The sequence below is a fragment of the Pogona vitticeps genome, chromosome 1 (assembly GCF_051106095.1).
Source record: "Pogona vitticeps strain Pit_001003342236 chromosome 1, PviZW2.1, whole genome shotgun sequence".
NCBI classification, from domain to species: domain Eukaryota; kingdom Metazoa; phylum Chordata; class Lepidosauria; order Squamata; family Agamidae; genus Pogona; species Pogona vitticeps.
The window spans coordinates 199,568,049-199,640,137 of NC_135783.1; the positions used below are offsets into that span (position 1 = coordinate 199,568,049).

The window sequence follows — 72,089 nt, forward strand, 5'->3', positions numbered from 1 at the left end:
TCCATCTAAAATTGTGTGAAATGTGGTGGCAACGGTGGTGGTGCTTTGGGCCGTGGTCGTGGCAGGTCGCGATTAAATGGCAATGGAATTGAGATTCACCACAGACGCCCGTTCACATACAAAAGACAGGGAGATGAAGAGACAATTCAAAGGTCCCCTCAGCAAATGCACTGGCTAAAAATTAACCTTGAAATTGAGGGGATTTGGCTATAAAAAGCCCTCCTGTGAAACTTCTATTCAGCTGTAAACAGCCCTTCTGTGAAACCCTTCTGAGGACCACAATAACGGAATCCCTCTCTTACTGCACAGGAGATTGAGAAGATACAGACGCCAGGTCATCCGGTGACCCTGCAATGGGGCAGAATTGAGGGGAGCTTGTTTGTCTGTCTGTTGGTCCATCCGTTCATCGCTCCCTCCCTCCTTCCATCTTTTCTAAAACAGATTGATGGGTTGAATGTGCCACAGATACGTGTGTGGATGAAAACACATTTTTGCCTGAGAAACGGTCCACCTGGTTATTGTTTGCAATATCTCAAGAAAATAATTTTCACTGGAGCATATCTGCACCTTTAAGGGGTGCTTAGTCCAAGGATTCCTGTACTGAGGCACTTCTCTAGTCTACAGTGCATGGGAAATTATCATTTTAGTGAGGGAGGATAAACCTGCATTTTTTTGGGGGGGGGAGTGTATCTGGGATGGGGGTGGAGGGTTAGATCTATTTGTTTAGCTCCTGCACTTTCTAGGGTCCCGAGTTTATCTCATTTCTACTTTTTCAAGAAATGGGAAAGGTAGGAAATGTGCAAATTAAACCTACCTCAAAAGGTCTTCACTACACAACTGGATCAGGAGCTGCCAAGATTTCCCCCTGAAGCCTCATGTAAAGGCTTGCTGAGGTAGCAGCAAACGAGGCAAGCAGTATGCCACATGAGGGCTCAGCGGCTAAAGCATGATGCAACCCTGTCATTGTTGGGCCATTTCACTGCTGTCGCAAGGAGACAACAATGACAAAATGGGGCTCAGGTGATGCCAGCGCAGCATCTGCATCTCTTATCTTGTTGAAATTTCTCTGGCCTTGGAATGGAACAGTTGTGTCTCCAATGTATAGTTTAGCTATGCGTGGGAGTATGTTTGATGGTTTAAACGCGGAACAAAACTGTGAAACCCGTAAGAAATGCTACAGAACTGTGGCTGTTGGAAAGGTCGGACTGATTGTGTTACAAACAATTGTGGTATGAAAAAGAGTGACAGCAGCTAAAATGGGAGTTCGACCTTCAAAATTAGAAACCCTTGATGACTTCTTCTTCTTATTTGTAGGACCTTAGTGATTCGCCAGACAAGGTGTTGATTCTGTATTTGGAAACAGGATTCATATATGGTGCTTGACCCATAAAAACAGAATAAATATTGAGAAACGTAGGAATGCTGGTGTGCAAGACTAAGGAATGGTGGCATGCAAAATTAGATGTCAGCATTCCCTAGTCTATATCTGAAAAGGTAGTTTTTTTTCATTTTCAGGTATTTTCATATAACACTATATTTGTGTTATTCACTCTAGTATAGTATTATTTTTATCAGAGGGCTGATGGAGAGGAATATAAGAAAAACAGATCTGAAGGGCACAATCAACCACTGGTTTAAAATCCCATTCATTTCAATGGGAGACATTTAAAGCTTCCACTGATATGCATAAGCTTGCATAGTGACCATATATTTTTTCCATCTTGATGAATCTGCTTATTTGTTGACTTTCTTGAATCAATATAATAATTAATTTTTAAAAGCATCCTGCTTCTAAGCAGGCTTTGTAGCCCGAGTCCCTTTTCTGTGTTGCAAAAGGAGCTTTAGTTATAGTACAAAAAGCAATTCACAGCCTAGACGTTGGAAAATATTTGTAGCACCTCATAGTCCAAACAGCGAGATGTTGTGTGATTGATTTATCAAGGAATCTGGTCAAGAAATTAATGTGGTGTCAGTAAGCATTTAAGTCAGATAACAAAAAGGGGATTATTGTCATTATTTGGTACAGAAATTAGAGTTCATGTTTTTAATTGGCAGCATATCCTGCCCAGCGTCTGCTGAGTTTAAATCACAGCCCTTCCATGTTAGGTGGGGGGAGGAAAAAAAAGGAGGGGAAGTCTTAAAAAGTAAGCTCTTTCATCCAGTGGTGTGGATTTTCTAAGGAAAGACAACAGGAAACAGTAAACATAGCAACACCATGAAAATAATTTTCTGATGCACTCTCTCTTTTCGGGCGTTCAAAGACCACATTGCACAGACCCGAGAGGAAGCTGTTGGTACCATTAAAAACCCAGGCAGCTTCAAACAGCCACCCTTTTGTAAAATGAGAGTGCCCCCCCCCAATCCCCCCATGGGCTGCCATATCTCATAAATCTTTCCTTCCAACTAGGGCTCAAGCCATAGGCTGCCTCTGCCTCTCACATTAATGGCTTGAAACTGTTGTGCATCATGTTCAAAGGGAAAACAGAGAGGATTTAAAAGGGAGGGGCGGGGTGGGGGAGCAACTCCTGGTGCAGGATGCAGGATGATAACTGACAGCCAGATGTCTGCCCTGTCTGGTACAACCAGCCTACCCAGAGATTGTAAATGGATGGCAAGGCCCCTTGGACTCTAAACAGTCCGATAAGCTGGATAAACAACAGCACCACAAATCAAAATGGAGGGCTTGTCTGGGGCTAATAAAGATTTTAAATGTTGGGGCTAACTCTTCCCCCTCCGCCTCCTTCATGCCTTTCCCAGTTCTCTTCCACTGGTAAAAACTACACCAGAGACAAATAGCCAAGGACCAGGAGCACAATGTGTGTGATCCCTCTTGTCTTCTCCCCATTTCACCCCGTAAAGAGACCAGCTTCCCACACAAGGATTTAGATTACGAGGCCTAAAGCACTCTCCCCTTACGCCGTTTTATTGCATTCAATGACTCAGCCTGGGAGTTCGGTGTCCATCTTCTGAGTCCGTGCTCCCTTGTGTTCCTTCTCAAATAGCAGCTATCCTTTGGTTGGGTCACACCAGAGATTGGAAAAGTTGCTCGCTATGGATGAAATCAGATATCTGAAGAGCAAACAGGTGACAATGCTCATTCAACTCCAAATGTATTATTGTTCATCATTCTTCTACTTTTCCATGTTATGCTCGACGGATTGATCTTGAAACGAATACCTGCTTCCTCATCCAGAAACTATCAAGTGTGCAAATGCAAAAAACAAACAAACAAAAAAACACACACACACAAAACAAAACAAAACAAAACAAAAAAACAAAACACTGTCAGAGATTTGGTTTTTGAAAATATATATATGTACAGGCCAACATCAGTTATAATTCAGTCCTTTTTGTTGATGCAATGCATGTGTGTTTCTCTGTGACTCAAGTGCCTTGAGATGTCTAACTGGTTCATTGGAATGCATGTATAGCCATCACTTGTTCAAGGTGAAAACGGACATTATAGATAGCCTGTGATGAGAAGAGAAAAATCCTTAACAGAAGCAGCTGAGATCCACATCGGGATCTTCTCTCATCTGTAGGAGTGTGCAAATTACTTTGTTTTATTGGGTGACTGATCTTCAGAACTTAAGCATGGGATTCCTTTGAAGTTGGACTTGACTTACTCAAAAGGTGATCTTAGTCACCTATCTCCAACATTAATGTGCTGTTTAGAAAAGAAAAAAAACTACAGGTGAAAACAAACTGAAGTGAGATAGACTTAAAAATATATAGATTTCCCCATATCTACCACTATTTTACAGTCTTTTGTTGCTCATTTTGGAGAAGCTCACAGGCCATGCTGGGAGTCATACAGGACGCATAGTCCCAAAGCTAACTTTTCCAAGCTCTGCTAGCCTTTGTGTGTGATAGAGTTGTAAGAGATAAAGCAATCAACTCAAACGGAAGACCTCTCCATGGAGACCCTCCCCACATCCAGCCAAATAAAGCTGAATGACCAGGCACAAATGAGGAAAGTTGTTGTTATGCACGGTGAGATGATACGGCTCGGGGCGAGGTGCTTTTGACCTTCAAAATATTGTGGGCCCATGAGCCCTGTTATCCTGTCCCACTGACTGTGCCAGCTACGCTTCCTGAGGGCCATCCGTCCAGCAGCAGCAGGAAGGCAGCCACATATTCTGCCCCCCTTTCATGGCGCAGTTGCACTAGATTAGCCATTGGGGTTTTACAGGGGAAACTTGGACACTTATTGCCCATATCACTGCTTGCTTCCTGCTGGCGGTGTGGTTTTTATTGCCATTCCCACAACGAATGGGCACTTGAACAAATAGTATGCTAATGTTTTTGGTTTTCTTTTGTTTTCGTTTGTTTTGCACTGGCAGGCATTTGAGAAAATTAAAAATAAAACACTTGTTGGCAAATGCAAAATGTTTGGCTATTGCAAGAACTTCCTTTAATACAATGAGCTTTTGTGTTTGCTTCGCCCGTGTGTGGGGTGCAGCTGTAATCAAGTTTGCGGGGGAATGAGTGTAAGGAACATTACACATATTGCTTGTCACCACTGTGCTCTAGCTATCAATGGCATGCATCTGTGTATGGAAAGGAATGGCATAGTATGACATACAGGTAGTTTGTCTAAACTCCGAGTAGACCCAGTATGCTGGGTTTTCTACCCCCTAGGAAACTGGATTTTTAAAAAGTATGCCCTCCCAATGAGCTTTAAAACCAACACTGAACTACTTAACGTTTTCCTGTGGAACAATCCTGCAGATCTGGTTGGTACTGCTATGTGCCATCAAGTTGCCTCGAACTTATGATGACCCTATGAATGACAAATCTCTAACATGTTCTGTCTTCAACAGTTCTGCTCAACTCTTGTAAATGCAAGCCTGTGGCTTCCTTTAGGGAGTCAATCCATCTCATATTTGGTCATCCTCTTCTCCTGCTGCTTTCCATCTTTCTTAGCATTATTGTCTTTTCCAGAGCGAATCCTGCCTTCTCATGATGTGCCTGTCTCCGTTTCACTCTTTTTGCCTCCAGAGATAGTTTAGGCTTGATTTGATTTATGACCCCAGTTGTTTGTCTTTCAGGCAGTCCAGTGTATCTACAAAACTCTCCTCAAGTCCCATATTTCAAATAAATCAATTTTTTTCCCTGTCAGCTTTCTTTACTCTCCAACTTTCACACCTATACATGGTGATCAGAAATACAAGAGTGTGGATGATCTTGATCTCCAGTGACATATCCTAACACTTGATGATCTTTTCTAATTCCTTTACAGTGGGCCCTTGACTTACAGACAGCTTGACTTACAGACTTTTTGAGTTACAGACTTCTCTGGCCGCAAAATTTAGGTTTGACTTGCAGACTGAGAATTGACTTACAGACCAGAAAAAAACCAAAATGGAACAAAAACGGCCTGTTACGGGATTAATCGGTTTTCAATGCACTGTAGGTCAATGGAGACTTGACTTACAGACTTTTTGACTTGAGAACCGCCTTCCAATACGGATTAAGTTCTCAAGTCAAGACCCCACTGTATTAAGTTCAGTAGCACAAATCTGTTTCCTGTGTGGACTTACATTTTCTCAGGAATGTTACTAGAATTATATTTTGGCACTATGATTCTTTTCATGTTCTTTTTCAGCATTATGCTGAACATTAACAGTCCATGATCAGTACCACAATCCTCTCCTGTTTTGGTTTTGGAAGAGAGAATACAGCTTCTTCATCTCCTGCTTGCAACTAGTCTTTTTAATGTGTGTATCAACCATCTGCTGATGTTCATATGTACACTTCGTAGTTGTGTACATCCCTTTCCAGTCCACTTTAGTTCACTGACACCAAGCATGCTGATGTTTATATGTTCCATTTTTTTTGGCATTACAGTTTCCAGTTTACCTTGATTCCTACTTCTCATGTTCCATGTTCCAGTTGTATGTGTTGTTCAACATCTTGCTTTCCTTTCACTTTTGTGCATGTCAGCCACTAGGTGTCCTTTTGGGTTCAATTTAGTTGCGTAATTAGTAACAGAGCTATTTGTACTTGTTCTTTGCTCCTCAAAGTAAATCTTGGGTGCTTTCCAAGCTGGGAGCCTTATTCTCCAGCACTATCTCTTTAATTTTGGACTGTTTCATTATCAGGTTTTCATAATAAGAAATGTTCAGCAGGGGTTTACTATTGCCATTTTTTGCACAGTACCAACAAAGATTAGCTTGAATGTCACCCAGTATCAGTTCAGAACAGAACCATTATGATGGTATCAGACTTTCTGATACATCTAGAGCCTAGAACCCTTTCTAAACTTACTCTGAGCCTCCTCCCCTTCTGCTTACACTCATTTTTTTTTGCCTGTGATTGTTTATTATTCATCCATAGGAATCTACAAACTGAAGCAGAAATCCAGCACTCTTTGTCTATCTGTCTACACTGAGCATTTGTTCAGCTTTCCTTCCAGTGGACCTCTCCTCCCAAAAGTCTTGCTTTCTGGTTGCTCTTGTTCTCTATTTTTGTTCTGATTTGCTCTGACTTGCTCCAGCGCAAGATCTGCTCCTGTGGACCTTAGGATTGCTTTGTTCTGAGCAGATCCGTGCGCTTTGTGGGTGGGTGTCAATTGATGACATTGCCTTGTGTTTTTCCCCCCTGTAAGTAAAAATCTCACCTTTCCACATCCTTTGTATGGGTAAAACAAGGAAGAAAAGGAGGGGAGAGTGTAGTAGGTGGGAAGAGGGCAGAGAAGGTAGGCAAAAGGGGAGGAATTACAGATATGAGTAGACAGGCAGCACCAGGAGGGCTCAGTGTGGTACAGTCCATCCAGCAAGAAGTATCCTCCCCATTTGGGGACACCAATGTCAGGGTGATCTATTCAACTCTTCAGCAAAACAAATATAGCAGAACAGCTTAACAACCACAGAATAACCAGAGACATGGAAGCGCCTTTAACTCCCTGATCACAACCCCCACCAAAAAAAGACAGTATAAGATATATTTGAAAGCTTGGGGCTCACTGTGAAGTGGGTTTTCAGGAAACACTCCTGTTTATTTTGCCCTTTTCTTAAAAACCGATGGGAATGAAATGCCTTCAGAGTGATGGTTGTAATTCTGAGGCAGTGCCAATAGCCATGGATTTGGGTTCCTCATTATTGAGAGGACAGACGGGGGGGCTCCAGAGATTCCAGGCACCGGGCTGGGTGCTGGCATGGAGGGGTGGCCCTCAGGGGCTTGAAGGCCTAACCCTAGACTGTGGAGAAGCAGAAGGTCAGTCCTATGATTTCTGCAAGTGCAGGAGGATAGAGTCAAAATGGTGGCGATTGGCTGCTCCTTATGTTAAGCCCTCAGCTGCTAATGGACGAGTGGCTTGGAAGATGATTTAGGCCAAGGGAAGGGAACCAAATAAGGTCAACCACTCTCCCTTCCCTAAAGCTGCACCACCTCAGAAGGAAGGCGGGGCAGGAGGAAAATGGGGCAGAAACTGGGGACTAACTTAGGGAAGGAGAGGGGTTCACTTCTCACTTTCCCCACAGTGTGTGTGTGTGTGTGTGTGTGTGTGTGTGTGTGTGTGTGTGTGTGTGTGTGTGTGTGAGAGAGAGAGAGAGAGAGAGAGAGAGAGAGAGAGAGAGAGAGAGAGAGCAGTGGCACATTGATGAATGAGTTGGACAGAGAGGGCTGGATGGAGATGGAGGAAGACTGCCAAATCCTTTGCCAGATTCTGGCACTCTGCGTGGGTGCAGTCTTTATAGATTTTTTTTGGGGGGGGAGAGGATGCAAAAAAACATGCCTAGCACGGCAGTAGGAAGCTGTGAGTGATCTGCTTTGGCCCGAGGACAAGGGCTGGACCCCATGTGTGACTCTGCTCCAAACAAGTCCAGGCGGTGGTGGCTCTCTGCTTATACCCAGGACAGTTCATTCTGGTAGGGTGAGTGGTAGGCAGCTTCCTTGACACCAACCGGACCACCCCAGAGGCCTTTGGAAATGCTGGTCCCTCTCACCACAAAGGCTGGCCAGCTAAACAGGGGAAGTATCCTTAAATTTGTTAGCAATGATAGCCAGGTTAACTCTCTGATTAGTAGTTGTTAGAGAGATGGTTACTCATATTTATTTATTTATTTATTTATTTATTTATTTATTTATTTATTTATTTATTTATTTATTCATTCATTCATTCATTCATTCATTCATTCATTCATTCAATTTATGTTCCGCCTATCTGGTCATTGCGACCACTCTAGGCGGCTTACAAACTCATAATACGACAATAAATACAAAAAAGAATTATTACACTAAATAGCCAATTCTTCAAGATGGCAAAAAAATAAAAATAAAAATAAAAATAAAATAAACCACAAAAGAAAAAGAGAAAGGGAAAGAATCAGAGATTAACTGGAGGGAAGGCCTGCCTAAACATCCATGTATTTAATTGGTTTTTAAAAATATCCAGCGAGGGGGCTGCACGAATCTCCGGAGGCAAGGAGCCACCGCCGAGAAGGCCTGGTTTCTTGTTTTTTCCTTCTGGGCCTCCCTCGGTGTAAGGCTCCTCAACCTCATGTCCTGACTCGCTCGAGTGGCACGGGTAGAGCTTGGTGGGAGTAGGCGTTCTGCCAAGTATCGAGGCACTAAACCTGTTTAGGGCTTTATATGTAAGCATTAAGACTTTGAAGTCAATGCGGAACCGGATGGGCAGCCAGTGCAATGCGGCCAGAATAGGAGAAATATGGTGGTATTTTCTCGCTCCATTAAGGAGTCTGGCCGCCGCATTCTGCACCACATCAACTTCAAAGGTAGCCCCACATAAACTCTGTTAACCTGCTTCTAGTTGTGACAGAGCTTTCTAAAGTGTGTCCTTTAATCTGCATCACTCTTTGGCATATGCATTTCTATAGTATATAGTACATAGTACAGTACTGTATGCCAAGGATACTGGCAGGTCTTTGGGTCAGAGTCCCAAGTCTGAGACAAAAGCCAGGGCTCTGCCCCAGAGAGTCTGCATTCCGGACATGCCAAGAAGAGCAGAGCTGTTACCGTGTAGGAATCTATTGGTCTGGCCCCTTGCTTTTGTAATGGTTGTACGTGGTAAGAATGAGATTTGGGCAAGGGAGGGTTAATGGAACCAGATGTTTCCCAGAACAGAGAAAAAGGACCACTGGAACTATGTCTGCAACTCGCTAAGACTCCCCATCCCACCCGGTGGTGACTATTCTGTGAAAGGAAAAGGGAAATTGGTAACATAAGCGTTCATCCATTTGTTCTCAGAGAGAGCTGGCTGTGATTCAACCAGAGAAAATCCAGTCTGGCTCAAAACTCAAATGGTAGCTTTATCCCTGACACTTGGACTAAATATATTGATTACCAGCAAAGTAAACATTGAAGTCTGTGGGTCGGCTGAACACCAGCTTAATTCCCTTTGTTGAAACTGATGGAACCTAAAAATACCTAATTTCGGCTGAATTGTGGCTGTTATCTCGATTCTTTCATTATGGACATGGACTTTGATATTTCCAAGGGTTTTACTTTCCTTTTACAATGTTCCTTTTCTGCTTCCTTTCCTTTTTCAGAATGAAGGGCCAGTGTGCAATGAGTAAATATGAATGATTATTTCCACAGACTATGGGCATGTGTACGCATATATGTGTTAAATCATGTGTTTTTCGACAGTGAAGATTCCATAACTATGAAATTTGAATACTTCTAGCTCTCTTGAAGTAAATGACAGAAATATACATTCAAACAGAATCAGTAGCTGTTGCTTTGTACTCACAGCTGAGACAAAATGTTTTAAAAGATTTCTTTTCTTTTTTTTCTCTTCCCTCCATCTAACGAGGTAATTTAGTTACATCGTCTACAAATATTTTCTACCATTTTTGTTGCGTCCTTCGCTCTCTCCACTCCAGACCCCCATACATTCTAAATTCAGCACCGGATACAAAATGGTAGCCAGGCAGAGAACACAGCGGATTCTGCTCAGAGTTCCAACATCAGCAAGAAGGAAGGAAGGGAGGATGGATCGAAGGAAGGAGATTAAACATTTTAAAAATCTAAGAAAAAAAAGGAAGAACCTGTGCTACTCACAGTGCTATTGAAAAAAGAGCTGCAACTGGCTTGCCAGTATCCTGTTAATGCCAGAAAAAGCGACACCAACATTAATGAGGTATTGTGCTCTACCGTTACAGTTGGTCACATGTCTCCTACATGACTGATTGCGCAACACAGTGACGCTTTGTACATAGCACTTCTGCCTTCGCGTTAGCACAACTACTGCAAGCATAACCCTGAGTTGTGTGCATATGGTAGTGCAATAGGATTTTGGCCAAAGAATTCCAAATACTCCTGTATGTCATTTTTTTTCCTTTTATAAGAGCCAGGCAAAAGGTTACAGCTGAAAAGAGAAAAATAATCAGCCTTACAGTGAAACAAAAAAGCTATCTATTCTGCTACTATCAGTTATGAATTTAGTCTCATTTTAATGGTAAACACAACTAATAGCTATTTATTTTCAGAAAACAGCTGAGGAGAGAAAAGATGGGACTCAAAACTCAATTTTATATATATTGTTTCACAAACCTCCTCTGGTCAATCTCATTTTCCAGGCTATCTTTACTGTCTGTTCCTGCTTCTTCTGGTTCTTTATTTTATCGCCTTCATTGTGGCTTAAAGACAGACCGGAGGTAGAATAAACTCTCTTACCTTCCCATGTTGTTTTTTTTCCTCATTAGCTGCGTTTCCAACCATAGACGGCCTTTCCTTTGCAGCCTACAAAACAGGGAGAAACCTGAAGCAGGCAAGAATCAAGCAGACCCATCAGACACTGAGCCACACAGACATTTTACCAGGATCTCCTGGTGAGAATTGCAGACATACCTGAAACCTGAAGATGTTCTGAATTCTGCAATACTGGGAAGTTCCTTTTCAATATCGATACAGTACTTCTTTAGGTTTAGAACTAATTTGGAGGGTGGTAGAGGAGTAAAGGCCAGATAGCAATATGTCCACATTTTGTCTTAACCTTCCTTCCTTCCTTCCTTCCTTCCTTCCTTCCTTCCTTCCTTCCTTCCTTCCTTCCTTCCTTCCTTCCTTCCTTCCTTCCTTCCTTCCTTCCTTCCTTCCTTCCTTCCTTTCAAAACGTCATTCTAAAAATAAATAAATTCATAAACTATATTTTTGGCTTCTTTTGAGGGGAGGGAGCAATAGATGAAGAACAAAAGAGGTTTGGGGAGGGACAACTAGGGGACACACGTTCTCTCTCTCTCTCTCTCTCTTTTATTTTCTTGAGCCTTCCCATTTCTACCCCTACATGTACAAAACGATGGGGGCATTTCTCCACAGGCACAGAGCTGTAATTATACCAGCCAAAGGCCTCTCTGGAAGCTCAGCCCATCCACTCAGGAGGCGAATTTTGCACATTCCCCCCCCCCCCATAGCTTTCCTTAAAAATAAACTCTGTGCACTGAGATCAGCCATTGGGCCTCTCGTAAACCCATAAAAATACTAATAATTTGGGATTAAAATATCAAAGGACTTGTAGCTGAATTTGACTCTGTTTTGAAAGGAAAACCTTGGAGTTAAAACAAAAATACAAATGTATGTGAGATCCTCTTTTAAAAAAAACATAGCATGAATGCTTTCTTTTCTGCAAAAGAGAGAAAAATCTTGTATTCCCTACCCCCTGCAGCAAATATTTCCTGTCACACCATTGGCATTCATTCTGGGCAGACGCCTCCCATTTCCATTGACGTCACTGGGAGTTCCATGGGCAGGATGCTTTGCCAAGTTCACTTTAGCTGGACGGACAGCCCTGAGGATTTAAGGGAGAGGCGCTTCTGTGGAGTTCTTGGCACTCTTCCTAGATCATCCCTGGAGAATCCAGGGTCATGCTTTTTGGCTTCGCCTGCTTCAGTGAAGCATTTCCATATACAGTACATCAATTGGGGTGGAACGGAGGAAGAGCCAAAGCGATCATCCTCCAGCTGGTTACTTGTACACAGGCCCCAGAAGTGAATGGTGGTTGCATCCCCAAACCCCATCAGTTCCAACAAGTTCCACATATGACCCACAACAAGACCCTAATGGAATAATCAATCCACAGAGACCCCCAGAGTTGCCTTCCAAAAATAACTGGTTATGTAACTTGTTGGGATTATGCCCCCCCCCCAATAACTAGTCACTGATAACATTACAAGACCTTTGAGTAAATACCTGCATTATTTGTTACTTTTTAAATTCTTCCTAGTTGCTTTGGGGGGACAACCTTCAAAAAGGTAAGAATATGAACTTTTTTTTAAAAAAAAAGTATCTACAAAACACCTCCCAATAACAAAGGTAAGGTAAGGTTCCCCTTGACAATTTTGTTCGACTCTAGGGGGCAGTGTTCATCCCCGTTTCCAAGCCATAGAGCCAGCGTTTTGTCCGAAGACAATCTTCCGTGGTCACATGGCCAGTGCGACTTAGACACGGAACACTGTTACCTTCCCACCGAGGTGGTCCCTATTTATCTATTCGCATTTGCATGCTTTCGAACCGCTAGGTTGGCGGGAGCTGGGACAAGCGACGGGAGCTCACTCCGTCACGTGGATTAGATCTTAGAGCTGAAGATCTACAGACTTTACAGCACAGAGGCTTCTGCGGTTTAGCCCGCAGCGTCACCACATCCCTCCCAATAACAAAACCTGTCCAAAAATGCTTTTGCCCCAAAAGTAATGAAAAAGATAAAAACATCACAAACACAGAAAGTAACTATGTTACCTATCATTATAATATTTCAGAAAATTCCATACGTCCTGTCAACTTGCTTTCAATATATGGTTACACTATGAATTAATCACCTCCAAACATCTTATGGTTAACAGCCCTGCTCAGATTCTGCACACTAATGGCCATGGCTTCCCTTGTTGAGTCAAATCCATCTCATGCTAGGTCTCCCTCCTTTCCGGCTGCTTTTGTTTTCCTAGCCTTACCACCTTTTCCCATGAATCTTGTCTTCTGATCATGATAGCTTCAGTTGATTCTCTCTTTTAATGAGAGTTAAGGTTTCATTTGATCTGCACCCTACTTGTTTATCTTCTGGCAGCTCATAAGATCTGAAAAACTCCTCCTCCAACACCGTGGCTTGACTTTGGCTGAAGCTGCATGCTGGAGGAAGAGGGAAGGAGATTTTCATTGCTATCCCATGTAAACCAACATCTCCATCACAAATAGTGATTCAAATCAAAAGCTATGTCTTGACAACTTAAAAAAAAGATTATGGAGCCCTTTCTTGCATGAAATCCTCCCTAAACATTATGATCTTTGCATGCAAGGTGAAGCTGACACCTACAATATTATAGTCTTTTTAGTGATGGCACCCCCTTTAGGGAACGTGGTCCTCTGAGACAGAGAATTTGCTGTTGGCCATCAAGGGGAAAAAATGATGAACATTTCCGTGTTCTGTGATCAGACTTTTCCAGAATCCATTTTGGTTCTTATAAATGGTAGATATTACTGACTGTTAAAAACTACATAACTATTTAGATGGATTCACAATTTATTCTTTGCTATTTTTTTCTGTGTATTATTTGTGGCTTCTGTGTTGAAAATTCCTTTGTGGACCAAATCACAAATGATCTGAAAGTGTATAAACATTTTAACATTTCAGTTCCTACCCCACATAGATTTTTTGCTTGCTGGGAAAGTGCTGTGATGTTTTTCTCTGTTCAGTTTCCTCCCCCCTTCCACTGACACCTCAGGATTATATAGTTTGGAAGGATTTTGCTTCCCCCACAATAAAATCTTATCCCCCCTCCAGAAAGAAAATGGCAGAGATGGCCTTCAAGACAACCACATGAAGCATGAAGCCCCTTCAACTGTTTGTGCTATCCTTTGCATCACAGTGGTGGAGAGCATCAGCTGGATTTCAGCCTCTAGAACAAACAGATGCTAGGAACTAAGCTGGAAGCTGACAGAGAAGTTGTTTCCATCATTGTACCCCACGGTACACAGGGAGGCTGAGTTTGGAGAGTTACGTGGCTAGTGACACAGCAGAACATAGGTTCCCTCATTCTTACACATTGCCAAACAGCTGGAAAAAGAACATAGGAGCAATGGACAGTTAGACTGTGGTCCACCGAGTTTTATTTCTGCCTGCTCCAATGTAGCACTTTCCAACTGTATTGGATTACAACTCCCATTATCCCCTGTCAGCATCAGCATGATAAAATATGTCGAGTGAATTCTGCTCATATAGACACCAGTTTCCTTCCTTTATGCTAGCTTGGAAGGGGGCAAAAATGGCCTGCATGCTTTTTTTTTGTTCTATTAATTGTTTTGCATCCATGCCAGAGGCACCATTCCAAATTTCCACAGGGGTTCTTGGAAATATGCGAATGGACAGTGCTCCCAAATGACTTTTTAAATCCCTAAAGACTGAATAATGTACTTGAGAGAGGGGGTAAAAACAAACCAGTGGCAGGGAGGCAAAAAACAATCTTTTCCTCATTAGTTTTGTCTCTCTATTGTCCTTTGTTGCCAGTGTTGTTGTTGTTGTCATTGTATGGTTCATCATTACTATCATCATCATCTGGGAAAAGAGAATAAGGAGGGCACATTGAATTATAAAAGGAAGCGGGCTCGCTTTGCTTTCATGGTCAGGAAATATAATGGCCTCTCCATTTGACATAAGAATGAATTTAACAACATATGTTAAAAGAACAATTGTTTAAAATGAAAGGAAATGACCTTTAAAACAGCTGCAGAAGCTCAGGCTGGGCACCAGAAAGCACACTGTGGAAATGAAGGGAAATAACTCACTGCCTAACTGGTATGTGGACATGAGCACACACGCACACACATGCTTGCAGATTTACATCAACACCTAATCAAAGGGCTGAAATAATTATGCAAAATACAAATAACCCAAAGCTGTGCTGGAGTATAATTGCGTACTGCACTTGATTTTGCCAGAAGGCCATCTTCACTGGCTCACCCCCACCTCCATCAGCCTCATAACGTTTTTGCAAAGAGGAAATTGACTGAATTGACTGTGAAGGGACGATGGCATACACGCCAGAAAAATTCCAGAGTCACGTGAACTAATTTCCCCCCTCCTCAAAGAATCTGTTTTTACTGAACTGTCTGAGAAGCGTTAAGAGCTAACTTCCAGTGTTTATCAACAGCCAGAGAGTTTCGGCTTGAAAGAATCAAGAAGAAAACAAAGCAGGTTTCTCACTTCCTCCTTGTGGCCTGATGCTTCTTGGCCTCTTGACGCGTGGCACGTCCATCTTTTACGCAGCGCATCTGTACAGCTGTTCAACTGAATAATCCCTCTGGCCTTTGATACATTTCTGGACATGATTATTTCATTACTCGCAGTATATCAGTGGGATCATAATAAAAAAGGACTTCTGACAACCTGCCAAGAGTTTTGTGGCCTTGTAAACACAAAAGTGCTCTAATAAAATTTTATTAAGTGTTAAAAAGTCATAAAAAGTGAAATAACATAAACTACAAAATTTACTGTCCTCAGCAAATGCTGAAAATATCGTCCATAGTAAAATTAAATTAGCATGTAATAGAGAGAAAAAGAAAGAGAAAGAGAGGGAGGGAGGGAGAAGGAGAGGCAGTGCTGAGTGAGGTTGCAAAGATCCTGGGGGGGGTGCAATATAATCACATTGGCACTAATAAGGGGTCACAGGAATTTAGCTGATGGAGATCCTTCCCTTAATTGTATTCTATCGGGAACAGCAATTTTGACTAAATATGCAGGTTAAGGACCAGGGTTCTAAGGTCACTCGTGTTCCTGAAGCTGTCGATACTTCCTTGGCAAGCTGTAATATATGAACAGGCACCACCGGCGAAGGATGGGCGAGGGGCGCACCGGCTTGCCGCCCCCCGGCCGTCCACTAGGGTGCGCTGCGCGACTAAGAATACCGGCACTCGGCTGAGCCCCGGGACCGCATCGATTCAGTGCCGAAAATAATCCCTATCCATCAAAAAGGAGGTCGCCGCTTCTCCCCCCCCCCCTGCCCGCCCGTCCAAAGAAATTGTATTTATATTGTGCGCGCGCGCGCGTCTTCTTTTGCAAACATAGATCTTTTTTTAAAAAAAATGAAGCTCAGGAAACAATGCAATGGTATGCACAGCCTCTTTCTTCTGGGAAAACGCGTGCAGAGACCAAATCTCTCCCCCCCCCCACACACACACACTTGCACTGGGTGGCTGCTGCTGCTGCGGGTGCTGCCTTTTCCCTTCTGGCTCCTTCCATCACTTGAACTCCTACGGTCAAGGGAGAGGCGAGGGGGCTTCCTTCCTTTTCGCCCTCCTTTCCCCAAATGCACACACCCTGGCTTCCTCCTTGCCAAAAGGGTCTGGGGGAAATCCACTGCCTTGGGCTTGCCTAGAACTCAGCGCACCGCCGCCGGGGATCATCTCGGCCAAGGCCGTTTCGGGATGGCTTTCGCTTTGGCTCCTGATCTGATCTGGGGTAAGGAAATGCGTGGCGTCGCCAGCGGAGCAGGAAGGGCCAAGGCCAAGCGCGGGCGCGTGGAAAGAGGGGAAGCGACCCGGGAATGCTTTTTCACAGGTTCCTTGCAACGGGCTCCGGAAATTGGCCACCGCTCGGGAAATCTGCAAGGGTTCAGGACATTTGGGAGCAGCTCCCACGCCTCGGGCTCCGTCGGTTGGACTAACTGCCGGAGCCAAGCATGCACCGGCTCGGGCTGCGAGCAGACTTTTTCATCGTAGGCACGGCCGCCCTGGAGTAAGTGGCGCGGAGTTCAATGGGGCTTACTCTCGAGTAAACGGGTATCGAGGGAGGCAGCCGGCCGCGCCGCTCCGTGCCTGCTTCTTAGGAAAGCAAACCCCGATTGAACTCCGCGTGCTTTCCTCCTCAAGGCCGTGGCCGCCTCCAGCGCGACGGGTGCCCGGAGGGGCAGGTGGGCCACCTGCTGCTGCCAGGCAAGCCGGCCTCCGACTGTCATGCCAAGAAAGGCGCTCTCTGGCCTCTCGGGCAGGCTGGCCAACTTTCTTGGGTATAAATAGCCTGCCTGGACAGGCGGCCCGCGGGCGCCTTCCGAAGCAGCTTCTCGCCCACCAGCGCCTCTGCCGGGGCCACACGATACGTGCCGTTTTGAGGGTGTCACAGGAGTCTTCGCTGTGGGCCGCTTTCTATCTGCGACTCTTGCTGGCCCCCCTCCCCCCCCAAGAGTCTTTTCTGCCCGAAGCCAGAAAGTGATGACGGGGCGGGCGGGCTTTCACTGTACAATTGCGCCTCTGCCCCCACTGTGAGGAATAAAGCCCCCAGTTGGGCCCCGCAACCCCGTCCGCTTGGTGTGGTTCCGGAGCAGAAAGGAAGCCGCCGTCGCCGTCGGCGATCTGGACCTGCCTCAGGGGGCTAACTGGGGGGGGGGGTCAGAGGGACCTGCCCCGCTTCCTGCCCCTTATGCCCTTCTCATGGCGTGGGGGGGGGGACCCGAGGCGGCCGAGAGGGGCGCGTTCCCTCTGCCAGGAAAAGGTGTCCCTGTGCGATGGCGCCGTCGGTGTTGCTGCACCCTTGGTTTCCCTCCCAACGTGAGGGGGGGCTCCTCCTACCCTCCGCCCGGTCCGGTTCGGTTCACAGGTTGCAACGCGAAATAAAAAAAAAACGAAAAAGGGCGGCCGGGCTGAGGGGAAAGGAAGACAGTCACGCCACTTCCTCCTCTCCTGAGGAGAACCACGATGGGCTTTCTCCTCACCACCACCTCTGGGGTCTGGGGTGCAGACGTTACTTGGTCCCCACTCGGAGTGAAGTTCAAGGCCAGGGCAGAGCCCACCTGCCCCTGGGGGGGACCCTGAATCACCTGCCCATGAGCTCCCCCCCCCCCGTAGGTTCAAGTCCAACTGGCCTTGGGTGATTTCACATTCTTTACCCAGGCTAGTGGGGCTCAAACCAGACACGTGGGAACTCACATCCACATGTATTCACAGGGATTCACCTTGAAAGAGCTCTTGTGAGCTCTTTCTCCCTGGGGTGATTGGGACTACAACACCCATCATTCTCAGCTGGCCTGCCCAGGCCTTGCAGAAGAGTTGCGGGAAGCCCCTTGGGTCCGCTGGTCTGTGTTTTGTGAGGTGCTCAGGGAACAGAAAAAGCCCACACAGAAACATATTTTAAAACTGAGCTATCTTTGGTTTTGTTGCTTTTTGCAAAATTCGCAAAATGCGGCCGGGATTCGTGAGGGAGAGTCATGACTGGAATGCATAAGGAAAAACGAACGAGGGGAACTCTGTGGCTTCTGACCCAAAGTCTCAGGGCTTTCAATAAGACCTCATTTGGCATTTTCAGGGCTTTCCATCACATGAAAGGGCAATATTTGGTGTACGAGGGCAAAGGAAACGTTAATGAAGGCTTGTGTGCAGTGCACGTACAGTTTTAAATGCATTTTTAATGGAGCATATTTACTCAGACGCCCCACTGAGTTTAAATGGTGTTCACTCCTCGCTATTATTATTAATTAAAAGTAGTCACTTTTCTGCCTGCTAGGGTTCCCACAGCGATACACAATAAAACATAAAAAAAATTCTTTAAAGATAGATTTGAAATGATTTTTGAAAAGCAGTTTGAAAGTGCAGTGGACATAATAAATATAAATATGATTGCAATTGTGAAGTTGTGTTTTTGCACACAAGTATTCAGATATGTTCCCCTTCCCCGCTTCTTAGGCCTGGCGTCTGTACAAATGTTCTTTGCATTGTGTAAACGCAGTGGGACTTACTTCCCACGTAGAATTGATAGGACTGGACTGCCCACTTCCCTTTGAACATGGGCATATAACATCCTCATCTTTTTCATTCAGTCACAGAGCTACAAGTTACTGTTCTTGATCTTTATTTTTTAAGGGGCTTCCTTCCTCCCTGTCTCCCATGAAAATAATGCTGCTATTTAAACTCCATAAAATTAATACTAGCACCTGAGAGAATTGGTTTAGGAGTGACATTTATATTTCACCTTTGATAAAAATTCTGCTTCATACTGTATCATTTAGTATCATTTAACGTTGTTCCCAGCACAGGACAGTCCATGTATGTTAATTACAGCACTACTAAGTGACTACTCAGTGTAGGCTCAACAGGCATAAATGGATACCGAATGCACTAAAATGTCTGTTGGAAAGGAAATCCTTTAAAACTTCTAAATAAAAAGCTGATTCAGCAGTCCTTATTAAGTGCGATGATTCTCACAAAGAAATGTTTTTTAAACATACGTCTTATTTCTTACTGCACTGTAAACTGCTGTAGCTGAATATACTGTCTTATCTCAAAGAGCGTCTTAAATCATGGATATTTGGAATTGTTCTTTTCGTATCATACTCAGTAGGCTATGAACTGTGAATGACTGCCTAAAATAATATTTATACTGGAAGCAGTAGACTAGCATTTTTATGCTGTAATCTTACACAGAGCGTTGAAGGAAGTCTTACTAAAACTCTTTGGACTTTGAGATGTTAAAAATATACAGAGAGAACTGTGACAAAGCTCTATGTAAAAATGCAGAACTGTAAAAAGAAAAATAAATTAGATACATTTGATTTTATATAGAGAGCAAGAATCTCCTCATTAAACTAGAAGAAACGTAGTGTCATTTGATTTCGGACATGAAATCTGTTTGTGGGTGAGGTTAAAACGCTGGCACAGTTAAACACTGTTATATGTTTTCTAGTTCTGGCAGCTGTTTTACTATTTATAGTCTTTATTATTGTCAATGCCTCTTCAAAACAAAACAGCCCCATGTTGTTTGCATGGAAGTTGTATTTCAGTGTTATATTGTACAATAAAGCTGTAAGCACATGCATTTGTTTTGGGTTGAAAGGATACATTCCGCTTTAACATACTGTATCTGAGAATAATTTTGCCTACTCATGAGTGTTCTGTTTTATGCTGGATGTTGCCTACCATGGTAAATTTATAAAACAAATTCATTTGAAATATCAGAATGATGGCTCCTTGTTGCAACCTGAACACATTAATGACAACAGCAACCATAGCCATCAATATAGTCACAACTGAAATTTATATAGAAAGTTCACCAGAACATGAAAAGTAGATCTTCTTGAGGAATGATAGACGGATGCGGGTGACTTAAGAAGAAAGGAGCTGTCAATCCAGTTGGTTGGAATTTTTGTTTTTTGTTTTGTTTTATAGCACTGGGTGCGAGTGTATTACAAATACACGAAGATCAAAAGTACAGTTGACTGTGGAGTACAGTAGTAATGCAAATCCAGTACAGGTAAGCTATATAGGGTGCAACAGTTCCAGATATTAATTTGGATGTAGAATTGCCCTTACAGTTTTTTACTTTTACCTACATCATGCTAGGACAGCATTATTTGTATCATCATCATTTCTTAGCATTGCTGGTGCTTTGGAGCAGACCAAAGGGTCAAGCATAAAAATTAGGAATCAATTCTAATTTTTTTTCCGGTGAGATTACATGCTTGCAAAATCACAGATTTTTGGATTTCAGGAAGCAAATTAACAGCTATTGGCAATTGTTGTGATTTGATGACCAAAGATTTTGGAACAACTCTGGTTTCTGAATTTAGTATGGGAACTGATCTTGCTTTCATCTTTTAATTTCTTCCTCTGATGTTTGGTACAATATTTTCACATTTGTATATCATATACAACATCTCTAAGCTATTTTTTCTTTGTTGCTTCTCCAGAAGTGTAATATCCAGTTTATTAAAATCTTTTATTTTATTCGTGAGAACTGGCTTAACTTAGTATAGTATTGCAGTTTCATTTCCCCAAACTGAAGGTGACTGGAATTCATAATGTCGATGAAAAGATGTGAGCAATCCATAAGATTTAGCCAAGTTCTGGAAAACAATATTTGTGGCTTGATTATGCCTGCACGTGGTTATGCCACTGATGCTGTCTTAGGGCATCAACTGTGATATGATTGACTGTGTCTTTGGATTTGTGATAGGCCCTATGTGTATCACTTACACCTTGCTTCGTAATTCGTTTCTGATAATATTTAGTTCAAATTACTTTATCTTGGATTGCACATATGAATCCCTGTTTCAACCTGAAGACAGCCTAATTTAAACAGGTTCAATGGTTGCTTCTCAATATTATCATCCAGGAAGTAACTGGGATGCTACCGAAGCTGTGCATCCCTGCATTGTGGGTTTTTGATTAATGTAGGCTAACTCTCACTTGCAATTTGTAATACTGTTACTCCTTTATTATTTTCTGGTATCATCTAATGACTGGGATTGTGTTCCCATGGAACTAATTTTGAAGTTTGACTGTTGACTCATACAGACAAGTTTCACACCTGCCCAAGCTCTGTGGCAAAAAAGGGGCCTTTGGATGAGGGCATGAGTATTTTGACAGGACTTTGTTTTTCCTATTTAAATCATCAAAATCACTGGACTTCCAGTCCATGATTCCAAAAAACATACTAACACTGGGGTAATTTTTCCTCAAGTCCTGTTTTGAGTACTGCCTTCCCTCTATTAAATTATTTGTTCCTGAATAATGACTTAAGTTACTTCTTGTTTATATAGAGATTTTTGTGGATACCTAGATATTTAGTTTTTCTGCTGATGTAAGCATTGAATAAATTATTCTTTAGTGAGGCTGTAGTTACTACCCTCTAAAAATGTGCCTCTTTTAATGTGGATAATAACACCCATATCAACACCAAAATTCATGTTTATATCTGTACTGTAAGACTCCACAAAGTTGAAGAGACTGTTCAGTTTCTCAGGAGAGCTTGCAAATGCTTAATATTGTCCATGTACACAGATGGTGAAACATTGAGGTTATTTCTCTGATAATTAGCCTCGTAGCTTTTAGTGCTATCACTCGCTTGCCTAGATAGATGGATTAAAGCAAGACAGAATCACAAAGAGTGCTAACAGCCACACTGAAAAATGCTTCTTCTGTTATTCAAATTGTTACAGAGATCTTTGTATAATTTTGTCCTTCACTTCATCATGCATTTAAATAATATTATCAGTTTTGTAAATCCTCAGTTGTTTACACCCTTACTCCAGTTGTCTGTTAAATTTTGTTTTCTCCTGATTAGTTATAAACTGAGGATACTTTAAAGCATGCAGTAGTCAGAAGCTATTAGTACAGTTTTACTAGCAGAGCCATAAGCATGTACTGTACTAAGCTTTTAATTCACAATTGCAATATGTTGGTTGAAAGAATAGCAGGAAGCAACTGGGTCAATTTCAGTTTTTCTCCTTTTTCTTATTTTTCTAGTCTGTCCTGTTTTCAAATCACTTTGAATCTTTATTCATAAACATTCCCCTATATATATATATTGGGTTTTTTTACTAATGTGCCTTCTCTGTATATGTTTTGATCTCTATATATTCATTTCCTTTGGTCAGTTGTCCTTCACGCTATGGTTCTTTGTGTGTTTTGTTCACTAACATATGAACTGTTGTACACACTATATGCATTTTTGTATGTCTATTCGGTACGGAGAGCTGCACTGCAAAATTAAAACGAAGTGAGAATAGCCATCTGTACATGACTTCTGCTTTGCATGCAGCACCTGAAAGAACAGATTGGATTGATCTTTATCAACTTACGAGTGGAACCAAATTTTCCACCATCACTAATTGAAAGTTGGAATATTTGGATTTAAGATAATGTAAAGCCTTTGATCTCATTCTCAACCAATCTAACAGAAGAATTTCAGTCTAACATTCAATGACTATCAGAAAAGATGCAAATGAATGAAAACCCTAATGCTGTGTGCTATAGTTTAATCTCTTTCTCTTATTCAATTTCTGCCCCTGGCTTCAAGGCCGGTATATAAGACTTGCAAGAAGTAACATGCTCATGAATTGTAGATTGCTTCTCTGCAAAGTAATTGGAGTGGGTTTGTGTGATTAATTAAGAGAATTACAGATTGAGGATTTGCTTGATCGACACACGTTTAGAAAAGAATTTTCTTTCTTAAGCTGCTTCACATTTTCAGTCCATGAAGAAGTAACTAAAGAGAGGTAAATAAAACCTCTGTGTTCAAAGAGAGCATGCCTCTAAATAAAATACAATGAATCTTGGAGATAAGTTGTAGAGATTTATCACCTTTGTGGCCTGCTTCCCATAAGCATTGGCTGGCCACAGCAAGAAGCACATAGGGCTTTTTAAAAAAACCAGAACTTGGAAGAGTTGGTAAGGCCCGTTTTGGTTGGTGGACCTCAAAAAAGACGTTGTGGAACTGGAAAAAGTGCAGAAGAGAATGACTAAAATGATGACTGGGCTGGGGCACCTCCCTTTTGAGGAAAGGCTACAGCATTTGGGTATCTTAAGTCTAGAGAAAAGGTGTCTGAGGAGGGACATGATTGAGATGTATAAAATTGGCCTGATTCAGCAGGGCTCTTCTTATGTTCTTATGTTCCAAGAGTGGTTGTGCGGGCTGGTGAATTCTGGGAGTTGCAGTTTGTAAAAGGGACTTTTCCAGAAAGACACTTTGTGTGTTTTACGCTTTCAGTTACTAGTTGAAGGATGCAGAAGGCGCTTCCCTGAAGAATGTGAGGACTTGCCCCCCTGGGCAACGACAGCACCCTGTTGGGTCCATACTTCGACTCCAGATGCACCATTGAATTGCTTCAGACATGAAAGAAAAAGAAGTGGCTAGCTTGAGCCGCGAACTTTGAAAGCTCAACATAAAGAAGCACCAACAGTGTATGAATTCTCATGCACTGTGTGAGTGTGATGTCATGGTTAGAATTATGGCTCAGGAGACTTGGGCTCAGATCCTCATTCAGTCTCAGAGTTCACTGGGTGATATTGATCTTAGCAGTTCCCAGTATATGCAGAAGCTAATTGTAATGAATAAATAAACAAAGAAAGTTTCTGAGAAGAAACCAATGGGAGAAGATTCCTGTGTATTAGGGGTTTCCCGTTTCTGAGTTGCTTGGAACAGTTTTTTTTTAAAAAAATAATAATAACAATTTAACTGCCAGTTACTGTTTATTTTAAGCTTAGTTAAGAAAAAGCATGGGAGTATTTTGTTTCTAGAAACAATTTTTGGCATTCTTCTACCCAGTTTCAGTTCTTCATTTCTTGTTGTCTGACAGCTTTTGTGTGTGTGTTGAGAGAGAAACGGAACAGAAACATTGTACAATTTGATGATGTTTTGGAATTTTCCTTTAGGAAACTTAAGAGAATACAGTAGTTTTGCAGTCTCTCATACAAGGAAGCATCTTAAACATTTAACAACAGCCTGTAATTGAGCAGTGGGTAAACTGTGGCCCTCTAGATGTTTTGAGACCATGACACCCATAATCTTACACCATAGGTGGTATTTGCTATGCCTAATGGGAATTGCAGGCCAATATACATGCATATATGAACATAAAATGCAGGTAATACAATTCAATAGCTTTGAAAAAGATACTTTTAAATATAAGGCTTGTATTCCCCCTCCCCAATTCATTGCACAAGTCAGATCTCAGGCAATTTAATGTCAATAAACTGAACAGAAACAGAAAAATACTGTATAAAACCATAAAAAAACATTTTAATACAGTAGAACCATGGGGGATGGGTTCCAAGCCCTCCTCAGGGACCCCAGAAACATGGAAGTAACAAACGCTATACAGAGCTTTGTCTCTGGCACCCTCTAGTGACTAGTTCTGATAAGTACACCATGGAGATTTATAATATATTTTTCTGTGTTTTAAATTTACTATTTTCAGCCAATGAATCTGCAGATGCTGATCCAGCAGATAGGGGGGTCCTACAGTATGTACCGCAAGGTTGGATTTTTCAGTATCTAATTTTAACAAAGCACAGTTGAGAGCACAGTTATCATGGGAATGTAACTTTTATCTTGACCTTCAAAACCTAAGGCACAAAGCTACTTGTGTTATGTATTTCCATCTTCTCTTGCAGGGCAAATGTAAGCTTACACTTGGATTTGTGGCTGAATTGTGCCTATTCCTCCAGTCTGAAGCATGCCAAGTCTCTTACCCCACCTGTCTAGCCCTCAGTACAGAAGAAGTGGCATAATAAAGACAGCGAGACATACTGGCACTCTGTTCTGAAACTTGTTCACCCAAAGGGGAGTCCCAATAAACCCAGTGAAACTTAATATCCATGTAAATATGTTTAAAGCTAAACACCATATTACTCTGGAGATGCAGACGTTAACTTCACCTCCTTTTAAATTTATGCTCAAAAGAAAGCATAGGGACCCCATTATTTATTGAGATCTTGGCAGGTGGGAGGTATCACTTTTATTTTCACATTTCTGTTTTGATTGTGTCTTGTAATTTAATTGTATGCCACTGCTTTGGTACTTTGCAGGCATAAATAAATAAATAAGTAAATAAATAGCCCTTTGCTTACACTGTGGCCTTGAGGGCTGGCCTTTATTTTAAACAAAGAGTGGAAGGGCTACATTACATTACAGTAACCTCAGAGCTTGGAAAAGTTACTTTACTGGACAATAACTCCCAGAGGTCCCCAGCATGCTGGTTAGGTGTATGTATGTGTGTGTGTGTGGGGGGGTTGGTATGTTCTGAGACTTGCGGTCTAATAAGGTAACTCTTCTGAGAGCTGGTTGGTCTCTGATAAGCCGTGACTTTCCTAGAGCTATCTAGGTAAAGGTAAAGGTTCCCCTTGACAATTTGTGTCCGACTCTAGGGGGCGCTGTTCATCTCCGTTTCCAACCCATAGAGCTAGTGTCCGAAGACAGTCTTCTGTGGTCACGTGACCAGCGTGACTAGAGACGGAACACCGTTACCTTCCCACCGAGGTGGTCCCTATTTATCTACTCGCATTTGCATGCTTTCGAACTGCTAGGTTGGCGGGAGCTGGGACAAGCAACAGGGGCTCACTCTGTCGTGTGGATTCGATCTTACGACTGCATGTCTTCTGACCTTGCAGCACAGAGGCTGTAGTTATGAAGAGACAGGTGTGTCTCTTCATAACTACTACACTGAAATACCTCTGTGGGGAAAGTGAGAGCTTGTCAGTCATATTTTATTCCAGTTGAGGTTTAATTAATTGCATCTGTCATGGATAAAAAATGTCATTAAGTAGGTGCTGGGGTTGTCATAGCTTACATTGTGGTTTTACTTTAAGGATAGATAAACATCTACTGTTTGCCTCCAAAACCACATCGTTTTTTTTCAGACATTCCTCTCAAGTAATTAGAAGCCCTCAGGGAATTTTTGCAAGTACTCCTGAGGAAGGACTGCAAAACCCAGATGGAGCTCCCCTTCTTTTCCTCGGTTGGCCTTATCTCTAGTGCGCTTTAGTAAAGGCAGAACGTTGCTTTCCCATCCAAAAATGAAGGCAGATGTACCTTCAAAGATTTGACTGTGTGCTTTATATTTCAAGAGGCTGGGCTTGATGATCCATAGGGTCCCTCCCAGCACTGCAGTTCTAAGTTCATTTTACATAGGACTGGCTCGAGGCTCTCTGGTAACTTCTGTGTTAGATTCCTGCAATGTATGTCATCTGTAGGAGTTGCCGTGAAAGATTGTCCAGACATTTTCCTTAGCCCAAATATAGATGGCTAAACTGATTGAATTGCACTGGTCCTTAAATAGCTTCAGTGTCAAGATTCTTAAGCTGTCAAATCCTTAAAAAGCTCACTAGCTTTGGAGTTAACTGCTGAGGTCATACAAACAGAAGATGTGATGTGGTCCTTCCCCCATTAGTTTCAAGTAAGCGTTGACCACTTAATGGTCCTCCACTAGTGGACAATCTGCCCACGTTAGCCAACAGAGCCAAGGGGGTGGGCGGATGGGAGGTTTGCTTTAGTGGCACCTCAAGGTCTACTGGTTGCCCACTCTGGGTTTTAAAAAAATCATTTCAGGTGTATGTATACAGTGGGGTGGTTAAGTGGTGAAGTATTGATGGAGGAACAGGTACCCATTTATTTATTTATTTATTTATTTATTTATTTATTTATTTATTTATTTATTTATTTATTTATTTATATGCCACCCACACTACCCAAAGGTCTCTGGGCGGCTTGCAACATTTAAAATACAATAAAAAATTCAGAACAATTAAAATACAATTAATATATATATATAAATTGCCATCGGACCCACAGCTAATATTATTTCAATTAAAAGCCTTTCCTTTCACCACTGCACATTTCTCTGCTCTGCATCATTCCTACCCCCCAAATGCATGCCCTGAGATTTCACAGCCAAAACTTGAGATCGGGGTGGGGTGGGGGAATTGTGATGCCACAGGACGTAGAACAAAAACAACAAAAAATGCTCACAAGTTGTGAAAACAGTGCCCCACTCCCCTGTTCTGAGTGCATGCTGGGCTCAGACGTGTGCACTCAACCAGCTTTCACCCCCCATCCCCTTTTTCTTGCTCCTGGCACAGCACACCTGCAAACGCCTGGCACTTGGTGGGAATGGGTAGAGGTAAATGCCTAGGCTTCAAAACAACCTTCCATACAAAAATTAAACTTTTCTCCTCCTCCAGTACCGCTCACCCTGAGGCTTCTCATCCCAGTGGGAGACCTGGAGCAATTCCTTAAGACTGGCTCTCTGAGAACTTGGTAATCCTAATCAACCCCCATACAACTAAACCATGGAAATGCCAACATTGGCCTAATTTACAAGGCTATTGTTATAATTACTAAGATATTGAACGGCATCTCCAGATACAAAGGACAAACACTGTCCAATATGTATCTTGGTTATGGCCTATAAAGCTCTGCAGGGATTTGGTCCAGGCTATTTGATGTACAGTGGACCCTTGACTTACAGACGGCTTGACTTACAGACTTTTTGAGTTACAGACTTCTCTGGCCGCAAAATTTAGGTTTGACTTGCAGCCTGAGAATTGACTTACAGACCAGAAAAAAACCAAAATGGAACAAAAATGGCCTGTTATGGGATTAATCGGTTTTCAATGCACTGTAGGTCAATGGAGACTTGACCTACAGACTTTTTGACTTGAGAACTGCCTTCCAATACGGATTAAGTTCTCAAGTCAAGACCCCACTGTACTGTACCGTGTCTCTGCAGATAGCCTTCCTGGTCTCTGAGATCTTCACAGGAGGGCCTTTGCTTGGGGTGACCTTCATTGCAGGCCCATTTGGTGAGGACTTGAGACAAGACCTTTTCCGTGCCTGCTCCCAGGCTTCTGGAACTCCCTCCCACATGAAGCTATGTTGCCTACTCCGTGCTGCCCTTCCACAAAAAGGTGGAAAACTTTTTACTGTAAACCAGCTTTTGTTTTGTGAATGACCTGGCAGGATTGAAATTTTGAGTTAAGTGTGTGACGTATTCTGATTTGATTTAGCCTTTTAAATTTGTTTAGGTTTGTTTTAAATTATTATTTTTTTAAAAAAATACTGTTGTGTGTGCAATTTTTAAATGATTGCTGGAAACATGGCCATTCCTGACCTTATAACATCTTAACACAGTGGCTGTTTTACCATTTATATTATCAGTACTGCTGCCTTGCCTTCATATTATTTTAATTTATTTTAGTTAATTTTGTTGGTGTAATATGTGTTTAAATTTGATTTTTATAATTATTTTCACTCTTTTAAATAGCTGTTCATGATTTTATATTTGTTTAATGTTTTTAAACCTCCCAGAGTGGTCTTGGTAGCCAGAAGGGTGGTATAAAAGTCAAATAAATAAATAAATAATACATTTTAAGATTAATGCTCTCATTTGTTATATTAAATATACGTATACTGTTCTAGCTGTCGCTTCATTGGGAGAAAGGTGGGATATAAAGAAAGTATTAAATAAAATACATTACTTTTGAGACTGAAGTATGTGTGTATGCTCACAAATTGCTGTTTGGTTTGGAAATAAAATTCTTATTGGATGTCTTTGAAATGCAAGCATAACTTCTTTGCCTTCTGAACTCTTTGCTATCCAAGTTCTGCATGCAGAAAGGCAACTGCATGGCTGTCCACTATGATGTCTGTGCACGGCCATTTTAGATTCTGCAGTGCTTTTGTAATTGCTGCTTAAAATCCTGTTATGTGAAGCTGTTTAATCCTGCATTTTCAAGTCACTGCTTGCAGAAATCAAATGACTGTGAGCACTGCCTGTTTAAGCCACAGAGCCTGAAATGAAAGCCTGGAGCCATACATTCACCTGGGCACAACTAACAAGAAGAGTGAGGCTTTCAAAATGAAAAGCTATTTATCAAAATTCATAGCCTTTCAAGACAAATGCAAGGGTTGTGCCTTAAGGAAGTGATAATATTTTCAGGAAAAATGCCAAGTTAGAATTGTTCAGTTCATTCCACTGGGGAAAATGTGAAATCCTATGATTTGGGGACAGATTTCAATTTGCAGGATAGTGCTTAACCATGCGGTTCTATGTACAACAAAGACTATTCTTGATGAATGCGCCATTTCTGCAATTTATTATTACAGTTGTTCTGTATTTGTAAATCTGAATGTGTTGCTTTGAAATTGCTTCTGTCCAGCCTTTATGTCAAGGGGTAACACTGAGCGTTATAACAGTTGAATTCCTCATAGGAATACAGTGGAACAGTCCAGTGCACACTCTCATAGGTACGGAGACTGGTTTGGTCACACCAGGTGGAGTTTTGTGGAGTTTTCACAGTTCTCCACTTGTTTGAGTATGTTGCTGAATTATGAAATCATTTGAAAAACAGCTTGTTGCAGTCGGAGGCTGGTGGCCTTTTGTCAACATGGCAATGAATTTTACATGAACTATTTGGGGTTCAGATCCTGATCCCTGCAATAGTTTCAGCATCTTGGATGCTTCTTTTAAAATTTGGATTAAAGCTTGGAGCTTCCCATTGGGACTACCGCCATGCCACTGGGAATTCCTTGGGGATTACCACCAGCCTCTCTGGAGTCTGCCTGCATGCCGAGTGCTAATCTGAGGACAGGCATCATCAGGGCGTGGAACGGGAGTGAGCGTCCTGCTCCAGAACGCACTAGAAGGGAATGTGCTTTCCTGGTTTGCACTTGGCTTTCCTTATGTGGGTTCCACCTACTATAGCCTTCCATTCCTTTAAGTTTGTACCAGACATGCCTGTTAGACCTCCAAGCTTGCCTGTGCCTGAAGAAGGGCACATGCATTGGCACCCAACCTATCCTGTGACCTTTCATAGATAGATACTCCAGAGCAGGCCTTGCCCATGTCAGTACTTGTGTGTTTCTGTGATTCCCCAAATGGCCATAACTTGGAGTAGTGTGGAGTTACCAAGCACCATCAGGATTATATCTAGAAGAATTACTTGCCAATCTTGGGACCAGAGAACATAAGAAAAAGACAAATAAAAGATAGGTATTATGAAATTTGGCAGGGATATGACTTGCCACCAACAAAAAAGGAGAGACCTAAAGGCAGGGAGAGAAAGGTGCAAAAGTGGAATTTTGACCTAACCACAAGGATGCAGCCATTCATCTGCATTCACACACATGCATGTTCAGTCCTACTTGTGTACCTACTGGTGTTTTAGAAAAGAAGGTGAAAAAGGCAAAGCCCAGGCAATATGCTTCCCAACAGAAACCTCTCATTTCACACTGGCAGAAGAAGTCCATGAACAGCAGCTGCTAGAGTCTAGCGAGCCCAAGATGCAATGGTCTGAGTATCCAGAGCAGGTCTTGTGCTTTATTGGGTGGTTCAGCTTCTCCTTTGCATCAGCATATTCTTGCTTTTTTTCCTTCCTTTATTTTTAATTCAATAAAAATGTAACAAATGGAGCAATAAAATAAATTGGACCAAACAAAGCATTTTCAAAAATGTAACCGCCTCTTCTAGGAGCTGCCATTAAACATATTCACCATGTTTAATAAAGAGCATCCTTTGAAAAGTCTGCAGAAGGGGCAGCAGGAGGGCATACAATACTGTTATTATTGATATATTCCAAGAATGAGAACACGGTTTGAAAGAAAATGCTTATGGAGTTGTATCCTAGGCAGTAGATATGTCCATCAAAGCCACCTGCCAAATTGTAGACAACCACTGTGATGCATATGGCATCTACTGATGTTCTGGTTTGATTGAATCAACAACCTTGCATCAAGTAAAAAAATATAATATAGGGTTATTATGTCCAGGAGTTGGGTTTGTAGCTAGAGAGAGTGACAACAAGCCTAAAACAGCTGTTGATTCTCAATGTTGATATAACTCTTATTTCCTTAAAAATGTCAAAAAAAGAAAATACTTGTGGGCAGAATCACCAGGTATGAAGAAAGAATTCACTATTATTATAGTTCCTTCAGCATTGAGCAGATGCTTGTCTATCAAAATAAGTATTTTTTAAGCAAGCTACACCTTTTTATACAATGCATGCTATATTAATTCCATATTAATAAAAACCAAAGTGAATAGCAGTTTGGACTGTATAGACTTCCAGTCATTATTAATATTAAAGTAATTTGCCCCAAACTGTTTGAATCAGATGAAGATCCTTGCATATTATGCTATAGATGTTATACATTTCTGATACATCTCTTGCTGTCTTTTTGCAGAACTTAAAAGAAGTAACCAACTTCGTCAAGAAGAGAAGCAGCTTGCTCCCCTACTACAGGATGTAAACTCATAAATATTTTCTGGCAGAGCTGAAAACAGGTTGCTATTGTGTCTGCAAGCTGCTCCTTCAATTGAGCACTAGGCTTGGGGCTCTTAGCAATAAACAAAATCCTTTAAATAAAATCATCTTTTTAATTTCCAAGTTCTATATTGTGTCAGTTTGTCTTTAACAAAAAATAAAGTGGGCATTTGGAAAGGGATTGCAGGGGAAGAAGGATTTGTTTATTATTCTTATTATTTAGTATGGCAGCCAGATTCTAAGGGAATTAAACACAGAGGGACTAGTTATATGTTTAAGATCTGTAATCCTGTGACAGTTGAAAACAAGGTCCCAAAATGAGCCTGAATTATCTTTATTGGGCTTGACTACATGGCAAAAATACTCTGCTTAATATCATGGTTAAAATCAAAATATTTTTCTTTGATTTTACATGATATAAAGCTAAGCACAAGGAAGCCCAGTCTCTTTCTGTGGGCAATCAATGCTGGTATTGGGATGATAAGAAAGAAATACACTGAATGTTTTGAGCATTGGAAGTTACATTCTAGGAGGGGGTCAACTCAAGGGAATACATGGGTGAGTGGTCAATGAGACATTGGCACTGAGATATTCTCCAGAGAAGCTGTGGAATCACTGCTTTGCCTCTGATGATTGGCTTGATATTGAGAAAGGAGGGAGGGAGTGGGACAACCCCATTTTGTTATAACATCACTTTTCCAATTTGGGGATGATGATGATCCACGACGATGATCCACTTCCATGCTGTGTAGCATATTGGGCAGCAAAGATGCTCTAGCTCATTTGATCTTGTGTGAGTGTTCCGGTGTCCTCCCATGTAATATGTAGTGCCTTCAGGTCTTGTGTCCATGTTCTTCGGCATGTTACTCAGGTGTCCTTGTTTGGCACTTAGGGGGAGGAAAGAGGATATTGTTGGTGCTCTGCAGTGTCTTCAGTTCAAGGCAAACAAAACACTGGCAAAAGGGGGTTAAAAGATGGAAGAAAGGGGAATAGACAGGAAGAAAACTTGGAGGGGGGAATCAAACAAAATCTTATGCAAAAAGAAAGCAAAAGGGAGAAAGCAAGATCAAGGAAGAAAGTCAGGCCCCAGTTATTTCCAGTTGCCAAATCAATTCTGTGCTATATTACTTGTCATTTTTTTAAAAGGGAAGAAGTGCAGACAGAAGATTGCTAAAGGGGAGTAGTCGGAAGAGGGCAATGTTAATAGGTAGCAATCCAAGTAAAAATTGTAGTGATTGAAAGATACTGTGTGGACTCTTGGAAGATGATAATTAAACATTTCTGTTTGAGCAGGTAAAATTATTTCAGCTGCAGAAATTGCTTGGAAGCATTGCATACAAAAATCTCTAATAAGTCTGAGCAAACCCATGATATTTTGTAGTGTAGCTGAACCCTTTGAACTGTAATGGAAACCATACTCCCTCTTGAGTACCTTTGATCATCCTGATGATATGAGGTAAGCCTCTCGGTAGGTTTTCAGAAGAGGGATACTCAGCCCTCCCCACCTGCCTGATTTAAATGTAGCAGGACTCGTAAGATTTCTTTGGGCTGTTTATGAAACCCACAAAATGGAACATGTATAGTTTGGGGAAGGAAATTAAACCTGTGGAGGGTGGCCATTTTAATACCCCTTCTCTTGCCAAACCAACTCAATTCTGATTTTCTCCAGCTCAGCAATTATTGTTTTGTACTGGTAATAGCTACATTGAAATGAAGACATACTGGCTGAAACCCAGTAGCAGAACTTGCTCCATGTTGAGACTTATGATATTAGCCACATCATTTGGAAATTAAAACATTCTGACCACTCTGCCAAGGTCCCAAGGCTCCCCTGGAATCCTTTTCATTGTGAAGAAGCTGTTGGGAGCTGAAATAAGGAGTAAAACAAAAGCTCTCCCCCCCCCCCAAAAATTAACTGAAGTTGACTAAGAGGAATAATGCGGACCCAGCAAAACGTATTTCTGGCATTCCATGCAATCCCCTGGGCTAGGGGGTCTTTTCCAGGGAGTCTTCTCTTCTCATGAGATGGCCAAAGTACTGGAGCCTCAGCTTCAGGATCTGTCCTTCCAGTGAGCACTCAGGCTTGATTTCCTTTAGAATTGATAGGTTTGTTCTTGCCGTCCAGGGGACTCTCAAGAGCCTCCTCCAGCACCACAGTTCAAAGGCATCAATTCTTCGGCGGTCAGCTTTCTTTATGGTCCACCTCTCACTTCCATACATCACTACAGGAAAAACCATAGCTTCTTCTTCGTGGCCTCTGTGAATACACACGTGCAGCCAAATGTAATTCCCAGATTCCTTTGCCTACTATTTTAGAGCTGTAAGTGCCACTTGGCCTGTCCTCAGCCAACCTTCTGCCTGCAAGTGCAGTGGGTGACCCTGTCCCATGGGCATCAGCCACCAAAGGATCAGGGGTAGCTCAGTCCTCTTCTGTTTTAAGGGATGTGGGCAGTCCTTTGGTTCTGGCAGCAAAAATCCTTGGGCCAACCCTAGAGAGCTGATTGGTCCCTGGCGGTGTCTTCCTCCACTTCTCAAGAGTAGAGGTGGGTATGTCACCTAGAATAGAAAAGATACATAGGGCCAAAAACTCGAGAAAAATATATATCAAAGGATGTGAATACCCTCAGCATTGAGTTAGGCTATGCAAATATCCATCATCGTCCCAACCCTTTATTTTCTTTTAGTTGTATTGCACAAAGCACATATACTTCTTTTTGTTTAGAACCAGAAATCATGTAAGAACTCCTGTGGAAGCTCCACAGCAAGGCAATTGTGATGTTGTTGTCATTAGCTTTATGCTATCCTGCACATTTTATCCTGCGAGGGGCCACACTCTTTTCCCCCTTACAATTTCACTGAAATATCCTTTCTTCCAGAAAACTTGTGGCTCTAACCATTTCTTCATCACAACAACACAGATGGCTTAACGTGACCCATGAAGGGCAAATTATCTGAGCTTGAAAACCTATGTGTATTTATTAATGAAGACATTCCTTCTAACTTCAAGGGTCAGTATGCTGTTCATTTAACCTCATGCACAACTGCACATCCACAAGTGCAGCAATTTAAAGAGGCAGGGCAGTCTGTTCAATGGCCAGTTGTGCAACCAGCTGCACAAGCAGGCAGAGGGCTGACACTCTACCTCACTGCAACCACTCAGAAGTTTGCTGTGGTGCATGAGATACATTGAGCAAGACCCTGGCCAATGTCTTTATGCACACAAAATTGGCCGCCAGGCAAAGATGTTCCTGAAGATGAGTTACCTCAGTCTTTGGTTTGGTGCTGCATCACAATGTTGGAAGAATAGGATGGATTGTGACGGCAGGGGAGAAGGGTGGGGCTGGGAGATAACAGACACAGTTTGGTTCAACCTACGATTAAAGACCATAAAATGTGAATCTAGCAGAGTACAGAGAAAGTGGCCAGTTAGAATCCCAGTGAGAGCTTTAAACTGGAGGATGGTCCGTTCTTTGTTCTTAGAGCTGGAACAGAGCAAGGCATATGTTTGGAGACCATGCTTTCAATGATTGTGGAGAAATTGGAGTTGGTATCCAGAGGTGTTGTGGGGATTTTGTAGTTTAAAGTTCCATCTTGTGGCTATTAAGGGATACATCACTGGTGTTTAGCATAATCAAGCTATTGTAGTATAAAGATGCATTGTTCTATGATTCTCTCTCTGCGCATGTGTGGAATGTGTAGAAAAGATAAGTTTCTCGACGCCTCTATGGCCAAATTCTTATCTTATGCTAATTTTGCTTGTTTTGCGTGCTTAATAAAAACGTCTGGGGTGAAGAAGGTAGCCATCTTCTTCTTCTTCTCTACCGGTACCTGAATACTAACAAGATAAAGTCTGCAGTGTCTTTTTTATCAGAGAATTCTCTCATCAACTGTTGCCAGGCAGGCCTGGTAATAGTTCCCTGGCTATTTTCCCACATATCTGACCCAGAAACCCCTCTGCCTGAGGTTTGCTCTGCAAAAGAAATTTAAGCGTTAAGTGTGCTCTTTCCACAATTGCTTGCCCTGTGGAATTAAAAGGAATCTCATGCTTCAGTGATAGTCCCCATTGAACATAAGATTCTTGAAAGGCAGATGATATATAGACAGGTCCATTGTCCAGTCTTCAGGCCTAGGATGGCCCATTACAGCAATTGTTCCAAATGTAATGTTGAATAACTTGTCTTGCAGTCTCTTCATGAAGAGGAGATGCCAAATAAATCCAGAAAATGCATCCACAGTCAAATGTAATTTAGGCAAAAACCTGCACTTGTGTGACATCCACGTGCCAACTACAATGTCTCTTGCCTGAGTCATTGGGATAGAAAACATTCTGTGAAACATATTTACAGAGTAATGAAACATGTCATGAGAAGCAAATAGGATCAGAAAAAAGACTAAAGCACATGAATTCTGCTTGAAAGCTGAATCAGCAACAGTATTCCCTTCAGTAAAAAATCCCGGAAGTTGAGGGTGGGAACATATATGGGCGATGGAACAGAATGCTGTTCTGCTTTAAAGTAACAAAGTCAGGAAAACAGTGAAAACAAATCCTTATCTATGGAAGGAGACAGATATTAAAAAAGCAAATGCCTAAAAAGCTTATAAACGTGTGTCTACAACAAAGTTAAACTCATCATTAGAAAAAAGTTCAAACGCTGCCACGTGAAAACACCTTGGAAAGGCAAAGCATCTGAAAAAAGCGTCTGTGGAAAAACAAGTGGTTAATTGATAAAAAATACAGGAAAGCAGGCGCTTGTCTGTTGGAGAGTTCAACATCACCCTGCAGAAAAAAAATAGAGTTAATACGTCCCTGACAATTGTGGCAACATCTGGAACGATGCCTTGGCAAAACAAATCTGCAACTGCTTTAACACAGGAGTACAAGTTCAAGGGAGTGTGTGGCAAGTGCATCCATTCAACAATTATGATCCTATCCTTGTCAGGGGTGTAGAGAACTGCAATTGACAGCCATGGCGTAGCTAAGATTGGACTTGAAATAGGAATGCTCTTAGTAGGCAGGCGAGCTTGCAGTCGAAGTTGCTGAGAGATCAGCTGTAAGAAGCCTTCATCGATGAAGTTACGAGCATAACATGAACAACCAGGAAGTGCAGAGAACAACCGTGAGAGATCATTTGTAGACAATACCAAAACTGACGTGCCCAATTGATATCTCAAAGGTATAGAAGTAAAAGTTTATGCCCAGTCAGTTGTTTTTTCTCTGGGCTGCACAAAAACCCTTCTGCAAGAAGACTGTAGGTTGCCAAGTGATTCTCCATTTAGACTGTCCGAACACAATGGCATTCTCTTGGCAGAACGCCCAGAATCGCTGATAAGAAGTCTGGGCATTGCGCCAGGTATGGACCTTGAATTTGTTACTTCACACAGGCAGAGAAAACAATACAGACTTTATGTCCTAGCAGGCTGCACTGAATCTGTGGATGAGATTATAGGTCCCATCACGCTGAGATATTCAGGAAACTGCTAAGCAATGCAAGGTGTGATAGAATTTGTAGTTCTAGGAAGAACATGGAACATAGTGTCCAGGATGTTACAAGTGGCTTGAGAGTAACAATGCTTTCTCCAGATTGGAAGGTGATGGGGGAAGCGCTTTAAGGAGTTGGCTGACCTCCTCCCACCCCATACGCATTTTTCTCTCTTACTGGCCAGGTGGGGGGGCAATCTTTCTCAGCTATGACTGTCCAGCTGAGTAGGATTTTTCACCCAAACCTGAATGTTTGCCATGCGAGTTATCAGTCCTGGCACAACATTCAAGCTGAGACAAACAAAATCAGCGCATGTAAAAACCAGAACAGTGTAGCCTTGAGGAATAGCGGCACATTTAGCTTTAGAAACATAGACCCATTGTGGCAGTTCAAAACAGGCCTCCTGTTGGGCTGCCCCCCTTACATTTTCTTCCTCCTCCCCTTCTGATTTCTCACAAGACACATGGCATGCTTGTAAAGCTTCTTTTGTATACCAGCCCATGACACCACATGAATCCTGCAGATCCCCTATTATTCTCTCTTGGCCTGGGGGCGGCCCTGGGTCCAATTTCCCTGGGTCCCATTTCCCATGTGCCCTTGGCTGACTGAGAACTGCGTCCATGAGACGGACTTGAACAGCAGAAGTGAATATACCTTTTCCCATAATAATTGGCTGACGTACAGAACCAACAGCATTAATTTCTGCTTGCTTAGTTGCTAAATCTCGCCATCCTTGAAGGCAAATGAGTCCTTCTGCTGGTGGAAGGAGACCCCTACTCCAGTCACTAGGGGCCGGCCGTTGGGCAGATGAGGATTCCGGGAGAGTCTGTGTCTGTTTGTCCTTGAGACTGAGTTGCAGTTCGCGGATGCCTTGATATGGGAGCAGTTCAGAACTATGGGAAACTGCCGCAGCATCTCCCTGTGCCTGTGCTTGTGTTCCCTGAACACCAGGATAAGCAGTTTCTAAAGCAGCACCCATTGTATCCATTAAAGGACAGTTAGAAATTTTGTTCTCAGTTGCCTGATGAATGGCAAGACTAGGAGACAATGCTGAGGTGTTTCCAGGCTGAGGCTCGGTTGGCTGGGCAGAATGAGACAGAGAGTCCAGCAGTGGAACCGAGGGGGCTGGTGTGAGAGGAAGGGGAGGCAAAATTTGAGGGAGTTGTTTGAACAGATTATTTTCAAATTCTTGATCGAAAAGAATGTTCCGTGGTGGTGCCAAGCCTTGAAGGCAAGTACGCACTTTGCAGCATGTAGAAAGCACTTTTGCTGTAACTCTTGGATGTCCCTGTAAACAGCTGCCTATTTTAGACCATTCCTTGAGGTCCAGTGTCCCTTCTTCGGGGATCCAGGGGCATACATCCCGAATAGTATGAACTAAATCTTCCACTTCTGTGCGTGTGGTCGTGTGACCATTCCTTTTTAATAAGAAGTGGAGGTCCTGTACTTCCTGAAGATTAGATACAAAGCTCCCCATGTTTGCTAGGAGGCTAGGTGTCTAACTTGACAAATTCAACACTCACCCGGGATCCTTGCGGATGTGTGACGTCTGGAACCCTTGCAGGGCGAGGGCAGTGTGAATTGTCACGCTGTTGCGTTGCTCAGCTTGTCCCGTGCTTCTTGCCTCACACGGGGCACCAAATGTGGGAAAATAGCCAGGGAACTATTACCAGGCCTGCCTGGCAACAGTTGATGAGAGAATTCTCTGATAAAAAAGACACTACAGACTTTATCTTGTTAGTATTCAGGTACCGGTAGAGAAGAAGAAGAAGATGGCTACCTTCTTCACCCCAGACGTTTTTATTAAGCACGCAAAACAAGCAAAATTAGCATAAGATAAGAATTTGGCCATAGAGGCGTCGAGAAACTTATCTTTTCTACACATTCCACACATGCGCAGAGAGAGAATCATAGAACAATGCATCTTTATACTACAATAGCTTGATTATGCTAAACACCAGTGATGTATCCCTTAATAGCCACAAGATGGAACTTTAAACTACAAAATCCCCACAAGGTGTGACTAGGAAGGTGTTTTGTTAAATGCAGTCAAGTTCACTGCTTTATAATTTTGTTGTTTGCAATGGATTAGTCTACTGTAGTTGTTTATGACATCCAGAAACAGCTAGCCACATGGATATATTTTTCTATTGGCAATTAAAATACAGTGGCTTCACTCTCAACATCAAGGTCTTTTCCAAGGAGAGAAGACTCCTTGGAAAAGACCTTGATGTTAGGAAAGTGTGACGGCAAGAGGAGAAGGGGACGACAGAGGATGAGATGGCTGGACAGTGTCTGCGAAGCAACCAACATGAATTTGACACAACTCCGGGAGGCAGTGGAAGATAGGAGGGCCTGGCGTGCTCTGGTCCATGGGGTCACGAAGAGTCGGACACGACTAAACGATTAAACGAACGAACAGCTTCACTCTGGCCCCCAATAATAAGAAACCCTACTTATTATTTCATGCAACTTGTAGGGTTTTGAAATAGGACTATCCACTTGTGAAGGCTGTGCAACTTGCAAATAAGGCTTCCAGCAATAAGACAAGGAAGTAATTTCCTTTCTAGGAAAGTTCCTGATTTTGTTCTGTTGCTCTTGATAGGAAGTTATGGCTGCAGTACATCTCAAAACTTGTATACTCCAGCCTTCAACTGAACTGAACTGATGAAATGCTGGCATATAAGCCTTCAAGCCAGTTGATTTGTTTCATTCAACCATTGTAACAATAGAAGGTTGACCTGCTGAATACATTTCTGCAGACGCTGCTGTTTTGTACACTCACATGACTCACTTGGATCAGCCTCTAGGTAGTTGGGTGGCAACTTGGCCACATCGTTGTGTCTACACTCTGTGTTAACTGAATAAGTCTGAAAAAAATTGGCCCAAGACAGATATACTTCAGGATTTTACAAATCTCGGTAATAATTGTTTAAATAAATCTGTAATTGCATCTGCTTTCTGCCAGTAGGGTCAGCAAAAAAACCCCAACACTGATGGTGACCTAAACAAACACTGATTGAGCCTGTATGTGGGCGTAGGGCCGTAGGCAACTGATTTTGCTTGTGTGACAATCTCACAGATGGCTTGTCCCTCTCAACAAAAGCACTGAATCTAGACAGCCTTTGGTTCTGAGTGGAGAGGCTTCACCTAAAATTTGCTGGGTAAGGCACTGCCCCTGCTGGGATTCCTTAGGTACTGACCACATCTGATTGTCACAGCAGGCATTTCTCACATCTCCCGTAGTCTGCAAATTGATTTGCTTTGCTTTGTGACTGGTCATTGGGAGATAAGCACAGGCTTCATTTACAAGTCTGATTGCTCCGACATAAGAGTATGCCTGAATGACATCTCTGGAACATGAATAGATTCCAATTTTTCACAACAGTCCATCTGTTATGTACACTTTGGCCTTAAGAGAACTCAGAAAGACTGTTTACTCATTTACTACTTATGTTCCTATTTTCTCTTTTCTCCAGCAGCTTCAAGGTGACTTGTGAGTCTTTCCGCCTCTCTCTTTTGCTTTCACAACACTCCTATGAGGCTGAGTGAGGATGACTGGCCCAAGACCACCCACTCCACTTCATTCCTTAGTGGGGACTAGAACCACCTGGGTTTTTCAGATCCCAGCCCAGCACTGTAACCCTTACATCACCATGGGATACCCACAGCTCGTCCTCTCATCAGCACTTTCAGTTCTTTTCCTGATGTGCATGTTTTAACAATGTAAATCGCAAACTGGGCTGTAATGCAGGTTGAAAATATCCCTCCCTCCCATAAATTTATCAGACATGTGTTGTCAGAGAACATGCTCATTAGGAGAATGTTACGTACCAGACAAGTCTTCCCCCAGACATTCTTAAATTTCCAAATAGCCCTTTCTAGCTGAGATAGCATCTCCCAATGCATGACTCTACCACAGAGAATGCTGACACACCTGTATGCGTTTGCTGTGTGATTGGCATCTCCACCATGTTGAAACAAGCATGCAAATAAGTTTATAATTACTACATAGTTTAAACAGGGTTGGGATTGCCATAACTTTTATATATTGCTCCATTACAACCTCCACATAGATGACTTCATGGAGATTAGCCACACAGCCCCCATTACTTGCCTGTCTTTAAGAGGCCAAGGAAGGACAGAAGAAAACCAGCCGTCATATTTCCACCTCAAATGGTTACAAAACTCTTTCTGCAATACCTGTTCATTATGGATGGACGCAGGACAAAAGTTTAATTGTTATGAACAGAACGATGTCTGAAAACCTTTTACAGAAGCTCATTTTCATACAATGCAAGTAATATATTAGAAATGTATAAGCACACTTTTGAAACACCAAGGTGGTTTGTTTGGAGGTTACACATTTCTCATAAGTAATGTAGTTAAATAATACTATATTCCAATTTATTTTAAAAGCAACTGACCACATCTGAACGCCTTAATTCTTGAATGATTATACAGTACACAGCTGTAAGCTGAAGATAATTCTGTTATTTTGCCTAGCCTGAATTCACCTTACCTTTAGTAGTCTGGTCCTAATAATAATAATAATAATAATAATAATAATAATAATAATAATAATAATAATAATAATAATAATAATAATAATAATAATAATAATAATAATGTGTTGCCAAGTCAATTGTATTTGATGACAACTCTTCCTAGTGTTTCCTAGGTAGATAGTACTCGGGCATGGTTTACTGTTTCCCTTCTTCTGGGGAAGCCCTCGAGATGTGCAGCCACACAGGCTGATTCTTCTCCTAGGAGGTGTGGTGGGGAATCAAAATCCCAATGCCTTCCAACTCACTGAACTGTCTAGTCCACTGGTTCTTAACCTTGGGTTACTCAGGAGTTTTGGACTGTAACTCCCAGAAGCCTTCACCACCAGCTGTCTTGACTGGGGTTTCTGGGAGTTGCAGTTCAAAAGCATCCGAGTAACAAAGGTTAAGGACCACTGGGCTAATCCACTCCTATTGAACCATTTGGGAGAAAGAAGACTTGTGGTGTTTGATGGTGGTGTTCCTAGGCAAGCAGAGGTGTTCTGTTTTGTTCTTTAGAGAAGCAGAGTGGCATTCTCTTTTGTTTATAGGGATGGATGGATGGATGGATGGATGCATTGGTGTGCCCATCTTTTGTGTGACCATAGGTTGCTTAACCTATGGTCTGGAAAGCCATACTTCTCATGCATAGCAGGCAAAATTGCAACAGGGCAGCTTCCATGGTACTATCAGAGGTTGGTTGATTTGGTTTTTCTCCTGCTCATCCTCCAACAGGGATCTATACCATTCCGTGCTAATGAGGCCTGTGTACCATCTACCTAGGACAAAGAGTTCAATCTCTGTACAAGAGTTAAACAGACAAAAACATTGGCGTCATTCAGAAACCAGTGGGGAGAGCAGTTCGTTTCCCCAAAGCACTCTGGCTGACTTCAAAGCCATTTCAGCAGCTAAAAAGTACATCAAAGGAAGGCAAAAGCATGGGATTGCTGAGCTAGAATTTATCAGCAAATTGAGTCCTACTTGGTTCAGATTTAATTGGAACTCTGGTTTTCTTCCTACTACAGTTGTTAAATTGGATGAGCCTTGGGTTGGGTGGGCAGATGCTGGTTGAGAATTCTGAGAGCCATTGTTGAACAAAGGACTTTCCCCTCCCTCCCTCCCTCACTCCCTCTCTCTCCCTGTACATACAGACAGAGGGGACTGCTTCCATAATGCATATGTTTATAACACAGTTATAACCCCCTCCACCTACAAATATAGATGACTGGCAAGGCTGAGACTTGTGGCCAGGTGCTCTTCTAGTGGACCTCCACTGATGAAGAGGAACTCTGCTACTTCCACGGAAAAGACCTTCTCTGCAACTGGGCAAGGGGGTAGAAGGAAGAAGGTGACCTGAAGCAGGTTAATCCATGAGGCAGAGAGGAATCAGCTTCGAATCTCTTGGACTCAAACCCATCCCATCTCCCTGATGGTCTTCATCTTGGTCCATGAGCTAATTCACGTGGACATAAGAACACAGTTCTTCAAACTAGCTTTCGATTGCTTATCATTTAAATGTTTTTTAATCATTTCACCTGCTTTTTGTCTGCTTTTCATCTGCTAATAATTTGTAACCTGTTTAATGAAGGTTGTTAGTGTCTTGAACATTATCTTTTAGTGGAAATATGAGATATAAATGCAAGAACAACAACAACAACAAGTGGAATGATAGTTGTCATTTGTTGATTCTCCTGTTCTGTTAAGGGGTTGGTCATTTAAGGAATTCCCCTGGATATTTCTGGGCAGTCGCAACAAAAAACTATGGCTAGGCTTGCTCTGGAATGTTTTGGAAGCACAGCAGAACTGGTCTACTCTTCGTTCCTGTAACCTAGCTATTAAACAACAACAACAACAACAACAACAACAGGGTTGTAGATAATGTTTTAAAGTTCTTCGAAGCCTGCAGTCCCATATCTGTTGTCCATTGATGCAGCAGATTCTATTCTCAAATGCCCATGAACAGGAGAGGACTGTAAAATATGCAGTGCAATCCCATACATGCTTACTCAGAAGTAAACCCTACTGCAATGGGACTTAGTGCCAGGTTATTGCCTATGAGATTGATCCTAAGAGGTCTTTCAAGGTAAGTGAGATATTTAAGGAGTGGTTTTACCAGTTTCACAGCCCAATGAGTTTCCATGACTGAGTGGGGATTCAAACCTTGGTCTTCAGAGTCTTAGTCCATCACTCTATCCACCTACACCACCTTAGGTATTCCCAGTGTGAGATTACAGCCTTCCACTTGGTGCATTTTATTTAAATTCTTGGAGTGTCTAGAAATGTTTTTTCCCCCTAAATGATAGCTTTTCAGAACAGGTCAGTGTACTGTGATATATTTATAGTCTGTTGTTCTTGTTATCTGCTTCCAAAAGCTCCTAACATTTACAGCTCTGCTCCATTCTTTTGAAGTCAAGGTTAGGGTTTCCTTTATGAGGTCAACCCATCTCATACTTGATCTTCCTCTTTTCTTGCTATAGTCTACTGTAACAAATTGTACCAAGTTGGAGGTTGCATATTGAAAATTAAACATGAAATGAGACTGCAATGTCACACTGAGTGTTGATGTTGTAAGTCCTTAAATATCTGAAAGCCCTCTTAAGATCACTATAAGTTGGTCCAGACCTGATGGCACATAGCACATAATGCTTTGATCACTACACTACAGTGACAGCAAAAAGAAAACTCTCTATTGTGTCTTCTGGATCCAACCTAAAGCAACCCGAATAATTTATTACAACAAACACTTCCACTCTTACTTCTGTGGTCCCATAAGGACCATTTCTTTTCTCCTATATTAAAAGCAACAGGAGCTTCATTATTGACTTTAAATGAATCTAAGACTCTACCCAGTGGCTTTTTGGCTAGATGCTGCCTGAGATTTATGACCTCTCTTTGAATGCTTCCAATTGACAGCAGGAGAATGTTTGGCCCATAAAAGATGTTTGTGAGTTTTGCACATGGCTTTGCTGGAGCCCTCTGCAACCGATTTTATCTTCATCTGTGCTTTGTGTTTCACATTAGTCTGATGTGAAATATTAGTGACATTATCATTACATTTTGGCAGGAGAACAAAGAGGAGAATATCTTTAAACACAACAACAGCGTTGCAAGAGCCGAGGAAGAATGAAGCCTAGAAACACAAATGAGGGTCTTCCCGACTATTATAGAAAGAAGGACCATACAGGATGTACTGCCACATGGCCATTGGGTCATGGAACATCAGTAATTGCTCTCTGACATGCTTACTCTGTAGGTTAAACTCTTTTAATCTGCTATAAAATAACTTCTCATATCATCATCGCCATTGTTTTCTTAGAACTGCAGAGCTGAAAGGGATCATAGAGTCCGGCCCTTATCAAGGAGGCCCAGTGAGGAATTGAACTCCCAACATATGACTCCACAACCAGATGCCCAAACCACTGAGGTATCTCAGAACCATGCTCTTAGGGTTTAAAAAAAGAAACCTGGAATTTTCATAAAAGGGAGTGGACAAATCTGTCATTTTTGGTATCTCTACGTTTCTTTGTTTGCCCCCCTCATTTGACATACCTGATTTATGAATTATTTGTTTTTAAAAAGCTGCAAGGAAATCTGTATGCAGTTTGGATAATACTTTTTGCTATGTAGTATCTTCAGTGCCAAAAACAGCCCAGACAATTGCTTTGTGTTTGGATGAGAAGTGGTTAACTGATGAAAAAAGGAGTCCGCTTCTGGGATTTTCCTATTTTGGTGTCTCTTTATGAATGATACTTAATTGTCCTGGTGCATAGCCTGAGAAGAGGCTGTAAACAAGAGACTGCAGTTAGTAAATAATGTGGAGAGGTGGAATGGTTTCCTTTAAGCAAAAGTTTCAGACAAGGGAGTATTTCATCTGCCATTTGTCCCATCCATATGAAGAACATGCCATATGGAAAGCTGGGAGACGGGTGAGTGAAAATCGGTGAAAGAAACTTCAATATTTTAAGTTATGTTCCATCTTATTGGCAGAAAACTGCAGTGGCTAGAACCAGTTTCTGATGAAAGTGAAACTGAAAGAATTTGCCAAAGCAGAACTGCACCATTAAGACAAAAATCATGACTCCTGAAGAACTAGATGATTTTCATGTTGACAATGAAGAAAGTAAAATTATTAAAGATTTTGTATACCCTTGGCTCAATCACCAGTCCAAAGGGAGATGGTAGCCATCAGAAGGCTGAAACTCAGAAGGGCAGCAATGGAGGAATTAGAAAAGGTCATCAAGTATGAAAATGTGTCACTGGAGACCAAGGCCAAGATCACCCACACTCCCATACTCTGCCCTCATCACTATATATGTATATGGAAGCTAGACAGTGAAGAGAACTGAGAGGGGGAAAATGATTTGTTTGAAATATGTTGCTAGAGGAGAGCAGTGCCAAAAAGACCAATAAACGGGTCCTAGATCAAATCAAGCCTGGACTCTCTCAGGAGGCAAAAATGACAAAACTGAGGCTATTATACTTCAGGCACATCATGAAAAGCAAGGTACTTGGAATGCCCTTGTAACCAGATGGGTTGTATAGAACAAATAAATAAAAAGACAATACAGTAATCCTGGGAAAAGCTGAAAGGAGCAGGACAAGAGGAAGAGCTGAGCAGGGCTGCTGAGGACAGGACATTCTGGGGGGTCTCTTATCCATAGGATTGCCATAGGTTGGATGCAACCCGATGGCACATACAAAACCTTTCATTAGGATCTAATGGTGTCATCTTAATTTTAAAGAGAAAGTATGGCAGTTAGCACTGTAGTACTAAAGAGTAAACATATAATTTCCGTTCCTTGCTCACGCAGTGAATGCCAGCATCATTCCTACTATTTGCAGATAGATATATATATATATATATATATATATATATATATATATATATATATATATATATATATATATATATATATTTATTTATCATATTCCCCCCCCAAGAGCATAGATTTCCCCTTTATTCTTAGAAGAGCTCTCAGAGGTCGGAGCTGAGAATTAGCAACGGGCACACAGTCACACACTATGGCTGGGAGGTGAGCAAGGATTTGATGGTGTGTTCTTCCAGTCTCTCCCTTTGTTATGAATTCCATGAGATTGTGCTAGGAAAAGCGGTTTTTTCCCCTCTTTTCGTGCCCCTCCCCATTCAATCCTTTGCTGTGGGGATGGATGCCTTTGGTTAAGGCAGCGGCTCCCAGCCTTGGGTCCCCAGGTGTTCTTAGACTAAAACTCCCAGAAGCCTTCCCCTGTAGCTGGGCTGGCCAGGGTGTCTGGGAGTTGTAGTCCGAGAACATCTGGGGGCTCAAGGTTGGGAACCGCTGGGTTAGGCCACCATCTCATCAACCAATCTGAGCTTGTAAGCTTGCTCTTTGCATGCAATGCTTGAGTTCTCTGGTTGAATCCGTCTCAATAGCACAGAGATGCTAATAACTTCGTTTTTCCTTTGGCTGAGCTCCAGGCTGGAGCTTGCATAAACTCTTTTCTTGGCACTGCCCGTGGTTTCCCATGCTTCATATCCATCCCTCAAAGGCTAGATCCTGACTTTCTTCCAGCTAAAGATGTGACAATGAGAAGCAGACACGGATCGGTTTGGGTTCTGTTGTTAATCTAAAACAGTGTTCTGTAACTTCAAAACAAATGGGAATACAAAGGATAAGATAGGCCTGGGCAAGACCATCTATCACTTCTGGTACCCCGATTTTCTTAGTCTGCCTTAGATAAACCAAGCATTCCAGTCATGTTACAAATGTTAATGTTAGCAGATGTTCACTGTACAGGAACACAACCAGTATCTTTTCTTCATGCCAGCTGCCTTGATCTGAACACACTGATTACTGTATATTCTTTCCAGTTTCTTGTGGGTGGGGTGAGGTGGAGGTGGCTACAAAAAAACATTTGAAAAATGTTTTGTTTCAAACTTCAAGCCGAACATCTGGGTGAACCATACCAGACAACAGTTCATCAGAGATCACAGGATGCAGGAGCAGAGGGCTGTAGACTCAGCATGAAGACTCCATCCATTCATTGAAATGGGTGAGCTCTAAGCATAATTAAATCTGAACCTCATCTGATAAAAGTGTGTTCCCCATTGAGATGTTACAGTTACAGTTTCCAAAGTCACATGTGTGATCTTTAACTGATATATTGCAAGGTGTGAGCAGTTTTTTGGCTCTTATTGACTAAGAAGGGTTCCCCACTCACCCACCCACATCCGGAGAGAGAGAGAGATGTACACACGTCCATCTTTCTACACACACTTCAGTGCAGAAGAATGAAAAAGAGGTTTGCCAGGTCAGCAGCTTCCAGTACTCTAAGTGGTGAGGGTCAAAACCTTGAGTCAGAAGGTTAATCCCTGTGATGCCATGAACTGTTTCAAAGGCCTAAGACAAAAGACAGAAATCATTTCAATAAATGACCTGCAGCTGAATCCATGGATTCGTCTGTGGGTAGTTTCGCAACCAGCTCCGCAGACACCAACCCGCTCCAAAAGATCCCGTGTAGACAAGCCCTCAGTCATGTTGTGGTAAACTGTCAAGGGCAGACATTCATCACGACAGTCGTAATGACTCAGAATCGAGGAGAAAAGAGGACCCACCCACCCCGTTTTAGCAGTTTCTGTGTCTGTCCAGAGCAGGGCTTCTGAATGAACATGTTTGAGACTAAGCCATGTCCAAAAACTTTGCATTGTGACAGGAGAAGCTCACCATGATCTACAATACTGGGAAGATTCCAGGTACATCCAGCTAAGGTGAGGATTGCATGTAAACTGAATGATGCAGATGGCAGTTGGTGGATGATGCCATTGCACTTGCTTGTCAGACATTCAGCCTGTGACTTCCAGCCCTCCCTTATAGCCCTGCCAACAGACTTTTTAAAAAGTGCCCTTCTCCTGCCCAGTTAGGTTTGTGTAGGACATCAGCAGTTCACATTCCTCTTCCTTTAGCTCCCTCTGTATCAGATCGCTCCTGATTCCCATTGCTGGTCGATAATGGTACATGGCTGTTTACTTTTGTCAGAGTTTGGAAATGTTACTTTGAGAACTACAGTGCCCAGAATCCCCCCACCAAACTGGCTGGGAAATCCTGAGAGCTGGAGTCCTCAAAGTAGTATTTCCAAGCTGTCATCCTCATCAATTCCTTCACTGTAGGGAGGCAGGAGAGGACGAAGAAACCCACATAGATGCACCACAGCATTCAGACACAAATAAAGGCCAAAATCCTCTTGCATATCTATGCAAATGGAGTACCCTTTGAAGGCAAATTGCCTCAAGTTAAGACATCTGAGGGTTCAGAATGCAACAGATAATATCTGCAGTGATTTCTTTACTTTAGACAATTTGCCTCCAAAAGTTATGCTGTTAATGTGTTGGACCAGCATAACTAGGCAAGAGGATTTGGGCCAGTGTGGCACATTTCAGTGTACATTATGCATATATGCCCTGGCACAGAGCCCTAATTGTAAACGTACTGAAGGAAGAGATCAAAACTTGTCATCCATTAACTATTCAGGATATGTCCATATTTCAAAGCACTGACATCCCATTGATTGTGTCATGGGCCTGGTAGCAGCAAGAGACAGTGAACAGACTGATTTAATCCAAGTTGCAAATCAAATCCTGCAAAAAGTATAGGATGATAGCTACAAATCAAAAACCTAAAAGAAGAAAGGTTTTCTTTCAAGTTGATTAGGTAAGTTTTCAACCAAGGTCAGTTTTTGCAGTGTCGTGCAAAGCACCATGGCCCCAAAGAAGGCATACATTTAGCTATTACAGCAGCTCCACACTCTCTGGCAATGCACTGAATATCTAAATGCAGATTTCTCTTATGCCAACATCTCAGCCTTAAATAGATCCAATTGGGTTGGGCAACCTATGTCCTTCCATCCACTAGCCAAAATCCTGCTGTGCTGCTACACAAAAGTTGTAACTTTTTTGAAGGCAAGTTGCCATTAAGAAATCTCTGTAGACATTATCTGTTGCAAGACAAGTCATGGAACTGTGCATGCAACAGATAATGTCCACAGAGCTCTCTTGAATTAAAAGCAATTCACCCTAAAAGTTACATCTTTTGCATAACTTCCCAACAGATTTTCAGCCATTGTTGGACTGCAGCTCTCATCATCCCTCACTACTGACTCTGTTGCCTAGGGCTGCTGGGAGTTGCAATTCAACAACATCTGGAGGCTGACAAGTTGCCCAAACCTGGTTCACAACCTCTGGCTACTTCATACAGCCCAGGTGAGCTTTTTCAGCCCAGCACCCTCCAGATGCTATGGGCCAGAACTCCTATCACCTTCAATGAGCATGGTGAACACTCAGCAATGCTGCGAGTTGTAGTCTACAGCAGTGGTCCCCAACCTCAGGTCTCCAGATGTTCTTGAACTTCAACTCCCAGAATTCCTGGCCAGCAGAGGTGGTGGTGAAGGCTTCTAGGAGTGGTAGTCCAAGAACATCTGGAAGCCAGAGGTTGGGGACCACTAGTCTACAGCGTCCGGGAGGCATCAGGCTAAGGACTGCTGATTAAAGGGCACACGCCTGACATTTTAATTGTGTCTAAAATGTTAAGTGTGAATGAAACACTAGTGTTTGAGAACTTGCAGATCATATGAAATACAGTGATTCGAGAAAGATTCAGGGAGTGCGTATATAGAAACTGGGTTTCTTGCTAATGACCCATAAATACTTGTGAAGATTTTCTATCTAGTTCATTTTATCCAGGTTGCAAATCCAGTTTGACTTTTCTGTTCTTTCTGCCTTCATATTATTCCCAGGAAGGTCATTCAGTGCCATGATTCTCAAGCAGTGGTGCACATACACATACCATTGGTGGGAGAGAAAAGTTTTATAGAGAGGGAGGCATAATCTTCATAACAGATGCCCTACATCCATTCTTCCTTGATCTCTGAATTTTCCTGCAAGGATCACATGCCATCTGCCTGCCATCGGATCACCTTTTGGGAACTGAACTTTGGGAATTTATGCCGGTACCATCTTGGAGTTGCACAGCTTAAGTGGGCAGGTGTGCTGCCACGTGTCCGTCTGCCACATTCAATGATCTATAACAGGGGTCTCCAAACTTCAACGTGAGGGCCACATCATATATGTTCCACATTTCTGAGGGCTGAACGAAGACGAGCGTGCACAAGTATGCCTGCCCGCCTGCCCACCCACGCACGCACACACATGCATGCACAGCGGCCCACCTGCCTGCCCACATGCCCACCCGCACGTATGCCCACACACACTCTCACACACATGCACGCACGTATGCCCACACAGGCTGGATAAAAAGGCAAGGTGGGCCCAATGTGGTCCGCAGGCTGTAGTTTGGAGACCCCTGCTCTATAGGGTCCTTTCCAGCTGTGCAGTTATAAGATGATGATGATGATGATGATGATGATGATGATGATGATGATGATGATGATGATGATGATGATGATGATGGTAATAACTTTATCCTTTACTGAAGTAGGGCTTAGAAGAGTCTTTCAGGCTTTTACAGCATACCGCTCTGAAAAACACCTTGTAATAAACTATCAAAAGGCCAATGTTCTGGTTTCCACCAAAATGTTTGTCAAGCACAAGTGACAGACAGAGCTCGCATTGCCCATGTCACTGCTCAAAAACCTATTACTGCCATCTTGAGATTCTTCTCAAAAGGGAGCTCCTATATACCATCTGTTTTAAATACTTCCAAGGCAAGGGTCTGGGCCAAGTTCTCTATGGCTTAGGCCTATGTATACATAAGGATGTCCATCCTCTGGAGGCTGTACAGTCTAAATTCTTGAGAAGTGTTTTGGTGTACCAGGTGGTATCCTCCATGGCCTGCTCAAAATAGAAGCTGGAATGCTCCTGCTTGGAACAAGTACATAGCTTCAAATAATCTTTGGCTGAAGCTAAAACTTAATCCCATTGTTTTCACACCTTTGATTTTAATAGATAACCACCCCTCAGGCTGGGCAAGAGCAGAAGAAGGAAAATCAATGCCCTGTGGGTTATCCACTCTGGCTCTGTTACATCTGGGATTTATGAAAGCTAAAGAGACTATTAGGGATGAGGATCTGCGACATGGCCCCCCAGCTTGACAGATTAGGGTCCCATATTACTCAGCGGTTGGGAATCACAGCAAGGTCTTTACTCCAGCAGATTATCTTTATAATCTGTGAGAAACTCAAGAGCTTTATTCCATTTCAATGTTCTGCCTTCAGTCTTTTTAGAGGGAAGTTAGTCATGTATCCTTTCCAACCACTGTCTTTCCCCTTACCAGTCTGACATGGTGGAAACTATGAAACTGGTCCTCTTGTACTGTGCATATTACAAGGATCCACACAATTTACTTATTTCCCCAATTTTAAAAGATAGACCTGATAAATTTAATGTCTCTCTTCTCCTCTCTGATCCTTCACGTGAAATTACACCAAAGGTTTCAAAATTTGTGCCATAGAAAACAGATGACTAAATCACTGCAGTGACTAGATTAGGAACACTTAATTGTAATCTGAATTTCAGTCTGCCTTGTATCGATTGTAAATACCATATGTTTCTATCTTGCATATATAACATAGCTGACTAAGGAGCATAATAATAATAAAGTTGAAAGCGTGTTGAGAACTGCTGGCTTACCAAAGGATACCAGTGGGCAGGAAAGCATGATGCTCCGATGTGTGATGAAACAGAACAAAAATTAATGTCTTCAGTGTCAACATTTGGCCTTCAATCTGTGTCTCAACCAGACTAATGGATTGGGGCCACAGATGACCTTAAGTCCATGCATTTTCATCAGAAAGATTTGTAAATACAGCATGGGCTTTATTGATCCAAAGTAACTAAATATTTCATCATTAGAGGCAGGTATTGTAAAATATGTAAAATAAGGCATTAGTAGATTAACAAAAGTAACACCAATAAATTGCAGAGGTGTTGGAAAAAAACGGGAACTTGCTAATGGAATAATGTGCAAGTGGCTTACCTGGATCAAACATAAAACGTATCGTGCGAAAGTTCAGTTGTGAGCTAAACAGCTGGCAACCCTTGAATTTCTGTTGACCTTCCCTGGTCTTCAAAACAATTCTTGGGAATGATTTTACCTCGGTTGGGTCAAAATGCCTCCTACTACCAGTTTAACTGGGCCCCGAAACCCAACCCAGATGAAAAGATTTTACACTCATACTGGAGGGTTGTGCTTCAGGCTTTAATATGTTTTTTTTTAAAAAAAAAAAAAACAGATCTGGGAACAACGATAGCAGCAATATTCCTAACATCAAACACAACTTTTCCTAAACACACATCAGTAATCCTAGTAATCAGCAGGGCAGGTAAGTAATTTCAGAGTCCGAATGTGATGGTCTCATGTCACATGCCTCCTCTTCAGAGAGCAGCTGCTTTCTTTCTAACAGATCCAACAAAGAATCTGGTGACACCTTAAGGACAACCAGCTATTATTTGGCACAACTCTCTTCAGGCTGCTGTCCACATCTTCAGACACAGTTTTTAAATGGTACTGCATGCTACATTGCCTCCTTCAAAGTACGGTAAAACCAGCCCCATGCTATCATAGTTAAAGTCGAACTAGACTGTAATAGGATAGGTTAGATCCTTCCTTCCTTCCTTCCTTCCTTCCTTCCTTCCTTCCTTCCTTCCTTCCTTCCTTCCTTCCTTCCTTCCTTCCTTCCTTCCTTCCTCTCCCCAAAAACCACACTGAGAGAAGATCTGTGTTGGGGGTATGTAAGTGCTCACTCAGTGTTTTTGGTCAGTAGTCTGGCTTGCCCACGTGTGCCTGGTCAATGGGGAGCCCAAATCAAAGTGCTGCATATTTAGCAGACATACACTCTGAAAAAGACACAGTCACCAACAGCAAGGGGGGAAAAAGGTTCTGCCAATGCTAGGAGCAGGCTTTAAAAAAACACAAAAGAGTGGGAAAGTGGTGGTTGGGACTCAAAAATAGTTTCTAGCTTTGGATTGACCAACTGAATGTTGGTCTGGTGAGGTCAATCTGAGCCCTCCCCACATCTCAGCAATTAAAGTTTCCAGGAGAGATTTTGTCTCTCATCAGAGTTTCTGCTGCCAACCTCTTTCTGTGTTGTCACGTCCTTCTTCTGGTACACCAACTGGTGCCAAGCATTTTTGTTTAGATGTCAACATGAAAAAAAAAAGAATAACCTTCCAAACTGAAGGATTTGCGAGGATGACCTAACCAGCTCCCAAGCACTGCTGAGGGCTTCTTGTGCCATTCTTTATCTGCTCCAGTAATGTGGAAACATTCTTGTTTTGTCCCATTTTGACAGTCCCCCCCGCCTCCCAAAATCTGGTGCGTATCTTTACTGTTTACTGCCATATTCTGCATCACCAGAACCTTCTAAAGAACAAAACATAATTATGTGTTGTACTCATTGCAGCTTTATCAAGACATAATCCAGACATGAATGGCTGTTGCTGAAGAAAAACATAGCAGGCTTCATACATGGAATACAGAAAGATTACTATCCAAATCTTCGCATGTATTAGCTCACCACCTCTGGTTTGATGATATTAGAATTAACCAGTACATCTCTCAGATGCCCAGAATAACTAGTTATTTTGTGGTATGGAATAAACTACCATTTGCCCTGTGCCAATAAATTATGATGTGTGCTTGCCTTACTTATTAGTATTTAATTTTGGTTTGCAAGGCAAGAACTAACCAGCGCCGGCCAGTTCAGTTGTAATCATAAACTATAGTTTGCTACAAACAAAGAAAAATTTATTAAGCTAAACCCACGAGGAGAGGTGGGAGAGGAGCAGGAAGGTGAGAAGAATCAGAGTTTGGTAAAGATGTTGCTTTTAGACTACAGCTTCCAGAAAGGTGACTGGGGGAATTCTGGAAATTATAGTCTAAGAAGTACAGTAGCTCTTTCTCAGAAAGGTGACTGTGGGATTCTTGGAATCATAGTCTAAGAAGTAGCTCTTCCCAGGTGTTTGGAGGAAGGAACGCATGAGCCCCAAGCTGTTTCGTTGCTCGTTCTTCTAGTACTATACTGTGGCTTAGCTTTAGATTGCACCAGCTGCTGGTGGTGCTTTCTTTCTGCATAAATAAAATATACTGGGAAAAGTAATAATTACAAAATGATTGTACTTCAACCTTGATGATCTTGGGCAGCTAGCGTTTCTTATTAACAATCCAAAATACTTTGGAAACTTGGCCAAAACAGGGGCCTGCATAATGAAATTCCTGAAATTTCTGATGTTGCTGATGAAGCTGATAAAGCCTCCTGCAATGTAAGAAGGAATGGAAAGAGGTATCTCCCTTTTTCCCCTCTGTTTTTTTCCCCCAAGCCTATTTGCTTATGGTCTGCTTCATCTGAAATATTTTTCCCTGTTGGCACTGAATGCGTTTTTAAACTGAACAATTTCTCACATTAAATTAATAATAGAAACCCGAACCTATGGAAACGAGGGCAGAAGTTAACAGGAATAAACATGCTCCAGGGTGGCACAGGGGTGGGGGTGGGGTGGGAAGAGGAGTCATTAACTTCCCTATTGGAGAATAACCCATTTTGGGCAAATCCTCTGAGACTCCAGAGACACTTATAGACACAAGAAGCATTTGGAAACATTTCATTACAGAGAAAATTCCAGACTTCCATTTTTCTTCTTGAGAGACTTCATTGGTCGCTCTCTTTGGCTTGTTCATGAGCCTTTTATACACAAAAATTAAGCTCTAGCAAAGGGAAAGTGCACTTATGCAAAAGCCATTCATCAACCACTCCTGTGCTCAGAATTCACTGAGGTAATTTAGATACTTTAATGGTGAGGCAGTTTAGGTTTGTATGCAAAAAAGCATTTTCTCCACAGCACTGCCTCCTAATCTTCACTCTTGACCCCTCCCATCTTCCAAATTAGTTCAAAATGTTTCCCTTCAATTAATCTCTCCTGTAAGGTAATTCTCCATTAGCAAATGCATAATGTAACTACATTACGAACTTCCATTTGAAATACATTTCTATCCGTCCAATTTTTTCTTTCACAAAGCATTGCTAAGTGAAGCACAGCCAAAGGACTGGCATAATGCAGTAGTAAGCACTAATCTGGTTTTCATAGCATTCCATGTATACGGACAACAATAAGGCCCTTTGAATCAATTATTTGCCTTTTCCCCCTCCTCCCCTGTTTTGGTAGACCGTGGCCTTGACCTGTGCCGATGTTGGCCATATACCACGGTTCTTCCATAATTTACAATTGACATCATGGATTAAATTTGTTGTTTCAGCTAATGCAACAGAGCAAGTAAAGGTAGATTGCGAAACAAAGCCAGCTCCTGAAATACGAGGCTTGTCAAGTATAAATTTACAAAAGATATTCAGACTGAGCACACAAGACACAAATAAATGGATGGAGAACCTGTTTTTGACAGACTGAGAAGGGGCTAGAGACTTAAACTTGAACATTGTAAATCCAAGGGTTACGAAGTGCTGTTACAGAGTGAAAGATATGTCTATTCTTCAGGAATATAAATGGTGATATGAAAGCAAACTTCCAAGATGCTGCCTGTTTTGGGAACGTATATCACTTCTACCTTAGAACAAATTCAGTGAGTCTTCCCATTCTCCTTTACCCCGGTACAGAAACATTAAAGAATAAGAAGCTTTTAAAAATTCAAGAAGGTGGGACGCTTCAGATACATTTTAAAATTATTGTTAAAGCATGGCAAAGAAAGAGATGGTGGTGGTGGGGGGGGAAACTTCTGTTAGTGTTCTGCTTAACAACCAACTATAACCCTGCTGATAGTTGTGCCACATGGCATGACCTGTAGCAAATTAGGATCAACCAATGATGAATATATAGACACTGAGAGTTCAGCTTGAGTTCTGCAGTGGGGATTTAAAAAAAGAAATCATAACCTCAAATTTAAAACAACTGCAGTCGCTCTGTACTTTCAGAGACAACATCTCACACAACAGAGTGGGAGTGCGTGGATCAGTACCACAGGATGGGAAATGTGATTGGATGCCATCTCAGAAAAAGACTGGAACATTTCCAGGAGGTTACCGTGCTCCTCCATTTTGTTTTCCCATTCTGCTGCCCAAGAGCTTGGACAAGCTACATCTTTGGATGGTGACTCCCCCCGCCCCAACAATCCACTAAAGAGCATGGGGAATTCTGAGAGCTGTAGTCCAGAACGATAAGTGTGCCAAGCTCAGCTTTTCCTTTCTTCCCATGGCACCCACCACTTTCTATTTAAAATGCCTCCAGTCCCCCTACAGCCTTCTTGATCCTTTGGATTCTTTGCTGTGTGTAGAGATGGTCAAGGTGCCACCCTTACCTAGAGGAAAGCCCCCAGTGGGACCTGAGCAGGCATTTGCTTGCTTATCCCTTCACCTCACACTTTCTTTCATAGGCATAAATTCTCTCGTACACGTAAACGCTCTCCAGTGGGATCTCTCCAGCTTCCCTTTGGAACTCCCCATGCAACAGCTCACAGGAATGAGATTGTTATTTGTGCAAATTGCGTGCTGATTGTTAAACTCTACCACTGAGGAGTAAGAATCTTCCCAGAAACCTCTAAATCTTTTCTTTTACAATGGCTTTTTCTTTCTTATCCTCGTTGTTAGTGAAAATGAGGTGCAACTTCAGAACCAGCACAGCAACTGAATAGCATCCCAGCCCCTCCATCCATGCCTGATGGTGAAGGTCAGGCGTTGTGGCACCCATCCAGCAACGCATTCCATGAGAAGGGAATAACTCGGGGAGCAAAGGAAGGATAGCAAAGAGGAACCGTATCTGCTATCAGAGGCAGTCTTTCTAATGGGTAGGCCATCCCTGGACAAATCTTTGAAGGAATTAGAAAGAAATTACATTCTTTGAACCATGTATTCAGTGCATTATCATATCCCTATCTAGACCGGCAGAAGCTAGAAGTAGCTTGTAAAAGCTGGAATATTCTAATAAAACCCAATGATTATATCCTTAATGTAGCAACTGCCCTCCATCAAATAGAAAATGATATACAGTATAGATATACCTCAAAGAAAGCCATTTTAATCTTCTGACTCTACTTCTGCAAAACAACAGTGTTTACTCATTTCCCACAAAGCCCTTTTCATTTCTAGGGAAATAAAAATGATAGATAATCCTTCCGTGGATGTGAGGATGGTTCTGTATTTAAAAGCCACCACAGAATTTAAATAAAATTATCATAAAGAAACAGGTAAGCAACAAGTACCCCTTTATGACACATTTCAGGCAACATCAACATAATTTCTTCAGATCTGTGTGGCTTCTTCTCTTCTGACCTCTGGTTTCTACTGCCTCTGGGATGACGGCATGTTTTTATCCATCTACACCAGAGAAGGCAAGCAGGCATGGTTTGTCACAGAATTCAGATGGCTTCCTTTGTACAGGATTTACTGCCGTTTCAAGGATGATGTAGTACCTGGCTGCCTATTGACAGGATGCAATAAAGCATGACATTCAGGAATTCTGGAAGTGCAGGCCAGTTTGTGTGTATGTGCATTCATGCATGCCCGCATGTGTATGTGTGTGTGTGTGTCTCTGTGTGAGCACACTGTATCCTGTGGAACCTTTTAAAAATATTTTCTATTTATCCCAGATTCTGAAGTCACGAAAGGAATAATTGTGGCTGAAAACACAGGAAAAGAATATTAAACAATGGGCAGAATTCTGATTCCTTTGTTTTCAGTGTAAAACAAAGCTGTAAAGAGGTCCCTCCTTGTTTTCTTTCTCTTTCTCTCTCTCTCTCCCCCACCTCCACCCACCTCTCTTTATAGAGACAGGGCTGAGCTTTGGGGAATAAATTTGACCTGAGGAAATGAAAACACTCTCCCTGTATAGCCCAAATAACGTGTCAACAAGAGATTTAAGGGAAACTTTGTGGTCACAAGACCCTCAATGAACTTAAAAAGAAGCAGGCTTGATTCTGAGCGAAGTATTCTGAATAACTAAAAGCCTAGTTGAATATTTCATGATTTTGAAATCTAGAAATAAAGTGCGTTCTGCTCAGAATTTGCAAGTGGTTGGCCACAGGCTTCATTTCTTAAAGCCCTGCAGCCTTCTGCCCTCAATAAAGAACAGTAAAAATAAAATAATAGGTGGGACTATATAAGGAGAAACTGAGAGAAAAGCTATTGCTTGTTATCCATATACAATATCATCAAGGTGGTCCCTGCTGAAACAAATCTGCTACAGATCTAAGGATGAGCAAAGAGAATTTATAGAAAAATGACTACCATCCTATTGGGTGGGTTCTGCCTGCACAATGAGAATGATGTCTGCAGCGACAACAGATTGCTGCCGATTAGAGTTTCCTTTTGTGTGTCTGGTGTGCTTGCAATTTCATGACACTGCTCATGAGCTGTGGACAGCCCAAATAGCAAAGGAACCCTTTAATCTCTGGCAACCTGTTGCAGCCAGTGACATAATTCCTGTTGTGCAAGTGGAGCTGCACAAGAGGATTTCAGCCCACATTCACCTATTTGTTCGATTAATAAAACAAGACACTAGCTTCATAAATTAGCTGGGGCACTTCTGTTTGACTCCACCCCTTTCATCATGCAGGTATAATTGCAGTTTCCATGTGAATGCACAAGGAAAGGAAGCCCCCATTCAGGCACGCTCTGAATGGGGGCTTCCTTTCCTTCCGAAGGAGAGGAAGAGGCTGATTCATGGACCCTTGGTGTGTTCGACAGGGCCCTGTGAATCAAACTATATGTTATGGGTGAAGGCCTATGCGGCAGCAACCTTTCCCTTCCTGGTAATGTGTGGACTGAGCAGAGCACAGTCAAGCTGAGAAAATGTTGCTGTGATAACATCATAGATTATGTTTTCTTTTCACATTACTACAGATAGAGTTGGAGAAGACATAGAACAAACACACACCTCCCTGTAGTTTGTAGTCTGGGCTTCTCCCATGGTATGGTGTGATGGCATTTAGTTAAATCAGATTTAGCAGAGCACAGCATAAAGGAATTTTCGTATGCCCATGAGGATGTGTCGGCTGGGAGTGGCCAGGCCAACGCTACCATTAGGCAGGCTGAGGTGACCGTGACAGGCAGTGGATGGTAGCAACAGCCCCTTGGACAGTCGTTCTGAGATTTTTTTAAAATTGTTGTTGTCTAAAAATGTAACTTTTCCAAGTTCTTCCTCAGTTTCTTTCCCATACATAACACCAGACTGGTACAGAATCAGCCATATAAAAGCAAATGTCTACTCTGTGTTGCTTTCATACAAAACAGTTCTGAGTTATAGATGCATTAGCTGTATTTAGGTGTAATCTTCACACATGTATTCCTTACACAAGGTGGAGTTTGTTCTGCCTCCCAGCTTCCCATAATCATTTTCCTCACACAGAAGAAAGAAGAAGAAGAAATGGTGTAGTAACCCTAGGAGCTCTACATGTGGGACTAAACGCATACAAATCTTGTGTGGGGCCCCTGTGTGGCTCTAATACAGTGGGGTCTCTACTTAAGAACGTCTCTACTTCAGAACAATCCAACTTAAGAACAGCTCCATTTGCTAAATTTTGCTTCTACTTGAGAACAGAAATCCAAGATAAGAACAGTAAAAAAACCTTTCCTGCTCTTTTTTTAACCTTAGGTCATCTTAGGTTAAAAAAAATTTCTCCCCCTAGTGGTAGAGTACGTATTAACCAGCTTTGCATTAGTTCCTATGGGAACTAATGCTTCAATGTACGAACACACCTCTACGTAACAAAAAAACATCCAGAACGGATTAATTGGTTTTCAGTCCATTCCTATGGGAAATTTTGCTTCAACTTAAGAATGTTTCAACTTAAGAACACCATTCCAAAACGGATTAAGTTCTTAAGTAGAGGTTCCACTGTAGTTTCTATGGATGGAAAAGAGCAGATACAGATTAAATGGGTTTCAATGCATTCCTATGGGAAATGCAGATTCAACATAAGAACTTTTCAACTTGAGAACCACCTTCCAATATGGATTAAGTTCTTAAGTAGAGACCCCACTGTACTGTCTTTCCTTGAGACAGGTCACATTTGCCTGAGAAGGGTGACAAGAGAAAGGACGAGGTTAGAGTGCAAGGTAATGCCAGACAAGTCCTGGGCTAACCCAACCATACTGAAACCCGCCGCCTACAATTCAGATGGACCCTTCTAGCCAACAAGATGAGCTGCTGAAGGTGGTGGCTAAGACTGAATGCTAGTCATGGCCCCATGCTGAACAAGAAGAATTTGCTGTTAGCAACACTGCCTCTGCTTCAAGTTCAGACACCCGGGACAGATGGAAATGCAGTCTCCGTTCTCCCCTGAGGTTTCCTAGGGATATAACATGAAAGCATCTCAGAGGCAATACAAGGTTCTTTTGGATCAGAATCTCAGTGAAGACCTCGTGTTGGTCAGGATGTAGAATGCAATGGTCTTAACACTGTTCTCTAGTTTTTCAGTGTGCAGACCAGCAGGACACCGTTGCTGTATATTTACTTCTTTATATTCACAGAGATAAAATGAACTCCTTGTTTTATTGTCTAACATTCGTATTTGTACGGGTTAGTATTTGCATTAGTGTTTGTATTCTCATTCATTTCCAGACGGAACAGCCTAGGTCCATTCTCCTTGTGCACATATTTATCCGACGGGCGGGGTGAGGTGGGGTGGCAGCATTTTGAAGAAAAGTGGATAACAAGATTATACACTTCAAGAGTTTGTGTGGTATTACTAGATTTTTGTGTGCGATAATTACATTATTGTTATGCTATTGTTAAGAAGAGCCATTCTGAATCAGACCAAAGGTCGATCTGAATGCTCAAAATAGAACTGAATATAACCAAGTATGTAACACTGCGTCCAGTTTAATAATGTGCCTTCTATCAGGTTTGCCTAGTAGGTTAATAAGCTAATATTTGTGAAGTGGCTTGAACATCTGGGATGAAAGAATAAGAATAGAAGTATTGATGGTGATGATGATGATCATCATGATGATGATAGGCTTGCAGACTTGGAACAGGCTGCAGCTAGTTACCTTGTTGATGTGGTAACTGGTAACGCCCTGTGCCAACACAGCGCTAAGAAACTGCTAGACCGTGAGGCACAGATCTGCCTTTCCTGAAGCCACCCGAAGGTTATCATCACGTACACGCTCGGTGCAAATGCGGAATAAGCAGGTCTCCTCTTTAATTTACCTTTTCTACATCGCTGAATCCTGAGCTAGGTATTGGGCCCGGAAGACTGCGCGGAGATTCATTCAGCAGACAAAAGGCCCTTCCTATTATTAATGGCTGGAGGAGGCCTCTGTGTAATCAAAGGGCACAGCTGCCGTGATGTACAGCCAATGACAAAGCTGGAGATCATTCCCTCTCCCCTGCTACAAGCTTGCTAGTGAGCAGCCAGGAACTTCCCGGGCTGTATATCTGCAAGATAAATTGCCCCCGGTGTGAATATACCTAGTGATCACAGTCTTGAAAAGTATTGTTATAACCCACCTCGTACAATCATTCTCAGAGTGACTCGGCTGCATTTTTCACCATTTCGCAGCGATTCTTGCTGTTTGTAAGTAGAAGGGAGATGCGGAGCAGAGATTTAAAGGCTATATGGAGGAGTCTTCTGCGGCTATCCTCATTCCAATTCTGAAACAGACGTCTCCTCCACCATTCACAGTGTCAGGCAAGCACCTTGCATGAGATATCCTATCTGATGCGTCTTCTGGGTGACAAGAATGAAGCAAACAGATTTATCTGTGAAAGGGATCTACAGAATTTACAGGAAATCTTTTGTTCTTCATTTTATGGGGGATAGGAGGGTAGCTATTCAGCAAGATCAGAAAACAGAAAAAAGACCTGGAATCTCTCTTGCATATGGATCAGACAAAAAGAAAGAAAAAAGAAAGAAAGAAAGCTGAAAATTTTGGTATAATGTTATGAGAATGTTTTAAACACCATTTTGGAAGGATGGAACCACTGAAGATTGTAATTAATAGCCTGATAGGTTTCCAATAATTAATGTATTTAAATAGATCCTTGTTTTTAGCTTTGGGCAAGGAAAACTGCTAACAACAAGCAAATTAGACAACAATACAATTCCGAATTCTGAAATAATGCTAAAAATTATGCATGCACGTGCTGTATATATGTGCAGTGGAAAACGTCATAAAGATATTTTTGAGAGGGTCTGCCTTGCAATCAGATTGGCAGTGGGGACATTAACTCACCCATGATGCACGCATGCACAACACAGGGGAAGTCTATGCGGCTCTGTGACCTTTTCATGAACCCAGCAAGAGCGAGGGAGAGATCACCAAAGGTCAATGGTCATGCTGATCACAAATAAAATTCAGATTTATCCATGCGGAGATGGGTGTTAATTAGACTGTTTATGCTTTGAATAAAATGCTACTCATGTTTGGAACTGTTGCCGCATGTCTATTTTTGTTTTTTTTTTAAAGGTGCTTGAGGCTCCGTGCTGCATTCCACTTACAAATTCGCTGCAGGACTGCAGTAATCTTATCAGAAGGTTTAACCAACACCATTTGCTGCATTTGCTTGCCAATTTATTAAATGTAATGGATCTGTTTTGAGCAGGGGTGAGAATTTTTATTCACTTCAATGTCTGATGTGAATTTGTCAACATCTGCAAATATTTTCAAGTATTGGTTGAAAAGAACTTGATATTTTTTTTAAAGAAGAGAATGCATGAAAGAATGCAAAACTGACACATTCATCCAATCTAAATCTATTTAAAATTACTGTATTACTGTTAAATCTGTTTAAAGACTGTGACTGTATTACTGCTAACCATCTCATACAGCATGAACAGAGAAGCATTTTAGTAAGCAATGCACAACAGAAGTCAATAGCTAGGAGTATGTATGTTTCAGCATATGAGGTCATGTGTGTAAAATAAAAGCATGGACTGGCATTGCTATAAATTTAATAGGAATAAATAAGCTTTACATTTATTTAACCACTAACCACAATAAACACTTTCGATTCATAGCAAATCATGATACATTAATGTCTCCAATCCAGTCTCTTCTTTACATTGTGCATTGTATTTACCCTACATCTGTACTGCCACAATTCATCTGTCCAACCTACAGATGAAAAGCCCTATTTAAAACTCTATTCAGGGGTTTTAACCACAGCTTGAAAGCATTTTTACTACAAATCCCAGAATCCCCCAATCAGCACCACTTTTTGCCATGTTGGTTGGGGGGTTCTGGTTGTTGTCCAAATGATCAGCATTTCCAAGCTCTTCCACTATCTAGTTTAAGTTAACATTTGAGGGTGGGGATGTTGCAGCTCTACCCCTTTCCCTGCTGCTCTCTCTCTCACACACAGGAGAGTCTGAATGATGGAGGGCGGATGCTTTCCATGCAATTTTGAACCCTGATTTCCTAGTGCTCAGCATGACTTTGAGATTCTCAGGGATAAAGAAGCCCATCTGCTTCCAACTGTTCTTTTTCCACGTGAGGTGAGTAACGTCGGAGCAAAGCAAAAAAAGCAAAGTGTGCTGCTTATATACCGCCCCATAGCACTCAAAGCACTCTCTGGGCAGTTTACATGTTAATTCTTCAGGCTACACATGCCAGCCCCCCAGCAAGCTGGGTACTCCATTTACCGACCTTGGCAGGATGAAAGGCTGAGTGAACCTTGAGCCGGCTACCTGGGATTGAACCCTGGGTCGTGAGCAGACTTTGACTGCAATGCAGCAGTTTAACCACTGTGCCAGGAGGCAGCAGGTGAGAAGAGAGGACTGTCGGCTTTTGGATACTAACTTAAACTAGTTGGGAGGTCCCTGTAGTGTAGGGCTACAGGAGTGTGATATCGATTCTATTCTGTACAACAGCATTGTCTTTGAAAAGTATGGGTCCAAATCACAACTGGTGAGCCTCCCATAAAATTTCCTGGACCTGATTTCAAAAGACCACCATCATACAGTGTATGATGAACTTAAAAGGCAATGCCTTTCTTGGATGAAGCAGCAACTGGAGCACTGGCAGAAGCATAACATGTTTTGTTAATTGTCACAGAGCTCAAAAATCGAATCTGTTCACCATAGCGTCAGATGGAGTGGTGGACAAATAATTTTTAATTAACCATTTTAATTATTTAATCATTATTATTAATGTTAGAGACCAAAGGATTGACAGAGAGAATACCACGTAACACATTGGTTAACATTGTTGGCTGAAAATGGCAAATCGTATTGTTGGTCTCAAAAATACTCCTTGTGGAGTTTAAGGGTGTAATAAGACAGGCCTTTGTCCTGCTCTTTGGTTCACTAGGAAGACAGGCTGGTTCACTCCTTTTGCAAGTGATAAAATGATGTAAATGCTAGAGTGAACCAAGCTGTCTCCAGAGCGTTCCTCCTCGCACCTCTCTGGGATCCTATCAGGAGATACTATGGTTTCAGTGCAAGTAAGATTACTCCATTTGGGTTTGTTTCCAGCATGTGTGATTCCTAGGACTCAATCAAGCAGAATCTGTAGCTTTAAGAGTCTCTTCCACTTTCAGGTTCCCAGTATTGTTCAGTGGCTTAAGAAGACAGCTTAGTAGTTTCACAACACTGAGAAATAAAACACTTATTCTGCTCCTCCCTGGAGAGGCAGAGGAAGGAAGCAAAATAAACAAACAAACAAACAAACAAACAAACAAACAAATAAATAAATAAATAATAAAAAGCATATTAGGACAGCGCTGATGCACTATACTACTTAGATTTTTTTTCTAAATTAGAGATTTGATCCCAGAAGGAGGTGAGAGAAGGGAGATATTTTGGTTTTGGCTTTGTTATTTTCATAAGGGAGGCAGGACAAATAGGGGCACCTGGGGAGTGCCTGCTATTGGGACGCAAGGATTGCACCAAACAGCATAGTAGACATCTACTCGACCTTAAGCAACCCTATCTATCCCAGTCCAGTTGAGCCTCTGCAGACTGTTTACTAACCTATCACTTTCGAGAATGGGCACCCCGTTTAACGATGAAATTGCATAGCGATTAACTTTTTGCGATCGCATTGCGATCGCATTGTGATATTTTAAATGGGGAAAATCGCTTTGTGATGATCGGTACCCTGTTTCGCTTACCAATCATCGCAAAGCAATGATTTTTTAACAGCTGATCAGGGGTTCCAAAATGGCCACCGGGTAAAAAAAATGGCCACCCGTTGTTTTCTGGGACGGATTCCTCGCTTACCGGGCAGCGAAAATGGCCGCCGTATGGAGGATTTTCGCTTAAAGATGAGTCTGAAGCCCATAGGAACGCATTGAAGGGGTTTCAATGCATTCCTATGGGCTTTTTAATATTGCATAGCGACGAAATCGCTTTGCAGCGATTTTTGCTGCACCGATTATCGTCGCTATGTGAGGCACCACTGTATATACAAATTCCACAATTCAACTGCTGGATGAAGATGGTGGGACCTGTGTAGTCCAACCCATCTGGAAAGTTCCAGGTGGGGGAATACATGTTATCTACCGATCTCAGTGCAATTAAATGTGCCTGAGATGTGCCATATCGATGATCTTCTTTCCACCTCTGGAATCATATATATATGCTGCTGATTCATATATCCTTCAAACACTGGTGATGAAGAATGGCATCAAACTTGAACCTTTTGTGTTGAAGTGGCTCTACAAATGCCTGCATGTGTCTTTGAAAATAACTTTTAAATAACAATGGGAATACATTATTCATTGCAGCAGATACAACAAAATAATGTCATTTCCGCTTGTTATGTTTCTTTTCAAATGTTACTCTGCTGTGGCCCCTGTAGGTGCCCACCCTAGTTATAGATAACAGCGTGACTTTACTTGTTAATTCCAGTCTCAAGTGCAAACACAGCGTGTTTCGGTTCTGAAGGGTGCAAGTATCTAGAAGTAAACTGGTCAGGCAGGTGAACAATGGACTTTTGAAACAGTCCCCCCTGCCAAGGCTCGCACAGTCAGAAGAAATAGTGAAAACCTGCTCAGGATCAATATACAGTTTATGCATGTTAATTCAGAAATAAAAGGCCTATATTACTCAAGAGTAAGCATCAGAGAGGATATGGAGAGCATCCAAACCCAACCTTTTCTCTGTACTAGAAGCAGTGGTGGTGATGGTGGTGATAAACCACCCAGCAATAACCCCAAAGCAGTCCTTTGCAGGTAGAGTCTTCTGCTCCAACTCTTCATGGACTGGAGCAAATTGAGTGCATAAGAAGTAGGGAAGGAATCCACACAAAAACATTAGTTTGTTTATTTGATTTTTCTCCCCCCCCCCTTCCCCAGTTTAGCAGCACATTCTACTGTTACAGAAACTATTCACATTGGCAACAGAAGGGAATGCAGAACCGATGACTACAATCAAGAATGCATCTCAAATCCACCCTTTCATGCAGTGGTAGAATCAGCAAACGGAGTAATTCAGTTCCCTCTCGCCCCCCATCCCCTCCTCCAGTTTATGAATATGGGATATTGTGGTTCTATAAACATGATTCAAGATGTCAGGAAATGGCCCGATATTGCTGCACAATATCGGACCCGTGTTGCCAGCAGGAAAAGGGATGTCAAGCTTTGCATAGCAAAGGGCAGCCTGAATGTTGGCAGCACTAGTGGCAGCAGTCAAGATGGTCTACACAGGATCCTCTCTTCTGCTCACGACCACTCACAAAGTGAGGCCAAGCAAGGAAAAATCCCAGAAGCTGAGACTTTTTTGCATGATTTAATCACTTCTCATCCAAACACAAAGCAAATATCAGGGCTGTTTTTCAACAAGTGTGAATGGTAATGAGCAGGTTTGCCTCCGTTCCGTTGATATTATTCATTATCTTTCTTGCTTCAAACAGTGCAATGGACTCAACAGCATGCACCCACCAGCTTTCTCCCTAGTCACTTCCCCACTCTCCTGGCCAACAGGACACAACTGCAACAGACATGTGCAAACACATCCATGCTAAGCCAGTGAGCCTTGGAGCCAGCTGGCCGTGGGTGGGCTAGGCTGTGAAGACACCTCATAGACAAAGCAAGCAATCAAAGAAAAGTCTCCTCCTCTGGGGCTGCTGAGAGGGATGGAGGGAGCAAAGCAGTTTTCTGAGACGTCAGCCCAGCCGGTGTCTCCAGACTCATTCTGGCAGAAAAGAAGAAGCCTATGAACTTGCAGAAAAGACAAAAGCTTTGAGACAGTCCCCTTCTCTGAAGAAGAAGAAGAATAAAAAAGGGCAGGCTTTGAAATTTGACCTTCTTTTCATCTGCTTTTCCCATGTGATAATAATCTTTCCATGTCTGTGTATATGACTTGATTAAAAGATATTGCACAACAGATATTAGCAACATGCTAGATAACAAAGGCTGAGTCCTCACACATGTTGACTTTCTATTAGGCAAACCCATTAACTTCAGTATTTTGGTGCCTTATGTGACATCTTGGACTAAACAGCTGCAGAGGATAAAAGCTGGTTTACATAACTCACTTTGAAATGGCTTTGAGAGACAGTTAGCTAGATGGTGCTGATCCTTTCCAGCTTGTTTTAGCTTCCCTACTAACGAGTTTAGGTGCAACAAATGCTCATTAGATCCTAGGGGGAAGAAAATCACATTTGGAAAACCCAATTTCTGTGTTGAAATACTTACGTATTGTCAAGTCAGAGCCAACTTATAGCAACTCTAATAGGTATATTGGTTCCCAGTGTGGTGTACTGGATAGAGTGATGGACTAGGACTCTGGAGAACAGGGTTGACATCCTTACTTGACGATTGAAACTTTAAGACTTTAAAAATTCAAGTATAAAAACGATTTAAAAACTTTTAAAAAATGTATTGGGGCATATAATTCCCATCAAGGCTTACTTAAGTGGAAACACTTCTTGATCCAGAAAAATATATCATTGCCAGCAGGGTAGCCATGGTTCCATCATGTACAGTATGTGAATATTCATATCTGTGCTGGACATTTGGGGGGAAAAATTGGCACTAAAAAGGAGAACTGTGGGAAGGATAATGGCAGCATGACCATCAGAGGAAAAGTGGGCTGGTAGCTGTCCAAGTGGAGTTGTGTGAATGGGAGTGGGTGGGGGAGGAGTAGCAATTGTCCACAACACAATGGCAGGAAAAGAGCTGACACTCACAATGATATGGACATCCATAGCCAATTTGGATCATTCATTCACACCACCACGATCAGAGAACTATGCCCACAGTAATTAGGATAAGCAGAGGTAACTATGCAATAGCTGTAGGGTGAGAAACTGCAGGCAGCATGGTTTGCTCCAATGTCACAACAGATCAGCATTTGTGTCTTGTGAAGTCAGCAGAGTAAAATGCAGCAACAGTAATGGGGCTTTCCCCCCCCCCACTTATGTACATCTTGTCGTGGGCAGCACACAATAGTATTTAGCTTATAAGTAGACAGAATGACATAAAACTCAGATACAGTATTCCTTCGCTGGTCTGAGGATGTGACAAGATGGCAGCTGCTCTCTGTCCCTTTCTCTCCCTCTCTCAGTTTCCCACGTGCTTCCGCAATTCTAACTCAACCAGCTATGCTCAGTTTTGGCATAAGGATGTCTGATGGAACTCACCCACCAGACACAGCAGAGTTAGGTTTGAGGGACCGTATTTGTTAATAATGAATTAATTCCTTGTCTAACAATGTTTTATTCAAGGCAATTTGAATCTGCAGCTTTATGGGCTATGAAAGGAATGGTCCTCTCTCTCTCTCTCTCTCTCTCTCTCTCTCTCTTTCTCTCTGGCTGCACTGATTATAATACATCCTTTTTAAAACCCACTGTTTGAGTTGAATACAATACAAGGCACACATACGAGGAAGAAAACTGCACTAGATTCAACAGGTCCAGCTTTTGGAGAAAGATGCCAAGGATAAAACCACAGGAGATGCAAAGAGTCTTCAGCCCTCGAAGAGATTACTGTAATACACAGGGCTGTTGAATCCTAGCAAAACAAGCAACAAATTACTTTTAAGCACAACTTTTTCATCTCCCTCTCCCCAGAAGCTCCCATGCCGCACACCGCCAGTATTCTTTATTCTATGAAAAGTCACTTCCTTTAGGAAGATATTTGGAAAGTCTGGAAACATAATCTGTATTATCATTCTCTGTTACAGCAGTAATTGTAGGATTCAAATGTACGCATTGTTAATATTTCACTAATACCCTTGATTAAACTTTGTTTACAAATACAGTTTTGTTTTCTTCAGAAGCGGAAAGAACAATAAATTACAAGTCAGGTCAATATTCTGAGGACATTTTAAAACTGGTCCTTTTAAAAATTAGCTAATCAACCAATCAACTGGCCAAATTTGTAGGTTCATCTCTGCTCATGATATTTTATGGATTCCATCACAATAATATAACAAGACACTAACAATCATAAACTGATACCAAGTCGTTTTAGTTCAGAAATAATTATACCCTTGGTGGCATTTTTTTTTTAAAAATGTACTTTTCTGACTCTCCCCTCCTCACCTTAAAATTGCTAACATGGGAATATGAACCTGTCCAACATAATAGCTTTCATTTGCTCAGGAAATGGTTAAGTCACAACTGGTCACCTATGTTATTATCTCAGGGAAATGCTTTGATTTGTTTCCCACACAAAGCCAGAGTCATCTGTTTTACTAACAGCTCCTATCAGAGAAGAACCTTGATGCCAAATGTCTTTCTTTTTTCTTTTCTTTTAAGGGGGAAAAATACCGTCTCCTTCACATTTGACTTTGCCAAGGATACTGATTTCCCTCTTAAGGGTCAGATTTCATAAAATATGGGTCAGAAGGCTGTAAAAGGTTAGTTTTTTCTCTCTCTCTCTTTTCCTCAAAATTGCTTTCTAAACATTTCAGGAGATTTCAACAGAATTCATTCTTATTGGTGCAGCCATATTATCAAGGGGGGGGGGAATGAAACAAAACAGAGGGTCAAGCTATACATTACAGCACAGAATTAGAAGAGGGGATTTCTTAAGTGATGAATGTATCCACTCCTAACTACAGGAAATGGTCATATCTTCTGTATTTTGCAGACGAGCATGTCTGTTTTATGTTTGGCTCTCTGGATGTCTATATGGGCTTTGTATGCAAGTCTGATTTCTCAGACACAAAGGTCTCCCAGAATCACGTCCCATGATTTCAGCTTCCAATGACATGTTGACCAGTATCTTGTTCAATATTTTGCAGTGTAACTGCAAATGCAGAAGTAGTTGTGGCAACACAGAGAGATCTAGTTACCTCCCATTTGTCGTTAGTGCATGGAAAATGGAACAGAATATTGTTACATCTAATATATAATGTGGCCCACAGGGATGTTTTCTACAGCTACAAAGAAAGCACTGAGAGGATTTCTAGAACCGTGTGTGCCCCATGATCCTCTATGACAGTGGTTCCCAACCTTGAGCAACTCAGGGGTTTTTGGACTGCAGTTCCCAGAAACCCCTGGCCAGCATAGCTAGGGGTGAAAGCTTCTGAGAATTGCAGTCTAAGAACACCTGGTTGACCCAAAGTTGGGAACCACTGGCCTAGGATAAGCCCTGCCCCCTGTTCAGACTCGATAGATAACCCAGCATCAGTGACTCATATTGTGTGGGTGGTTCAAGGGACATGTGGCAGAGGCAGTTCTTTTTCACGCCTGAGAAATCCGGCTTCCAAAGGAAGAAGGTGGTTGTGGCTGAAGACTGGTCACAAAAGAAAGTGGGAAAGCTTGCAGAGGATGGGAGATGGGAAATACTCTTTCAATGAAAAGGATACACTATATGCCCTTAAGAAATGATTTCTTCTCATGGCAAGAGATCAGGAATATGCCGGTGAGCCCAGAGATGGCACCTGTGAGGAACATCTTCTCCACAAGCAAGCAGGCAGGGACAGGTGGGCAGCCAGCTTAGGCTCATTGCTTCAGGAGATCTCACGTGCCCGCACGCATTGCTCTGCTCACATGGCACATCCTAGGATGATCTATCTGATCGTTATGATTAAGTTTTCTTTCAGCAGTGACAAGCTGTCAGACAAAGCAGGGAGCGGGAAGAGGTGTCAGAATGTAGACACTGTGAGGGTCACCATGTCCTGCTCTGCACTCTTGAGGCGGCTTGTACTGCAGCCTGAGTGAAATTGTGATTCCTCGGTTTTAGAGTGATGTCATTCCCCTGCTCGGATCACAGGCTGCCTGGGCTTGTACCCTTTTAAGACACCCTTCTGTTTTCACGTGTCATGGAAGAACTGTCCTGTTGCCCAATCTGAAGCGCTGCTTTCTAGAGATGGAATTGTGACAGTCGATCTTGGCTTATGCCACTGCTTGGGAATGAATCAGTCCAACCCTTCACGTATGTACTCTGACGGATTTAATGCAACTACAGTACTTTAATTCAGACAAGATTTTTTTTTTTTTGGAAATCTGGGCTCTCATTTCACAGACTTTCATAAAGGGATCGTCTTTTCATGAATAAAGAAACTTTTTTGATGCAAGCATCTTAGGAAGCAAACAACAGTCTACCCTGTTTCCCCAAAAATAAGACCTAACCTGAAAATAAGCCCTAGTATGGTTCTTCAGGATGGTTGTAAAATAAGCCCTACCCCCAAAATAAGCCCCACTTAAGTGAAACCCTAACCCTCCACCCTTGTGCAGCATTGTGCAGCAACCAGAAGATGAC

At 42.2% G+C, this 72,089-nt stretch overlaps 2 long non-coding RNA genes across 2 annotated transcripts; one reads left to right on the forward strand and one right to left on the reverse strand.

Annotated features, from left to right (window-relative positions):
* Nucleotides 1–2,790: 2,790 nt before the first annotated feature.
* LOC144589423 (uncharacterized) lies at nt 2,791–15,959 on the reverse strand. The gene is made up of 3 exons (XR_013545517.1): nt 10,816–15,959; nt 10,642–10,707; nt 2,791–3,196 (listed from the first exon to the last, which is right to left on the reverse strand). It is a non-coding gene; the product is annotated as an uncharacterized LOC144589423 (long non-coding RNA).
* Nucleotides 15,960–16,125: 166 nt separating this feature from the next.
* On the forward strand, nt 16,126–31,599 carry LOC140702161 (uncharacterized). The gene is made up of 3 exons (XR_012081215.2): nt 16,126–16,408; nt 20,104–20,188; nt 31,397–31,599. It is a non-coding gene; the product is annotated as an uncharacterized LOC140702161 (long non-coding RNA).
* The last annotated feature ends 40,490 nt before the right edge of the window (nt 31,600–72,089 follow it).